Raw genomic sequence first — 72,089 nt, 5'->3', positions numbered from 1 at the left:
TGACATAAGCATTGCTTTGCTTGTCAAATATGTATACCTTTAGTTTTTTTTGTTAAATTTGTTATTTCATTTTTCTTCTCTTTCGTTCTCTCTTTTGTAGAAATTTGATCAATAAAAATTTGAATTTGTATGATTGGATATATCTAGTCTTACAAAGGTGTATATATGATAACTATGTCTTTCTCACCAAAATTTTTGAAGGCATTAATTATTCAACTAAGTTTAGTGGTTGGAAAATCTCACTTGCCTATTCTTTTACAATTTCACAAAAGATTTAAAGAAAGTATTTAAAAAGAGTGGCATTATTTATAAGCCTTGCAAAGCCAAATTGTCATGATATCACCTATCAACTCATTGTGAAATGGGAGTTTGAATCTAATAAAATTGCACAAGAGGTTGTAGATGCTTAAATAGTAGCATAGGTTGCAGTCGTGTTTCTTTCTCGCTCCTTGGGAGTCTAATCATGCCAAGGCTTGTTGTATCCCAAGGAGTACTTAAAGCATAAAAAGACTCAATGCATTATAAAGGTTCATAACAATGATAATATTGCACAAATCTATTAATAGAGTGTAATGTATACTAAACAAAATGGATTTTTAATATTCAAGATTATCAATGGGGTGGCACATCTTTCAAGACAAGCTTGTTGATTGAGTACCATGTATGCAAAGAAAGTAATATGTATACGGGGGTTTCATGTTTAAGAAAATTAAGCATGAGAGGGTTATAGACCTCTTAGATGAGAACAATGGGGGTGGAGAGAGAGAGAGAAAGAAAGTTTATTAAAGTCGTTGGAAGATGATAGCTCTATGAGACTATAAGAAAGCTAATACAACAAGATAAAGGGTGGAGCTATTGAAACGAGCATCATCATACATGCTAGATGCTAGATGTCACATAGTCATAGAAGGTACAAATACTACACAGTCTTAAATTCAACATCGTTCAAAATCCTCATCACCATCATTGTGTTAAATCAAATCCAACCTCAAGTTTGGTCTTCTGTATATAGAAGATACTGTGGGTCCCTTAGAAGGGAGGTCATGAAAGACACTAGCTGTTGTGGTTTTGGTGGTAGAAGATCAAAGATAGAGCACTGATGGTTATCTATATGGGTGGGTCGATGTGCTCCTAGTTGTGGCTCTATGTCTGACAAGGGGCATGGTAACTCTTGTGGGTTGCGCCTCAAGCCTAAACACAGAAGGGATGCCTCCAAGCGTGATTTGTGCATCTTCCTTGTGTTGGGCGTGTCGTGTTGCTGGCTCTGGATCTCTACCTCATTGACTACTTGTGGAACCATGAACTGTGTGACCTGGCTTGAAGAACTCTTTGATCATGCTCTGTCCATGTCTTTGTAGTCTAGGTAGGCGCTCTCGATGCCTAACTGCCTCAGGGATGAAGGCAGCTAAGTATCTCTCATATGGATAGGAGAGGAAGTGGGAGAACAGTTTGAAGCTATCTCTAAAGAGACAATTGTAGTGGCCTCAGATCTCATAGTGCACTGGGCACTTGAAGATGAAACGCTTCTCTGACTCGATCTCCTTTAGATCACATCAAAGTACAAATTTGCCTCTCTTTGAGTACTCTCTCAAGCCGCCCACTCTCAATACAGAGTTGCCCAATGGAGATCCTCAATGAGTGGGAGATGATATCTTGGAGGATCAATGAAGTGCAAGCAGTGATCTCTATAGAAGTTGAGCTTCACTAGGAGCTCACTTGGTGCCAACCACATCCTGAATGTGTGTAGTTGTAGGAGGTCCTCGCATATGACTTGGTTGACCTCATCGTACCCGAGGGCGAAAAATGGTGCATCAATGCTATACTGAAAAGGAGAGAGAGAGAGAGAGAGAGAGAGAGAGAGAGAGAGAGAGAGAGAGAGGAATGGGGGTGAGAAAGATGTTTTGCCAACCAGGTCCTAAATGTATGTAGTTGTAGGAGGTCCTCGCATATGACTTGGTTGACCTCATAGTACCCGAGTGGGAGAAATGGTGCATTCTTGTGCTTGATATAGTGTTGTTATATGTGTCCTTGGCATAGGAGACCAGCATAATGACAATGTCATGATCAAAAGAACTGGGTAGTTCTTCTATATCCTTTCAATAAAATCATTATTTTGGCATACATTGCATTAGCACCACCAAACTTGTAAGGAGTTGTGTATGGCTATATTGGTTTGAATTCCTTCTTCTATTAAATTCTTAACACCTGAAGACATTGACTTTGGCAATATACTTGGACACTTCAAATCCTATTTATGGCTATTATGATTTTACATGTTCCCCTTGGAAATCTTGCATTATTGCCCTATCACTCTTTATAGCCTTAATTGGCACAAGTTTTACCCGATTTTTCACCTAAATAGATGCACCTTCAATGAAAGTTATTTGAAATCCACGTTTTTCCACATGTGGCCATACTTTTTCAAGCAATTCACTCTAGATATGGCATATGCCATGGGTGGCATAGAGGATGAATGGTTCAAACCTATGTGGACTCACGTTCAACAAGCTCTGGGAGAATGCACACTTGTTGCTTACATTAACTCATCCTGCCTGTGCATATATTTCTATGGGTTTTGTTTTAAAGCTTTCCAAGTAACCCTTTCGCCAAATAAAGCAAGGTTGCAAGTTTTGCATATTGTTTTGTCAATAGATTCTCAAAATTTGCATACTACAATAATATTCTTGAATTTAGATAGTATCCAGTGGAACACTAGAGATTGCAACACCTCAAAATGTGCAATATCTTCATGATACTTTGGGTATTGCACATATCTAAACTAGATAAAAACATTCAAGGAATGAATAATGGAGAGCTTTCAAATGATAGTAACACAAGTGATTATGCAATACATTTGGGGCTCATGGCTAACATCATAACCATAATACCCAGTATCTTCTTAATGAGAATTTCCAAAGGAAATGTAGTGCAAAACCTTAGGGTGGCATTTTTTCAAAGTCATAAAAGGCCAGGGTCTGCAGCTCCTCCTAGTCAAGCTCCCCTCTTGCTATCCTTGCACATCCTTTCCATTAGCCTTGCTTCCCTCTAGCTTCCCCCTCTACCCTCTCTTCTACTCATTGATTCCTAGCCATGATTAGAGGCACTTTTGACTGGGCATAGAGATGCACCCTCCTAGTTTACCCTCTTTCGCAACATAGAGAGCTTACAGACGATAGTAGCACAAGCAATTATGCAATACATGCTTGGGCTCCCGGTTAACATTATAACCTTAATACCCAATATCTTCTCAATGAGAATTTCCAAAGGAAATGTAGTGCAAAACCTTAGGGTGGCGTTTTTTCAAAGTCACAAAAGGCCGGGGTCTGCAACTCCTCCTTGTCAAGCTCCCCTCTTGCTGTCCTTGCACATCCTTTCCATTAGCCTTGCTTCCCTCTAGCTTTCCCCTCTACCCTCTCTTCTACTCATTGACTCCTAGCCATGATTAGAGGCACTTTTGAACTCGGCATAGAGATGCACCCTCCGAGTTTACCCTCTTCCGCAACAAAGGCAATTAGAATCGATGGGGTTCCTAGAGTTAGGGTCATTGTTTTTTACGCTAATATTTCCAATGACCACATCATGCTCCAGTGTCCTGATGGCTCTTTGTTTAGGTAGAGAGTTGAGATCGCAGCCAAGTAGGACCATTGTCAGATACACATGACCTTTGGGCATTTTGCTAGAGATTTCCCAAGGTAGAAGAAAAGTTTCAAGAAATTTTTTGTGTGGTCCTTGACAGAGTGTCTGTATGGCACCTCCTACACATTCGGTACTAGCTACAAGTCCCCTTCCTATCTCTCTAGTTGCTTGTCTTGTACAAGCTGCCCTACTAGGGCATTTCTCTTGCCTTAGACTCCATGGAAATTGGGACTAGTAATATGCCGATTTTTGTCGTGACTAGTGATGCCCACGAGCCAGCTTAGTTCATGACCAACAATGCCCCACACATAGCCTTGGACAAGGTCATTGATGTAATTCCTTCATATCATCTCCCAGGTCCTGGTCTTCCATAAAAGAAGCCTCTCTCCTCCCCACATCTTTAGTCTCCCTTTGTTGATCGACGGAAGTGTGTGGCTCTTGCTTCTTCTTCTTCTTCTTCTTTGTATGCAGGGATTTTAGGCACTCAGTTGTCATGGTTGGCTCAAAGGAGCTTTTTCTTTTCCCTAGTTGATCTTGGAGAGATAGAGTCTGTATCTTCTTCTTTTCGTGATGTAATTTTTAGTATCGTCTTCCACGAGTGTGGGGCTTATTTTCCCTTTACCATTTGTTGTTTTTACATTCTGGTTGGCCACTTTTCTTTCTCTTCTCTTGACATTTGATTTTACCTTTTGATCTAGTCATTTGTTCATGCGTATTGCCAGTTAATGGATGATCGTTTTGGTAATGAGAAGTCTTCAAGTGATTTTGAAGAAGAAGAGGACAACAAAGTTGAAGAAATAGAGGATTCTAGCACCTCTAAGAGTGAAGAGAGCACACTCCTTCACCTACTCCTGAGACAGTAACAAGTAGAGTCAAGAGACACAATAGAGCTTCAAGTAAGTCATATGAACTCAATTTCCTAAGAGAAAATGAGGTTGTTCCATTAGGTTAGGGGCTTGCTCCATTACCCAAGAGTAGGAACTCAAGTTCTTACAACAAATGGAAAGAAAAGGTTAATGAATATAACAAGGTAGATTCCTTGCCTTATCTCTTGCCAAATTGGTGTGATGGATCATCCATCCATTGATCCCCAAACTAGTAGAAGACCTCTTGAGGTTTGCAATATGCAAGAAAACAATGTACATGTTCTAAAATGAAAAATGAAAGCAAACTCTTCAATCATGGTTTTAGCTCTTCTTACTTTGGTTAACCGACAAATGTGTCCAATTAAGTAAGCCTAAACTTGAAATTTGTAGTAGCCTGCAAGCTTGACAATGCAAATTTTTTTAATGAGAGATGACTTTGTGTCCATTTTGTGAGTTCACAAACAATGTTCATAGAGACGTTTTATGTTTGTAGATAGAGAAAACTTCAACTTTCCACCTAGCTTTTTTCAAGTTTCAGGGCTAAAATATTGTAACATATGGAAAATTTTACAAATTTTAGAAATTTCAAAGAAATCTCTCAAGTAAATTTGAAAACTTGCACTTTTAGATTTTTGTGAACATGGTTCATAGCTTCACGCTATGCCTTGGGTGATTGGGTTTCTAAGAGTTTGCTTATGATGGTTGTGCTCCTACCAAAAATGCTTGAATAGTACTCCTCACCCCATAATCTAGTTTGTTTGTTCTTGTTGGTGCATCAAACCAAAAGCAAGCCTATGCTCTCAATATGTTAGCATGGAACATAGTTGCTTTTTCTTTTCTCTCATTCTTATCTTTGAAATTTGTAGTAGCTTGCAAGCTTGACAATCCAAATTTTTTTAATGAGAGATGACTTTGTGTCCATTTCGTGAGTTCACAAACAATGTTCACAGAGACGTTTTATGTTTGTAGATAGAGAAAACTTCAACTTTCCACCTAGCTTTTTTCAAGTTTCAGGGCTAAAATATCGTAACATATGGAAAATTTTACAAATTTTAGAAATTTCAAAGATAAATCTCTCAAGTAAATTTGAAAACTTGCACTTTTAGATTTTTGTGAACATGGTTCATAGCTTCACGCTATGCCTTGGGTGATTGGGTTTCTAAGAGTTTGCTTATGATGGTTGTGCTCCTACCAAAAATGCTTGAATAGTACTCCTCACCCCATAATCTAGTTTGTTTGTTCTTGTTGGTGCATCAAACCAAAAGCAAGCCTATGCTCTCAATATGTTAGCATGGAACATAGTTTCTTTTTCTTTTCTTTCATTCTCTTTAATGAGAAATTTATAATTACTAATGAAAGGCCTATAAGACACTAGATCTCTAGCATGATTGAGTTCTCTAAAATTGTTCCATGATGTAGCTGATAGAATCACGAATAGAGAAGACTATAGCGAGATATTGCTTGCTCTCAAGTAGCATTATTTCATCATAAAAGCTGATGTTGTTGTTGGAATATTTTAGAGTCTCATAATTGATCATGATCAAAAGACCTTTAATATTTGTGAAATCATGCCAGGATGAAGGGCCTCACCTGAAATTTGAAAAGTAAGCATTGTGAAAGAAACATGTAGCGATAGTTTTTACTCCAAAGCACTATTTAGGAGCAAAAAAATTTACTCAACCGGTTTCCTATTGAATGCCAATAAAACCAACAAATTTAAAATTTGAATTGAAAATTGACTACCACTAAAATTTTAACCCATGGGCACTAATAACAATGGTCATTTTGATGAAAACTACATAGAATTTTTGTTTTTAAAAGACTAAAAGCATCAAAATGAAGCGTTCTTCCATCACAAATAACCATCCATATAATTTCCTATATAAATATCAATATATTCATATATTTATGCTTATATTGATCTGGTGTTAATAAAACTAGAGATGTTCAATAGTTAATTGATGACACTAGCAAATTGCAATTTTCTTTAAAGGATCAATTGGGGATGAAATGGCCCCAATCTACCCTAAAATTATGTGTGTGTGTGTGTGTGGATGGGTGGGGGTGTGTGTGTGTGTGTGTGCGCGCGCTCCCGTGTGCATGCGCATGTGAGAGAGAGAGAGAGAGAGAGAGAGAGAGAGAGAGAAGGATTGCTCAAAGGCACATTGTTACTCGAAGGCGATAGTTTTCACTCCAAAGCACTATTTGGGAACAAAAAAACTTAACCGCTTTCCTATTGAATGCCAATAAAACCAACAAATATATGAATATATTGATATTTATATAGACAATTGTATGGATGGTTATTTGTGATGCAAGAACGCTTCATTTTGATTATTTTAGTCTTTTAAAAACAAAAATTCTATGCAGTTTTCATCAAAATGACCATTGCTATTAGTGCCCAGGTAGCAATGGTCATTTTGATGAAAATTGCATAGAACTTTTGTTTTTAAAAGACTAAAATCATCAAAATGAAGCGTTCTTCCATCACAAATAACCATCCATATAATTGCCTATATAAATATCAATATATTCAAATATATATGCTTATATTGATGTGCTGCTAATAAAACCAGAGATGTTCGATAGTGAATTGATGACATTGGCAAATTGCAATTTTTTTAAAAGGATCTATTGGGGATAAAATGGCCCCAATCTACCTAAAATTGTGTGTGTGTGTGTGGGGGGGGGTATCTATGTGTGGGTGTGTGTGTGCACGCATGCGGGTGTGTATGTGGGTGCGTGCATGCATGTGTGCACGTGTGTGCATGCATGTGTGTGCGTGTGCACGCGTACATGAGAGAGAGAGAGAGACCTAAAATTATGCGTGTGTGTGTGCGCGTGCATGCGTATGTGGGTGTGCAGGTGCATGCGTGCATGTGTATGTGTGTGTGTGTACATGTGTGTCCATGTGTGTGCGTGCATGTGTGTGTGTATGTGTGCACGCATGTGTGTGTGGGTGCACATGCATGTGCATGCATGTGTGTGTGCATGCATGTGTGCACATGCATGCGTGTATGTGTGTGTGTGTGTGAGAGAGAGAGAGAGAGAGAGATTGCTCAAAGGTACATTGTTAAACTTTATTTGATATATACCTTCGAGGACAAGCCATGCTAGCCTACCACAATAGCACACACTTCTCAATCCCAAAAAGTCTCCACCAAGTAGTATGCTACCCTTACTAATCACTAGTGGAGCTGGTGCAGACTCCCCCTACCTTTGAGTCCTCGTTGGAGTCATTGGGTTGCTCCTTTATATCAAGCTACTTGTAGGTCGAGTCGTCCATTTTCATCATGCTCGTCATCACCACCACTGATCGCATTGGTGAACTCCATGTCTACCAACCATCGTTCTCAAATGTAAAGGTCAAAATTCTCACAAGTTTGCACATCAAAGACACAAATGGTACATATTAGGAGCTCTTTTGGCAATGTCTATGTTTTCATAAATTAAAGTTTGAGTTAAAGGCTCAAGAATTTGTTACCTTAAAGAAGATACCATTGAAATCTTCACCCTTATGACTCAACCTATAGATGAGAGCACTAGTACCATCCCACACGGGGGTCAAATTGACGAGTGTTATGGATGCCTAAATGGTGTGGGATTGGCTGGAAAAAGCTCCCGTAGCTCAGTGGTTCCATGTGTGAAGTTATGGTTCAATTTGGGTCCAATTTGGGTACCAAACGGGCAAGATATGGACCATCAAAGTTGAGGGGTAAAAATGGTCCTTTTTTGGGGGGGTCCTTGGCCTTAACTTTGGTGTGAATGGTCCTTATACTTTAAGTCTATGTGGGAAGGTCCCTTATGTGGACTAACTGAACTAAGGAAGTTAAGCTAACTGCTAGTTACACTAACTATGTAGGTAGAATAACTATACTAACTAACTATAGTTAGACCACTAACTAGAATCCCATTAGTCTAACCTAACTTGAATCAAAATAAAATAAACCTAAGTTTTTCTAATCTTACTAGAGTTTATCTAACCTAACCTATCATACTTAACCAAATTTAGGCTAGTTTGCTCTAACCCTAGGTTAAACTATGGTTAAGGTTAGGTTTTTTTTTATTGAGAGGGGGTGGGGAGGCGGCGGCGACAGTTGAGGTTTTTTTTGGGGGCGGGAGGGGGTGGTTTTGAAGTTACAGGAGGGGGGAGGGGTTACGAATGGACGAGGTGGGGGGGGAAAATTATGGAGGGCCTTAAGGACCTTGGTAGAGTGGGTGGCCGGGCAGCAGGCGGGCGTCGCTGCCTCTGTGCAGAGGCGCTGCGCCTGGCTAGTGGGGCAGCCAATGCCCAAGGCAAGGCCTTCCAAGGCTTTATAGATAGAGAAAGTGGGGAGAGGGGGCGAGGGGGGGGGGAAGAGAGAGAGAGAGAGAGAGAGAGAGAGAGAGAAGAAGAAGAAGAAGAAGAAGAAGAAGAAGAAGAAGGGGGGGAGAGAGAGAGAAAGAGAGAAGAGAGAGAGAGAGAGAAGAGGGGGGAAAGAGAGAGAAGAAAAGAGGGGGTGGAGGAAGAGAGGGAGGGGAGGTGGAGGAGACGGGGGGTGGGGGTGGAGGGGCGAGTGGAGAGGGTGGGGGGGGGGTGAGGTTGAGGGTAGGGGTGGAGGGAGGGGTGGAGAGGGTGGGGGGGGGGAGTTGGAGAGAGTGGAGGGAGGAGGGGGGTGGGGGTGAGGGTAGGGGGGGGTGGAGAGGGTGGGGGGAGGAGGGGGGGGGGTGTGGAGGTGGGGTGGAGGTGAAGGTGGGAGGTGGAGGTGGGGGAAAGGGGAGATGGAGGGAAAAAAGGGGAGATGGGAGTGTAGAGAGATGGTGGGGGTGGGAGAGGGGGGGGTCTAGGTGGAGGGGAGGAAAAGATGGGGGGTGGTGGGGAGAGGAAAAGGGGGAGTGGTGGTAGAGGTGGAGGGGGGAAGGAGAGATGGGGTGTAGAGAGAGATAGAGAGATGGTGGAGTGGAGGGTGGAGGTGGAGGGGGGATGGAGAGATGGGTAAAGAGATGGTGGAGGAGATGGGGGGTAGAGGAGATAGGGGGTGGAGAGAGGTAGAGAGATGGTGGAGTGAAGGGTGATGGAGATGGGGGGTGGAGGAGATGGGAGGTGGAGGTGGAGGGGGAAAAGGGGAGATGGGGTGTAGAGAGATGGTGGAGTGGAGGGTGGAGGTGGAGGGGGAATGGAGAGATGGGGTGTAGAGAGAAGTAGAGAGATGGTGGAGGAGATGGGGGATGGAGATAGGGGGTGGAGAGAGGTAGAGAGATGGTTTCTTTAGGGGTGCAGTCTTGGCCTACCACATGCCTCTATACACATGAAACATTAGATGGCAAGACACACAAGATAGATATGTAAGAAAAAAAGTAGAGAAAGATGCTTGTGGGGGGGCACTCATAAATATGTAAGCATAGCATGTGGGTTCAACATAAGGGGTTTTTAAAACATATTTTTTGCACATCGTTTTACATACAAGAGGGTAACATTTAAAGGGGGTATTCATACATTGAATATAAAAAGGGTGCATTTTATTCATGAAATTCATTGACAAGGGACTTTTAAATTAGGACTAGATGCACGTGATACAGAGTAGTTACATATAGTGAACTCCTCAAGGAAAGATGTGCTTTTCCCCTGGTCCAAAGTGGTATTGACTGACTTTTCTGATGCAATCTTTTTTGTTGATCATTCTTGGAAAAGGTGTTCTTTAGTTCATTTGTGGCCTTTTTCTAGTCCTTCAAAAAATGATGAGCAAGCTATTTTTCAAGCAATCTACCATTTTATTTAGCATTTAAAATTTACCCCAAGTCAAAATTTCCTCATGCAACTATTTGAGGACATTATTCTTTTTTTGTTTTGGTTGTGATTGAATTTCCATCATGACTTCTTTGAATTTAGTGTAGCATAATTACCGCATTCATGAAACTATTGAATTTCCATTTGCATCCACAATGATGCCCCATCACCATCAATGTAATAGTAAATATACACGTCATCATCATGGGAGGCATCACCATCCAACACTCGAGCTATGTGAAGGAGAGGTGCTACGATGACAAGGCTAATGGCTCCTAGGGCCTGGTGCTTATGAGGCCTTAGTTGTGGCACCAAACTAAGAACCGCATGAATGCTCTTAGACCTCTCATATTCTTGCTCCATCTTCTGCATGATTTGTGATTGCTCATGAGGATCAAGCTTGCAAAGGAAATTTCACAATTTATCTCCAACTAAAAAATTCTTCTTTGCACCTCCTCTACTACCTTCCATGGGCCACTTGCCATGTGGATCACTCTCACTAGAGAGATCACTCCTACTAGATACCATTTTAGAATATAGACTCAACCAAAATTGAAACCATGATCACTCCCACTAGATCCATAATTGGAACAAGGGAGTAAGGGATGCAAAATTTACTCCAAAACTATGAAAAACCTCAAAACTATCTAAAATTGTATGAAAACTATTTAAAAACTTTGTAGGGTTGTGAAACACTATGTAAAATTTCAAACTAATATACAAATACCTTGTAATGTAAAAATGAAAACACCAAAACATACATCTTATCTTGCTAGGTGCATGCTTGCAACATATTCTATTGACTATTATTGTCACTATCACTATCACTATCACTATCACTAGATGCCATGTATAATATAGACCCAACCAAAGCTATAACCATGATCATTCCCATTGTATCCATAACTGAAAGAGGGCAGAAAGGAATGACAAATGTACTTGAGAAGACCATACTCTTCTTGAATGATATACTCTCTATTCAAGAAATCATGAACATGATAAGATGTACGTAGACCACTTATCTCCATCATCTTTCTTTCTCCATAGCTTTCTTACTTCATAAAATCTTTTTGTTTCTTGTTCTAATGCGATATTCTCATGTAAGTGTCTCTCAACAAACCATAACTATACTACCACATTGCATTCAATTTATAATCTATCATGTTCAAGTTTCTCTAAAAAATGCCACACTAAAGTATCCATCTCTGTTACTGAAAGGGTGTTGGCAATAGGGGCTGAAGTTTAAGAGCTAGTTTGAGGATTTACATGCTCCATTGATCTGGCGACACTAAGTGTGTAAGGAAGGATTTGTAAATATGTTTGAATTAGTGAAAAACACAAAATTTATGAAAAGAAAAAACATAAAAACCATGAAAGGTGCAGAGAAAGGGGAAGATAAGAGGGGAGAAAAAAGGAGGGAAGATAAATAAAGGAGGGGAGGAGGAGGGGACAAAGGGGGAAGAAGAAGGGGAGAAAGGAGGAAAGAAAGGGGGAGGAATGAGGGGAGAGCTGAATGAGAAAGAGGGGAGAAAGAGAGAAAAGGGGGATGGAGAGATGGCTAAAAGGAGGAAGAACGGTGGGGAGAAAGCGGGGAAAGGGAGGTTAGGATGAGAGAAATATAAAAGAGGGGGAAAAGAGGAAAAAGGGTGATGGAACGAGGGGTAAAAGGGGAAAGAAAGGAGGGGAGAAATAGGAGAAATGAGGAGGGCTGAGTGAGGGAAAGGGGGGTAAAGGATAAAATTGAAAAAACTAGTAATGATAATGTAAACTTTGAGAGATGTCAGATGAATACTTAAACATAGCTCTTGGATGCCTACAATAGAGAAAAAACACATCACTTTTCAGAGAGAAAAAACACATCACTTTTAAGAGAATCATAGGAAAAGCAAGACAAGAAGCAAAGCAAAGAGTAATTAGGCTCAACTTAACTAAAAATTTTGGCATTTAATGTGTAAGATAATGTTAGCACTAAAGGGTTTTGAATGGCTAAATGAATTCCAATGGTGGAGGGGCATCGCATGCACCATTATTTTTGTGAAACATTTATATATGTCAATAAGTAGCGTGTGAGGTGGAAGATTAGTCCACTCTTTGTGCTTACCCTATGAAAAACTTATGAGGATAAAGTGGCAAATGTCACATGGAACCCTAGGATAATAATCTATATTATTCTAAAGTACCTCTCATAAAAATTGGTCATGGCATATATTTTAATTGTAGAAACTAATAGAGATTGGACTCTTCATGGTTTGGCTCAATATGTTAGCCCATTGTATATATCCATAACTTATAGGAATATTATAGGTCCTTGGGTTGCAAAGTGGATTGTCTGTTTGTAGACAAGAGACTTGTGGTACATTCAAAGTCATTGTAGAAAACCAAACAAGAAGAAACATCAATGTCTTTCGATAAAAAAGAAGAGGTGAATGTAGGTCTGTAAAATATATGAAACTTTACAATGATCATGGCATCAAAATACAATCTACTTGTCGAGATACACTAGTAGTTGTAGATAGAAAAAATAAGACACTAGCAAATAGTACTAGAGCAATGCTTAATGAAAAACATTTGCCAAATGAGTATTGGGAAAAGCCATGAATACATGCAATTTCTTGTTGAAGAAGTTCCTATAGAACATGTATTGGGCAAAGCCATCTATATAACCAAATTAGTTGTTGAACAAGCTACCTATAGAACATGTACAAGCCAAACACTATTTGAAGGATTAACAACTTAGAAACTAAAAACTAGGCATCTCAAATCTTTTTGATGCATTCCATATGCTCTTATACATGATCAAACAAAAGAAAAGTAGATGTGAAATCAACAAAATTTATCATGAACAAAACAAAGCCTATAAGAGATATGATCTAGTCAACAAGAAAACCATAATCTCAAAACTAAAAAATGTGTTTGATGAGGATTTTGAATTGAAAACATCCAAATCATAGGAATAATAGTATCTATAAAAGGAGAGTTTGAAGAGCAACCACAATAAAAGAAAATGATAGTATCAACAAGAGAAGATACTGAAGAGCAACCAAAACACTTAGAAAAAGAAAAAGAAAAACAAGAATTGAGAAGATCTACTAGACAAAGGAAACAATAAGCAAGGGTGACTTATGTTTAAAAAGGGAAAGCTACTAGGTTGAAAGTACAAATCGTGCTCTTATGACAAGTGTCATGCTAACGAAAGAGCCAATCTTTCAGAGATATAGTTTGTAAGCCAAGAAAGAAGAAAGCAAGGAATGAGGAAATGGATGCTTTGTATAAGAGAAACACTTGGGAATCATGTAATTTTCCTCTAGAAAAGAAGGAAATTGCAAATGGGCTCAAGGTTAAGTATAACCCGAATGGTAGCATTGAGAACAAAAGGATTTGCACAATAGTATGGACAAGAGTATGAAGAAACCTATGCTCTAGTAGCCAAAATGGATTCTATCAAATATTTAATCTCTTGGCAGCCATCAGCAAATGGAACATGCGTCCACCACTAGATGTCAATAATGAATTTCTCAATGGATATTTGGATGAAAAGGCTTACATGTAATAGCCTCAAAGATATGTTAAAACAAGGAAGACAATCGAGTATGCTGACTAAAGTAGAGTCTCTATGGTTTGAAACAAGCACCAAGAAGTTGGTAGAGGTGACAACACTTCATTGACAAATATTTAGTCACAATCTTGTGTACATAAAGTTTTATGTTTTTGAAATATAAAAGACTCCAAGTGCATCAAAGCAATGTCAGAATCATAATTATCTCTCCATAGGTGCTTGTACCATGTTAGAGAAGAGGCATATGAGAAACAAGAGTGTGCACATAATATATAGTAATTTAAAATGAAGAGAAATCAATAACTACACATGTCAATGGGATTGTTTCCCTTAGTCTAAGGATTATAGTCCATTTGGGACAATTGGACCAAGAATTGTAATTTGAATGCTCTAACATGGTTTTGGCATAGTATATACCCGTATATACATTTTCCTTTGCAACCATTATGAGGCCTCTAGATCCAATTAAATATGGTATGCTTGAATTGCCAAGCCAAGCTATAGCTTATTAACAGTCCAAGCATTTGAGTTCGTGTGTGTAGTGCCAGCCATGTAAGAGCTTGGCATCTATTAGGAGCATCCGATCTTTTCCATTCTATCCAATCTTGAGCCCCATCAAGTTCCCCATTAAGGATACTTTATTGGCCCTTGATATCTCAAGAAATTGAGAGAGAGAGAGAGAGAGAGAGAGAGAGAGAGAGAGAGAGAGAGATTCAACAAGGGTTTCGAGTTTTTATTTTAAGAATTTAGAGGAAGTGAGCATTGGAATACATGCTTTGGGTTTGAAAAACTTAGAATTCAAGTGCATAATGTCATTAATGCACCACTTACTGACATAGATTTAATGAGTCTAGTAGTGATGCAATTATGCATTACTAATTGATACAATTTGAGGATTTTGATAAAAAGAGCTATTGGATATAGTACTTTGCCAATATATTGTATGGCAATATGTCTTCCTAAACACCTTCATTATTGAAATCATGCTTCGTTATAATGTCTTAGTAAAAGATATTGAAGTCGGTATGACCTGTATGTTGATAATTTGGAGCTACTTATGTAGGTTGTATGTTAATTCTTACAAGACCATGTTGTTACATTGTAAACTAATTTCCATTAAATAGTAACATCCATGTCCACGTCCGTGTTGTTGCATTATAAACTAATTTCCTTCCATCGTATGTGCCCCCATACATTGAAAAATGGGAAATTCCCATTAACTAGTTGTGAAGAAGAGAAGAGTGGTAAAGAGGAAGAGGGAAAGGGCATATTAAACTAAGGGATAAAGTGGGGGAGGGAGGAGTTTCAATTAAGAGGGACCACTTAAGAAGGGGAAGGAGGCACTTGCTAAAGAGGGAGGGGGAATAGGGACCATTTGAAGGGGGCTTTAAAGAAGAAGGCACGTACTAAAGGGGGAGGGGGAAGAGGGACCATTTATAATATTTTATTTAGTAGTAGGTATGCTCTTCCACTCTATCGCTTAGTGGTACATGTGGGATAGGCAACATTGCGGGTTCGAATCCCACCCTCTTGAATATTGTGCACTCCTCTTAGACATAGCTTAAAATAAACTAATTAACCCAAATAAATAAATTAATCCTTGGACAAACATAAGTTGATTAGCCTCCATGGTCCAAAACAAATAGGAATAAAATAAAGTTAATTAACTATAAAAAATGAGATAATAAATTATGTCGTGTGTGGCCTTTGACACAATCAACACATTGCACGCTTATCATCAAGGTGTTGAGAGGACACTTTTAGTTGACTCTTTTGCAAGAGAAGATCCTAAAGAAAGTCTTATGCCTTCATTTGCATATTTTAACAAAGTTGTCAAATTAGATATTGTATGGAAGAAAACTGTTACATACTATGAGGAATTTTAATATATGAAGGGCTAATTACTAATGTTCAAAAGCTCTTCACTAGTTAGATGCATAGTATTCAAATGAAAATTGCAATGAATAGCATGAATCAATGTTCTAGCATTTGACCTCTTTTGCCTGTGAGATACTAGTATTCCACCATAGTTGCTTTGTTAGTTTGCTTTCTTAGTACCCATAGTATGGGCTAATCTGGAGACATTCATTGAGAAGTGTTGACATCTTTGGTATCAAATAGTATGGGCTAATTTGGAGCCATTTATTGAGGAGTGCCAAAATCTTTAGAGCTTCGAATTGAAAGTAACTACGTAGCATTTGCATGACATGCAATATGGTAGGCATCTTTAATACTGCGATTTATTAGAGGTGTATCAAATGTTGAAACATTATCCATGTTCCAACACAACTTTCATGGATCAAACATAGTTGACACATGTGATAATTATCCATTTGTTAGAGGTGTATCAAATGTTGTAACACTATACATTGTTCCAACACAAATTTCATGGATGAAACATAGTTGACATGTGATAATTTACCAAAGAGAAAGCACAAGTTGCAAGACACGTTTGGAATAAACGTCCACTACATGAGCTGATACACATGTAGTGCCTCTAGCTTCTATAATAACAGAATGATAGGACAATTCATACCTTAGCAAGGGTGCTTGGAAAGAGTCCTAAGGTGATCACTCTATAAAAAACCATGTAACAATGTGTGAGAAAACACACATTTAAAATATCCCTACATTTAAACATTTGCATTTTTTCTATGATAGTTTTCCAATCTTCCATATGCATACATGTTGTAATTTTGAATATAAAGCCCATTCTATACATGCACAAACTATAATTATATGAGATAAATATGAATACCCTCCCTATTCACAAATGGCCATAAGTCACCAAAATTAAAAGCTTCCCTAACGTACCATCTTACATGTTTTATAGAGTGACCGCCCTGTAAAAAGAGTTCAGAGAATTTACATCGAAGATATGGGAGATGTGGATGGGAGAATAATGGAAGAGTAGTGCTACAAGTCAATGTGAGTCAAGATTTAATGAAGATATCAAATTGAGCTCTATGACAAATGAATGTCCCATGCTAGAAGACCCCTTGTGATGAATTAAACTATTAATAAGACAAAAAATATAAATTTTATAATGAGGATTTGCATGATTTTGGAGCTATACAAGGGATCTGTACTTATTGTGAGTCCCATATCCACCATTAGTTGTGTTAGACAGTAAAGAAACTATTAAGTTAATGAAGAAACTATTAAGTTCATAAAATGTGGTGAGTGTGCATGTGAATATGTCTTATAGATGAACATGGACGTGTGGTGGGTGTGCATGTGAATATGTCTTGTAGAGGAACATGGACGGGCCAAATCGGTTATCGAGTTCTGTGGGAGATTACGAATTTTTTGAAACTTTCGTAATCTCTAAAGTTTTAAAATATTTGTTAGTTAAAAAAGTTTTATTATCTTGCTATGCACAAGGTTAAGCTTGTGCATGGGAGACTTGTGTGTAGTGGAGCATGAGGCCATGTGGAAAATCAAGAAAGTCAAAGCCTTGCTAGTCAACATAAGATAGTATTAGGACGGTGAGTCTCTCGATGAAAGCATTGGTCTAGTTTGGCATTAGTTATCCTTGTAACCCTCCTTAGGGAATATTCAAACGAGGCTTGCTTTTTTGGGTCAAATTTTTATGAGTTTTTGTCATGAAGTGTCTATTTATGTATATGACAAGGAGAATTTATAAGTATGACAAGGGGCTCCACTTCCACTAATCCCCCTTCACATCAATTGCCTTCCTCCTCATTGATCTCCTCTCCCTCATGTGCATTCACTTTATTTTACTATACTTATTAAATTCAATTTAATTTATTTTATTCACTTTATTTTACTACTCATTAATGGATTATTTCACTTTGTGCCACATAATATTATCTTAAGAGTAAACGGGGATACTAGTGGTTTTGCCACCTTGTTATTCTAGTATATGCAGGTCAAAGCGTATACATGCCACTAAAGGTGTGAGGTTGATGTTTGTATCAAAATCATTAAAACTGAGCTAATAAAAGAATAATTGGGCTTCCTTGTGTGTGCTTAGTAAGGCATGAAATAGTGAGGGGTTTGAAAGCCATGGGGGGTCACTCTTGAAGAATCTTAGAGCAATGTAGAGTAGCTGGAGGTGAGAGCAAGAGTAGGCAAGAGCACAATGCAAAGGTGGAGCTAGGTGGAATGCATTGTGTAAAGTAGGGAAAGCCAATAGAGATGCTAGCCTCATTGTATGATAAGGGAGCGTTTTCTGCCTTTTTATTCACTTGTATCATCATCTCGCACTATTCGGGAAAAAAAACAAAACTCAGCTAGCTGGTTTCTTGCTGAATGGCAATCAGATTAGCAAATTTGAAATTCTAACTTGAAATTTGTTTGCAAAATAACTAAAAAGTCTAAGATTCTAATTGGTTGATTTCTATCAACTGGCAATCCAACGAGCTTATTTAAAATTTTAGATGGTTGAATGCGAAGCTGATGCACTTGTTTCCCCAACCTTGGGCTGGGTTTGCCACCCTTGCCACTTTGGCAGTATTTAGGGCCTTTATAGACTGCAAGGGTGCTTGCCATAATCAATGAAATCAGCCACAAAAAATGAGTGAATGAAATGGCGGGTAGTGAATGCTTCACACATCACGCGTGGAGCCGATGTGGCTGCTAGATCAAGCCCTCCATTTGTCGGTAGCCAGCATACATTGGTTGCGTGCATGCCCATGGATGGGCACCCATTATTTGAGCCAATGACTTGCTTTCCTGCCAAACTAGTGCCAAATGAACCCAACGAATGGGTTGTTAAAAATTTTTTATGCATGTTGGGGTGGGCAGGAAGTGTATCCGTAGAGGCTATGTGCATGACAATTGGCCCGTTCCATTTCATCAGTGCCTTGATAATGGGCACACTCCTGTGTCTGCCAAGGTCGTGGGTTGGCGGAGAGTAAATCTCCGCCGTTCAATCAAAGCGCCCTAAAATTCGAAAGTTGCCTCTCAAAAAACCAATGGGCCTTTACTAGGTTTGTGCCATGTGTCATCTGCGCCGCCTCCCTACCTCCCTTGACGATAGGGCACGTGTTGGCCTTTCTCGATCGATCAGAATCCAACCAAATGGCGGCTTCTTCTGGGTTGCGATTGGGAAGCCCTAGCACATAAAGGCTCTCTCGATGGCAACAACGAGCGTGAACGGTGCCGCAAAAAGAGTGGGCAGTACTGGTCCATGGATGTGCGAGGGGAGCAATTTTGATAAGGGAGGAGGTATGAGAGAGGAAATGGGAGGAGTGTAACGAATCTTAAATATTTTAAATCATTCATGTTTCAAGCAAGTGTCCTCCAAAATCCAAGACTATATTTCTATTGTCCCTTCTTATTTTTGGATCTTATACTGTTGTTGCTTCAGTAAAAGCTTAGTGAGCTTTTTGGCTATGGCGGATCACAAATCCCGCCTCCTTCCCCCTCGCCCCCCTCCCCACGACCGTCCTCCCATCCCTTCCCGTCCTCTCTTCCAAGGTATGGATCTTTCCAGCTTGAAAAAACGAGGTCAGGGTGTTCGCTCTTGGATCAGAATCGATAAGGATGGCAATTCGCAGCTCATGGAGGTCGATAAGCTCACCATCATGCGACGTTGTGACCTTCCCGCCCGCGACCTGCGCCTCCTCGATCCCTTGTTCGTTTACCCGTCTACAATTTTAGGTAGGGAGAAAGCCATCGTCGTGAATTTGGAGCAGATCAGATGCGTCATTACTGCAGATGAGGTCATGCTCCTGAATTCGCTCGACAGCTACGTCCTGCAGTACGCTGCAGAGTTGCAAAGAAGATTGGCAGTGAAAAGTGACGTAACGCGGCAGGGCTCAAAGAAATGGAGAACTTTCGCTCCTCTGGCAAACTTCAACGTCTCTAATGCAGAAGCAAACGACTCTGGTTTCTTGACCGGAAATGCCCGTATTCCGACAGAGGGGTCGCATCCTCGGTTGGGAAACGAACCTTATTTATCTAGATGGTCGATGGCCGATTACATGCCGTTCGAATTCTTGGCCCTGGAGGTCGCTTTGGAGGCAGCGTGCACGTTTCTGGATACTCAGGTTAAGAAGATTATACGGTTATAGTAGCTGGCATTTACGTTCGTTTTGAGATTCTGCCGAGAACTGCCTGAAAGTAACGACGATGTGAGAAGAGCTCCGGCAAGCTCTTGTGCCTCAAAATTTTGTGGTGGTTTATCCAACCGAACTCATTACTTTCGGTAGTAAAGCACCTTAAGGGCTCTCTCTTGTGAAAAAATAGTCCTTGCAGTTGAATGCTTATGAACGAAGAGACGTTTGTTTCCAAGAAACCTGTAGACTGATCATATAGCCGCTTATCCTGCCTGTAACCCAAAATCTTTAATAGTTGCGTTCTGCATCTCGGCTGCGTCGTCGTTTCGGATTTAAATAGCAGCACACTGTCGTGGTTTATATAAAAGATATGGGTACTAATGAATTTGCCGTACGCCTTCTTTACGGAAGTGATACAATGCATCCTGCCACAGGCATGAATAAGTTAATATGGTTACCCTAATTTATCTTTGCTACATATTATAATAGGCCATAGACTTGGAGGTAGATGCGTACCCTGTGCTGGACGAACTCACTTCAAAGATAAGCACTTTGAATTTGGAGCGAGTTAGAAGACTCAAAAGCAGGCTTGTTACTTTGACTCGGAGGGTGCAAAAGGTACGTTCAACCAACAATCTATTTTGTGTCATTAATGAGTGAGTAGGTACTATATAAACATAGTTTGTTCTGAAAGGTCTCAGAGCAGATGAAAGGGAGAATGGCAGTTAAACCCTTGCATTTTCTTTCCATAGGTCAGAGATGAGATAGAACAGCTGATGGATGATGATGGGGACATGGCTGAAATGTACCTCACGGAGAAAAAAGAGAGAATGGAAAGCGCTGTGTACAGAGATCAATTTCTGTCTCTGCATGCTGGGATTGGTGCAGGGGGCTCTGCCTCTGCCCCTGTCTCTCCTGTCGGTTCACCTACAGGGTCTCGGAAATTGGAGAAGACGCTGAGTATGGCAACGAGTAGGCATAGCAGTGCAAGGGTTTCTGAAGATGAGAATGACATACAGGAATTGGAAATGCTTTTGGAAGCTTACTTTGTGGTGATTGATGCTACACTGAACAAGCTGACATCGGTATGTTGATGGACTTGTGTCGTGGGAACTCGGACAAGATGGATGTAGTTGTGCGATTTAATTAATTGGTTTCACAATGTGTTCGGATTGCAGCTCAAGGAGTATATCGACAACACAGAGGATTTTATTAATATCCAATTGGTAAACTCTGCAAACCAGTCATGCTATTTCTCTCTTTTCTGTCTTTGGGAGGGGGGCTGCATTTCTGGGGATGGGGAACCACGCGGCATATAGCCATGTGATGGCTATCAGCTTTCAAGGTTTGGAGAGTTAATCTATATTATTCTGTGTGTGTTTCAAAAGCCACGGATACCTGTCTAGAATTTATGATAGGAAAGGGGTTTAAGTAGGATTTGTTGTGTTCCAATGCCACTGAAGATGCCATATCTATATGCATACGGCCTAGTCTTGCTTATGAATACAAGTAGCATACGTCGTGGCTTGCTAGTAAATTTGTAGAAGATGGGGTGGTAAGCATTACTTCCAAACTCAGCACACTGGGTTTTAAATGACCAGGCTTTGCTTAGCATCGTTTGGTTATGGTAGTTGGGAAAGTTGCACTGGACTTTTAGGCCAACCACCTACTGGATGCACTTTCTTCTTTAAAGCCCCCTTCAAATGGTCCCTATTACCCTCCCCCTTTAGCACATGCCTTCTTTTCTTATGCCCCCTTCTGAAGTGGTCCCTCTTGACTGAAACTCCCCCCTCCTCCCTTTATCCCTTAGTTTAATCATGCCCTTTCCGTCTTACTCTTCACCACAACTAATTAATAGGAATTTCCCATTTTTCAATAATTGAGGGGACATACTAGGCAGCATCAGTTGAAGTAGATGAGCTCAATATGACATGAAAGTTTCCTCCATGAATTTTGTGTCAGAGTATAGGCTGGTGAATTCTTCATTTGACCATGCAGTGGTTCTTCTCAGATGTTGCAGAGTGTAGAAATAAATACACGTCTTGAATCTGCATTCTTCACATCTTTGTTGCTGCACTGCTGCTCCCTTTCCATCCACCTGTTTAATTTTCAGTTGGGAGCTGGTTTACTTACATCTTACTTATAAGCTGACTGTGCAACTGAAATGCAGGAAGAAGACAGAGAGAGAGAGAGAGAGAGAGAGAGAGAGAGAGAGAGAGAGAGCAAGCGCTCACGTTTATTTTTTGCATGGTAGGACAATGTTCGTAATCAGCTCATCCAGTTTGAGCTTCTTCTGACAACTGCAACCTTTGTTGTTGCTATTTTTGGAGTCGTGGCTGGAGTGTTTGGTATGAATATTCCAATTGCAATCTTTGATGAGCCGGGTGCTTTCAAGTGGGTTCTAATCATTTCAGGGGTTACAGGGGTGCTGATCTTTGGCTCTTTCCTCTGGTACTTCAGACAGAAAGGTCTCATGACTTTGTAGTTTGAGGGTCTGCCCACTATCTTGGGTGCTTCAAAAAATTGATGTGAGACTGCTTGCTGATAAATAAAGCAATTTCCTAAGGTTTGCTTTTAGCATTCTGGAAGGTCAAACACCATCAGTTCAATGTTGGACGTGAAGACATCTTCAGCCGAGTATATTAAGTCTTTGTATCAGCTGATGTGTTCGGCAGATGTTTAGCAAATGACTTTTTAGAGTTATGAAGTGCAACATCTTCGGCAGTTATGAATCAAGGCCAAGTACTGAGGGCTTTTGGTTAAGTTGTGGATGTGGGTTTTCTTGTGCAATGGGGTCCAAAATCTACCTTCCAAAATAACTCACAGGTTACTTCGGAAGGTCATCTTCCACCTCTTTTTTAAGGTTGTATGTTAAAACAGTTTGTTTTATTATAAATTTTTTTCTAGGAATTCTTTCCTGTGTATGAATTCACTCCTTAGGAGTCAGGAGCTGAAGAGATTCAGGACAGTGTTTTCATGTTTAAAAATTTGATCTAAATTACACTTTTTTCTCTGTCAACCTTGGAATGCTCCATAGATACATTGCTGGTGGCCAGGAGGTTATGCTTTCTGTGTTGCCATCGTGGGCCTTGATTTTTGGGAGATCTTGGTTGCCATGTTTGATGCTGCTGTACCAGCACACGTTGATGGACCTGCTGGGGCCAAGCCTGTGTGTTTGTGACATGCTGCTGCATACTTGCAACACACAAATGGACCTGCTCCTGCATGCAATTGAAATAGTCGAGATGGTGGAGTAGGGTGGATGGAGGCCTTTCTTTTGCGGCTGGGAAGGTGGGGGGCATGCTGAGTTTATCAACTTCAAAAATATTTGACAGAGCGAAGCTGAGAAAATCAAATGTCATGTATATTTTTTCAATAAAAGAATTGACAGAGACTTGGAGCCGTCCCCCTTCTCTGCAACACGATGAATAGAATAAGGCATTAAACTGGACATGTTAATAAGCTGTGAGGAAATGGTGGCACAATTGAGATCACGTTAAATTTGAAGAATATTATCTGTGTATCAGCCCAAATGATGTCGTCTTCTTTTTCCTTTTCTTGCATATGCAGGCCCCGTCTTTGCTACATACATATGCTTCCTACAATTGCTCAACTTGCTCTAAGGTTCTGATGGGATATATTGGGCAATACACCTCTTGCTTTCTGTTCCATTCTGGCTCCCATGAAAACTGCTGGGACATACTGGTTTCCCAATGCTTGCAGGTCTTGTTTTATGTTACAGGCTGGGTGTACGTGTTGTGTAATGATGGGCATTTTATCAAGTTATCAGCATTGGAACGTTGATGTGATGCATCGTGGTAAACAAAGTTGAATGCATCAGGAGTGCAAAAGCATTTGTACTCCATTTGGACGTTCAAAGTGGCTTGAGTCTTGGCATCAAAGAAATTGTACAGTGTGCTGAAAATTGGAAAATCATGACTTTTTTAAAGATAAAAATCAACCCCACATTTAATACTCATATAGAATTTAACAAGCTATGCAAGAGAATATTATCTTTATAGTAGTATATGCCAACCCATGGGTGTTGATTTGCACTTGAGTTTGTACTAATGATGAGAACCTTAGTTGTGTTTTTGCGATGCTATGCATGTGTGCAAGATTAGATTGAACAAAAGGCATTCGGAATTCAGCCTTAGAATAAGACTGGGGTGACCAAGACAGCACCTCAAGGCTATTTCTTTGTGGGAAAAGTTATAAAGCAGATTAGAGAGAGGGTGAGGGACAATCTGATCCTCCACAATCAGGAGACTAATCTCCCTGCCAAGGGTACCTTGCACTCTAATCTCAAGAGTGCAAGCCACTCTAGCTGTCCACTCTGTTCCTAAGCTTTATTTGCTTTCTCAATTCCTTGTCTTTTTCTCATGGAAGCCACATCTCACCCCTCTTTGTTGGAGGTTGGTTTTCTTTGAGCCACATACCCACTATTTTGGAAGCTTGTGGTGGTTGCAAGGTTTGGAGTTGTGCTGCTTGTCGAATACATGCAAAGAAATGTGTCAGTAAACCCATTGCATATTTATGTCTCTATGTTGGCCCACAAAATTGCAAATATTTTTTGCTTATTGCATGTTCCTTTGCATCATATTAGGTTGACCTTGGAGTATCAAAGATCCTATCTGTGCATTTGTGAGGCACTTGGGTGAATATGCCTCTGTTGACAAGAAAATTGGCACTTTCTCTCTTTACTTGGTGTGTAGGGTTGCAGCACTTTGAAATTTGTTAACTCTTGTCATCGTGCATAGCGTGAAAAGTCAATGCGTGGACAATTGAGAAATAGTTCTTATGTTCCAAATCTTTCACTTGTCCTTTCCCAACTTGAAAATGTATGTTGACGTGTGTTTCCTAGCAAATGAAGAGTAGCATGTACGATGTTCCATATTCCTTTGATGTTCCAAGGAATATGATTTTCCATATGGGATGCCAATGATATTTGCCCCCCACATGGTATTATGTACTTTGTCTCCTCCTCTGTCACGTTGAAAAACAATGAATTGTTCTTCTCTAGTCTACATTGCATTACTTTGAATAATGTTCCCTTGTGATAGCAAGAGAATTTAAATATTGGTTTTCTTCTTGAATAATGCAAATCATTGAGCCTTGAAATTCTTTTTTTAATTGAAATTATTAACAAGAGTGAATCTAAATATGTTGGAGCTAGTAGGAACTTAAAAGAAAGTTTTACATTTATAGTCGAATTCTAGTACATCTATGTGGATCTAGAAGTATTGATATTGAAAGGAGCAAGGAGACTTTGCAAAACAAAATTCACCATTTGAATAAATTGGAGATCACTAGGACATCAAATATGAAGATGGAAATCTCCCCCTAGATGCATGGCTCACGCTTTGCCATCTAGCGTATTTATAATATGGCTCTAGATGGCTCATGCTTTGGCATCTAGATGCATGGCTCATTCTTTGCCATCTAGAGTATTCACGCCTCTTCATCGGAACCACCTCTTCATCTAGATTATTTAAGCCTCTTCATCGGAACCACCACTTGATCCATGGCGGCATCTTCAAACCAAACATAAAATGAACTAAGATTAAATCTTTTGTTGTGTTTTACACATCAATGTGTAGTCTAGCTATAGACTAGCATAGCCATAGAGGAGATCAAACTCTACTAAACACATTCATACATCTAACACCAGCTCGTCATATCAAAGAATTGTGATACTTGATAGAGTGATCTTCCTCCAGTTGCACACATTTATGCTCATGCCACCCATGCAAGGTCATATTTTGTTGCTTGTTTTTGGCATTGGTTCCAACACACTTTCTTTAGCATTGTACAACCTCTTAGCTATTCTGAACAGTTTGTTGCAATCATCTTATTATAGGCTTTGATCTTTGGCATATGTTCTTCCACAATGACTTGATTCACAGATTTCCTGACTACTCTCATGTGCACACGGTTGGATTATGCTTACACTTGTTTTGAGAGGGAGGATCAGAGTCTTGTAGATTGACAGATTTAACATAGGCCCTAATGTGTGGCAGCTTAGAGCATAAGCCCCATGGTGCCATTCATACACAATGTTCTCATGGGTAAACACTCTCGACGGTATACAGGTAAGCCTCTAGCACAAAATACTAGTCAACCTCCAACATGGAGCCATACATCTTCACATCAGAGTTATGATGTACCGGTCATTACTTTGGATGAGATGATGTACCAGCCATGATTTTGGATGAGGTCCGTGAGTGGAAAGAGAACCTATCTCAAGGTTGCCAAAGGGTATGCACCAGTTTATAATTTTGATTCTCACCTCATTGGCCTTGAGAGAACGAACACATATGCATCATATGCTTGCAGGGATTAGCCTCCACATCCTAATCATGCGCATTTGGCTATAGCACAAGGCCCTTCCATCTACATTAGCACAAACTAACTTTTGTGATGATCCAACTCCATTTACTACCTCATCAGATGATACAGACATAGTAGGAGTTCACTAATGACCATGCAGATTTAGAGCAGGTAAGTGCTCAGTAGGGTTTTATACCTTAGCATGTAGAGATAAATGCCATGTGCGTCCGGCTCCACAGGTAATTCCATTCTAACATCCATCATCACTGATGCTTTCACCTCTGGCATGGAACATATCATGTCCTTGGATGCAGTCTCCATCACTAGTATAGATCAGTCATCACAACACTACATCTTCTCATTTATTCCACATTTCATCACACTTGGATCTAGTGATTGCCACCATTTCATCTCAGTAGATCATTGCATCCATGCAGTGGAAAATATTAGGTTTGGCCATAGCAACCTGAGGAGCCTTAGTGTTCCAACGTATATTACTCCAGTATACACTCCATACGTTTTGCATATTAGTGGTTGGATCCAGAACTTCAAAACTGTCTCAACATTTCGACACCTCATATGCCTTGGGGACATGTTATGTGTTTTCCGTCATATTTCAGGCTTCTAGGCCTTTTCTCTATTAGCTCCAGGGTTGATGCACAATCAAGTGTAACCGAAGGGTGCACTACTAAGAAGACCCACGTATCATGTGCATTCAAGGGGTATTTAAAAAACCCTTCAGCTAAATTTTTTCCCAATAAAACCACCCCTTTACTTATGAGCGTATTTTTTCCTAATGTTGAATTAAAAAACCCCTCCCATTATTGTAATCTTCTTAAATTTTCAATTTCATTGTATGTATAATGTGCTAAAATACTTTCAAATCTTTAAATATTTTTTGTGTCTTGATGGTTGGATGATAGTCCTCCAGAGAAACATGGTCGTGCGCCAAGAGTGCATAGAATTGGATCACTAGAAATGAAACACCTAATAAGTGGAAGACTTAGTGTAAAATATCCTAATAAGTGGAAGACTTAGTGTAAAATATGTGGGAAAAGTGTTAGATTTCAATGCTCCACTCTCGTGTAACTACGCGGGAACCAACTAACTCTACTTGTAAGCCCCCCATATGAGGAGAAGGCATTTGAGTAGCTCGGTTATCCGGTAGGTCCTGGTTTGGACACCAGATGGGGGCCATGTGTGGCCTGATGGCTGGACGGAGTTGGCGCACTGCCAACTAGGCAACATGCAAGTGCGAGAAGGCATCCCATGATTGAATGCATTGAGGGTAGACGGAGCATTTCTCGGGGAAGCCCACTCTCGGGTTGCGGGGCCCGTTTGGAGCCCCAGATGATCTCGGATGGCTCTAGGCAAAACGGCAACCATAGGTTAGTTGCTCTATTTTGCGCCACGGTTCTATCGTGTGGTCGGTGACCTATTTCGAGACCGCCGACCCCCAGTCGGCTGTTTTGGGTGGACTGCGTCGGTCACCCAATTGGGTCTAACTGACTATGACTGGTTGCTATATAAGAGCAAGCAGGTGAAGCCCATTTTATCATTGGCTATAGCAACCCTGATTCCTTAGCATCCAACCTCCATCCTCTACTGTTCCCAGCACGTCATCGAAGCTTCTCTCATAGGAGCGCACGAGCGCATGGTTGGGAGGCAGCGCCATCTATTGTATCAGTTTTACAGTAATCAAATTTTTGATTCTCCATACTATCTGCTTTTCTCTCTTGCGTATGAGATCCTGTTATCTGTTGAGCACAGATGTTGTATTGTTTTCTTACATGGTATCAGAGCCTGGACTCTAGCAAGAAGATTTGGTAGTGTGTTTCTGTTTGCAAGCAGATTGTGAGAGATTGCCCAGCCCGCAAGACTGCGAATCCCACCGTTCGACAAAAGCGAAAAGTTGGACAGCACTAACTATCCACTCTGGAAGTTCAAGGTGAAGACCATCCTAAGCGCATACGAGCTTTGGGATACTGCTACTGGGGTGGACGTGAAGCTGGTTGCGAGACCGGATCCACCCAATGCAGGACAACAGATAGTACCAACTGCGGATGAGATTCTCGCGTGGATAAGAAGAAATGCAGATGTGTTGTGTTCTATTGTCTGCAGTGTAAGTGATTCTGTCATGGAGTTAATTCAACATGTCACCACAGCGGAGGAGGCCTGGGCGGTCTTGAAAAATCAGTACGAGACCACGAATCAGATGCAAATTCAGAATCTGGAGACTCAACTCGTGAACGAGAAACTGTCTGAGTCTAAAGCGGCAGAGAAGTTCATCACCAGGGTGAAGAATCTGCGCGATCAGATGACTGCGATTAGCATTACCATCACCAGCGAGAATCTAGCATGAAGGTGCATACGGATTCTCCCACCAAAGTACGACCGTCTTGTTACGGCACTGAATACGCAGAATAGAAATCCGCCCCTCAACTTTGAGGATTTCAGCGCGATGCTTCTGGAGGAGAAGATGGGTCAAAAGACGAGGACTGGAGAAGATTCGGCTTTCTATGCTGGATCAAAGAAAGGTAAGGGTAAGGACTCTGGTAACCCATCTTCTTCTGATGATAAAAAGAGAAAGAAGAAGATCAAGTGCTTCTATTGCAACAAGGCAAGGCACAAGCAGAATGAGTGCCAGAAGAAGATTGCAGATGAGAAGAACGGAGTAAAGAAAGAGTCCAGCAATAGCATGCAGGCAGTACTACGGATGAACCTTGGATCATTGACAGTGGTGCATCGCGCCACATGACCAGTCGGAAGGATTGGTATACCTCTCTACATCTGGCAGGGAATGACATCCTGGTGGCAGTCGGCAATGATGCAAAATGTCCAGCAAAAGGAAAACGTACGATAGCTCTCAAGTCAGATGGAGTTGTAAAACAGTTGTCTGATGTTCTTTATGTGCCAAATATCAAGAGGAACTTGTTGTCCATTTCTGCGATCACGGATCGGGACCTCAAAGTTCAATTCGATAAGAATGGTGCACAAATTCTAGATCTTCAAGGGAAGGTCATTGGTAAAGGTACATGGTGCAACAACATCTACGAACTCTCAACTTTCAGTGCTCAAGCTGATGTGAAGAACACTAAGCTGTGGCATGAGAGGTTTGGTCATCTAAACCTGAGTTCTTTAAAGGAGATGCATAAAAGTGGAATGATTGCAGACCTACTAGAAATTACAGATCTGCCCGATGTATGTGAAGCTTGCATGATGGGCAAGCAGCATCAGCAGCCCTTTCCTAAAGAGGCCGGTAGGGCAAAGGCTCCTCTAGAGCTCGTTCACACGGACCTCTGCAGAAAGATGGAGATGGAAGCTTTGGGTGGTTTCTACTACTTCATGATGCTAATCGATGACTACAGTAGAAGGATATGGATATACTTCCTGAAGACTAAAGATGAGGCTTTTAGTAAGTTCAAAGAACGGCATGTAATGGTCGAGAAAGAAACGAGGAGGAGGGTGAAGAAGTTGAGATCAGACAGAGGTGGTGAGTTCACATCAAGTGAATTCGAATGTTACAGCAAAAGTCACGGGATCAAGAGGCAAAAACCCCCACCACATACATCACAGCAAAATAGAGTAGCAGAATGCAAGATGCGCATAATCTGCGAAATGGGCAGGAGTATGATGAAATGGGAAGATTTGCCAAAGACTTTCTGGGCTGAAGCATGTAACACAGTAGTTTACATTTTGAATCGTAGCTACACGAAGGCTATGAATGGGATGACTCCACCGCAGGCCTTTTCTGGTAAGAAACCTTCAGCTGCACATTTCAAAGTTTTTGGATGTGATTGTTGTGCATGTCCCTGATGCTAACAGGACCAAATGGGAACCGAAGAGCCGGAAGTGTATTTTCTTGGGCTACAGTGAAGAGGCGAAGGGTTATCGTCTCTATAACCTTGTTACCAAGAAGGTAATAGTAAGTTGCGATGTGGTCTTCTCAGAACAACCGCATCAATTGGAGGAGGATGCTTCCTTCCCAAACAACCAGGACTAGGATATCCATCCAGTACAACCACCAACAGTAGACCGAACTCCCCCAACAGCGCTTGGGAGGATTCAAGATAAAGAAGAGGAAGAAGAGCCTGCCGAACCACAACGAAAATGGCCATTCCCGAAGTGGGTAAAGTAGCTTTTGGACGGCAGAGAACCTCCAGGCATTGAGGAGGAACCATCCGGACACCGTCGGTCCAAGAGATTAGAGGAGCAAAGAAGGGTGCAGGAACACTTGGTCAACTACGCTTTGATGACAGAGGTGATCCGTGCTGATGAACCCAAGTGTCTTGAAGAGGTATAGGGTGATGATAGGTGGATGGAGGCTATGCAATCGGAGTATGGCTCCATAATGAAGAACAACACTTGGGACCTTGTGGATCGACCACCAAAAGGCAAGGTAATCGGCACCAAGCGGGTGTACAAGACCAAGTACAAATCCAACGGCATGTTGGATAAGTACAAGGCTCGGCTCGTGGCAAAAGGATTCGCACAAGTACAAGGTTTTGATTATCAGGATACCTTTGCTCCCACAACTCGACTAACCACAATTCACAGTGTTTTGGCTTTAGTAGCCCAGGAAAGTTGGCCTGTGTTTCAGATGGATGTAAAATCAATCTTTCTGAATGGAGATCTCAAGGAGGAGGTATACGTGGAACAACCACCAAGTTTTGTGATCCTCGGTTCAAAAGGTAAAGTTTGTAAACTGGAGAAAATACTTTACGGGCTGAAACAGGCCCCAGAAACAGGCCCCACTAGCATGGTACCAGCGAATTGATGCCTACTTTCTGCAAAACGGGTTCAAGAGGAGCCCATCTGATGCAAATTTGAATATCTTCAGAGAAGGAGGTAGGTGTATGATCGTGGTCCTTTATGTGGATGACCTTGTCATAACAGGGAACCATGAAGAGAAGATCTCGCAGACAAAGCATTTGCTAGGAAGACAATTTGAAATGACAGACCTCGGACTGATGCATTTCTATTTGGGGATTGAAGTTTGGCAAGAGCCAAAACAGATCTTCATTTCACAGCTGAAGTATGCTAGAGAGATATTGAAGGCATTTGGCATGGCTGAGTGCAAGACAGTTGGCACCCCTATGGAGGTTGACGTGAAGCTCTCAAATGAGGATTCATCACCACTGGTGGACGAAGCGAAGTACAGAAGGCTTGTGATTTACTTGTGCAACACGCGGCCGGACATCAGCTTTGTGACTGGTGTACTAAGCAAGTTTTCCAATAAGCCTCGGGAGAACCATTGGAGGGCAGGGATGCGGGTGCTGAAATACATCAAAGGCACACTTGATTATGGCATCACCTATACCAAAGGCAACATCTTGATCAGATTACGTGACTCGGATTGGGTAGGAGACGTGGACAGCAGGAGGTCAGTGACAGGTTACTGTTTCTCTCACTTGGATCTGGAGCTATGTCATGGGTCAGCAAGAAGCAACCCATAGTTGCTCTTTCTTCTATCGAGGCTGGTACAAATCAGCATGTTTTGCTTCTTGTGAGGCAGTGTGGTTGAGGAGGATTTTAGGGGACATGGGTGTAGTGCAAAACAAGCCTACATAGTTATCATGTGACAATCAGAGTTGCATGGCAATTGCAAAGAACCCTGTGTTCCACGCTCGCACAAAACACATTGAGATTTAATATCACTTTGTACGCGAGCTCATCATGGATGGAGAGGTCGACTTGGTGTACTGTCCGACTCCAGAGAATGCTGCGGACATCTTCACGAAGGCTCTTAGAAGAGACTTGTTGGAGAGGCATCTTCATCGACTTGGCATTGGGCTAAAAAAGTAAGTTCACTTGCAGGTGGACATTGAGGGGGGGTGTTAGATATCAATGCTCCACTCTCGTGTAACTATGCGGGAACCAGCTAACTCTACTTGTAAGCCCCCCATATGAGGAGAAGGCATTTGAGTAGCTCGGTTATCCGGCACGTCTTGGTTTGGACACCAGATAGGGGCCATGTGTGGCCTGAATGGAGACCGTAGGTCATTTGCTCTATTTTGCACCACAGTTCTATCGTGTGGTCGGTGGCCTATTTCGGGACCGACCCCCAGTTGGTCGTTTTAGGCGGACTAGGTCGGTCACCCAATTGGGTCTAACCAACTACGACTGGTGGCTATATAAGAGCGAGCTCGTGAAGCCCATTTTATCACTGGCTATAGCAACCTTGATTCCTTAGCATCCAGCCTCCGTCCTCTACTGTTTCCAGCACGCCATCGAAGCTTCTCTCACAGGAGTGCACGGCTGGGAGGCAGCGCCATCTATTGTATCAGTTTTACAGTAATCAAAATTTTGATTCTCCATACTATCTGCTTTTCTCTCTTGCGTACGAGATCCTGTTATCTGTTGAGCACAGACGTATTGTTTTCTTACAAAAAGCTCATAGCATTAGGCACTAGAAAAATCCTACTTCTTTGAAGAACCAAAAAGCAAATTGGTAAGTGCATTGGACTAGGCATTGAAGAGGTTGCACAATAACTAGGGGTAGTACAAAAAAGTGTCGATAGCATGGTAGATGATATCAGAGCATGTGGAGAATCCCAGAGTGAGGCATCCATTGTTGTAGCTGCATCTTTTGACTTAGGTGCCTCATCCCAAGATGTTCTCCAATGCAGTCCTGGTGGTTCAACCACACAGACATCAAGTTGCATGATGTGGCATACAAGTAAATATTGTGGGAAGGAACCCATCCACGGAGCATGGGCAGTCTAGCAATGTGTCTCATCCACATGCAAGGGATCCATTGTTGTCATCTTTTGACTTAGGTGCCTCATCCCAAGATGTTCTCCAATGCAGTCCTGGTGGTTCAACCACACAGACATGATGTGGCATACAAGTAGATGTTGTGGAAAGGGAACCCATCCACGGAGCATGGGTAGTGTAGCAATGTGTCTCATCCACATGCAAGTGTCCAACAATACATTGAAAGGGTGCAACAAGATGTCTTCAAGGCTATTTGTCGCACCGGCTATCTTTTAAACATGGTTTAGAGTCTCCATTGGAAAAAGGCTATTGCTTTTGTTGCTCGAGCTAGTGCTAGATTTACTATGCCATCATGCCATGCTGCGCGAAATGACATATCGGACAAGTATTATGATAAGAATGCATCATGTTGTATATGATGGCATGGATAAGACAACGTGCACCATCATGAGTAATGAAGGAAAAGTGTGTCAAAGAGGCCTCTTATTCATGTGATGGTTGTCACCTTCAAAGGTGAGGCTTTCCATCCTTCTAGATACAACTGCCATGCTAAGACGGGAGAGTACATTGCCAAACAACTTGGTGCAGTAATTCAAGGGCCCACAGATGTGATTTAGTTTATCAACAAAAAATGCAAAAAATTAGAGAAAATCTAGAAAACTAATAAATAAAAGATATCCCATGATCTAATCTTTTCCATGCTCATGCCATTATCCTACCTCGTACTCAAGGACTGGTATAAAAACTCAAAGAGAGTTTTTCAAGATAGCCGCCATCGATGAGGGAAGATGGTTACCTACTTTCTTAACCATGAAATATTATTAGGCATATTTAGAAACCACCAGGATCCATCCAGCAAACTAGAGTTTTTAAAGCTTGGTGAGACTTATTTCGGAACAAACTAGATTACGTTGGAGTCTTTATTGAGTTCAAAACCTTGTTATCGAAATGTAAATTGCACAGAGGCAATACTATGGATAGACGAGAATCACATTGTGCATAATTCAATGAACTCAAGAGCTTGGTAACAACAAAGCCCTTTGAAAGAGGGTTATAGATCTTATGGAGACAATGAGACCCATTTGGCATGCCATTTGTAAATTAGACATGAAAGGGCCAAGCATTTGGGAAATGCCTAAATGGCTTTGTGGACTATAGGATGTGAACTATTGAAGGAAAATGCACGTGTAGGTGAAGGTCATTACTCTCTTAAGAGATGCCAGTTACTAAAGAGATTTATGCAAAAATGATGGGACCAAGCTCACAACCTGCTTCACTATGCCAACCATTTGTTGCTTAGTGGGAATATTGCCCTAAAATTAATGTACAGATCATGGAACCTTGGCACACATTGTTAGCAAAATTCTTTGAGGACACAAGAGAGTATGCAACTGCTGCCGTCAGAGAAATGTCCACCATTTGAAACAAAGGGTTGTTTGTAAATATCGGAATACAACAATTGGTGAAAAGCATGCCCACATGGAGATGGTGGGAACTTAGTGGAGCATCAACAATTCACTTGCAAGCATTAGCTATTAAAGTTCTCTCGTAGCCTTTTAGCAACTCTTTCAGTGAATGCAACTATAAGCTGTGCACTTTGCCCCCAGAAATCATTTGCTCATGGACTAGGAAGAAAAGTTTGCATGTGTATGCAAATGACAGAGTGTCAGATGAGGTGAAAGGGGACTACACAAATGGTGATATGGTGAAGTGGTTGGTGGACAATCTTCTTGGCCCTTTGCACGATGCTTCTGTGGTGGGGTAAGTTGAGCCTATCGAATCTAGTGTAATGATAGCAAACCTAGCGAGGAAATGGCTTGAGAAACTTAATTGTAAAAACTCAACTATGTTTATCATTGTATTTGATTGTGTTCACTATTTACATGTGTGGGTTGCAAAATGTTTTCAATTGGGAAATATATTGAATTGCATGATTGACACAAATGTGAAATAACACAATTGCAAATAGCATTGCCATTCAATTACTTTGCCCCAAAATTGAGAGTCTCAATACATGTTTTGAATACATATGTCATACGTATTTTTAAATACATATGCTCTAACACACTGAGCGACATGTAGACATGTTGATCACACTCCCTCATATTTTTGGTTGAACCAGGATATTTTTTGTTGCTCAAGGACTTTTTTTGAAGTGCTATATTGCTCGATATTTTTTGTATTTTTTTGAATGGATAAACTCTCAAGACAATGTAATGAGACTCTGACAATATACAATGGCGAGTATGTATTGAGATTATGACAATACGGACGAAAATTCCAAAAGAACAACTGCATCGCGTGCCATTGTAGACAACAACTGTAACTTGGTGCACCTTTCCTTCCACGCCCTTGCGTAGCTATTCGTGGACCATTTGCACATTTTGGAAAGTTAACGTCATAGGCACACTAGGAAATATATTGAGTGCACATTCACTTCTCGGTCCTACCTTTACACAAATGCACGATTGAACTTGTGAATCCTATCTGCAAGATGTCTTAAAGTGCTCAATGATGCTTTCCTAATCAATCCTTTCTCACTTGGTGGATGCCTTCATTTCTGCTCACTCAGTGAACCAATGCACGATCTTGGACTGTCCATTTGCCTGGTACACTTTTAGCAATTGCAATTGAGCCAAGACATCACCAAACATCCAACTTTGAAAGTTCTCCACTACCATGCACATCAGACTTGGGCAATGCTGTGTCAGCTTTTTGAAGACTCTAGAAAATAGTGTAAAGATATTGTCTGGCAAATTTGCAAACGTTTGTAATTATGGATTTGCTCGTTCTTTAATCCTATAATGTATTGTTGTTGGTGTACGCACATACAATTGGATAGTGATCTAAGAAACACCACAATCATGACTTGTTATAATCATCCAAAGCAATGAAATACAAACAATCAACAAACATTACAATCAACATACAACAATGTACAAACATAAACATAGCTATCGGCACACAATAATGCCTAAATCTAAAGCTGTGAACATATAACAATGTCACATGAACAAGATGATCTACATCAGCTTTGTAGATCACACATTTGTCTAAGAAGGTCATTATAGGGAGATTAAGGCTCAATTGCAAACAATTGTGAGCCACACAAGTGAATAATAATCGATTCTACTTGACATGTCTAAATCTAAAACTATAAACATATAACAGTAGCACAAACCAAGATGATCTAGATTTGCTAATCACATATTTGAATGGGAAGGTCATTATCAAGGTGATCAAGGCTGGCAATTGCGAGCCACACACGTGAGAAACAACTGGGTCTACTCGATGTCCTATATGATATATATATCTCTATGTGTGTGTGTGTAAGCGCACACGCTCAATTGCAAACAATTGTGAGCCACACAAGTGAATAATAATCGATTCTAATTGACATGTCTAAATCTAAAACTATAAACATATAATAGTAGCACAAACCTAGATCATATTTGCCAATCACATATCTGAATGGGAAGGTCATTCTGATGTGATGGGCATGAAGGTTACAGAATCTGAGTACATGTGGATTATTTTCCTGTAAGAGGGGCCCCCATCTAGATTGAAGACTAGCTTGTGGTAGGTATTTAATCGTTGCTCCTCCACGGTCAGAGCTCTTTTGAAGATGTCTCAAAGCAAAATGATCAACAGTCAAAAAACGTGGATGGAAGCAACGACTCCAGGACTGGAACCTCCGCATACATGTCTATGAAATTTCACATTTGGTACGTGAGGCCGTAGGCAGTAGCCACCTTCGAAAAGTCGAACTGAGGAAATTATAGATGACACTTTCTAATGTAGAGTATGTGGGTGAACTGTCACTGGATATATATAAACGAGTTGGAAGCTAAAATCTACTTGGAGTTTCCAATTTCAGAACTAATTAAAAAAGAGATAGGTGAGGAACTTATAATTTAGATGCTATCAAAACTAGAACACAGAAGGCGAAGATGTGTACAATGGAGTTGAAGTGAAATATATGCTGTTTTGGAATTTAGTATGTGGATAATGTTGCAATTTTTGAAAGCTTGATTGAGCTCTAGAAGAATTTTATTGTTCTTCCTCCATAGAATGATTAACTTGGAACATTGAAATCAACACATCTATAGTTGGCAACCATATTATGCATGCTTGTGAGCAATTGGCTTTCACATTACATGACTACAGGTAAAGCTAGAAGCAAATGGTAGAAAAGGCAATTGGTTTTCTAGGATGAGACTTTTGAACTTGAAAATGAGGTGAACCACCAATGCACATTGCACATATTACATCATGCATATTGCGAAGTAAGAAAAGGTTGTGGCTACCTTATAGTGCATAGTTTAAAATTATAAAGCATATTACATACTCCATCTCCAGATAGGCATTCTACCCCATCATCATTCTCAAAGCACACCATAGAGACAAGAAGATACAAAAAAAGGAAAAGTAGAAAGTGCACCCTATGACTTATGAGTGTTATCCTTTGTGACATGTTTCTACATAGTGCACCCTTTGATTGTGCACTATGTATTATGCACTTTCATAGTTTTGCTTTTCTTGTCTTGAATTTCATAGTTCTTCTCTTGATATGTAGGTTCTCAAGTATAAACTATGTTTCATTTTCCTGAGTTTGATTAAGCCTAGACATTTTACCTTTTTTATCCTTTTCTCAGGGCTCCCAAATTAGATTGGTTCCTATCAAAGGGTGGTCAAGCACCTACCTAGTCTTGTAGACATAGTGATTCCATCTTCAAGAGCTAGATTGTCTTGTACTTAGACTCTCACAGGATGAGGAGCTGGAAGCACCTAGTTCAATGCCAACCCAAGAAGAAAACAATAGGATGTGGCCAAGGGGAGTATCCACTAGGTACGAGTTCAAGGCAGGGGGTCATGCCTTTTTCATGCAGTGCCATCATAGACTAGCCCCTTCGGACCTTAGTATTAAGCAGTAGGATTGTTCTTACTCCCTATCCAGGCCCAAGAACCATTGCCATCCTTGCAGGTGGGTTGGGCTTGGGAGGTCGTTTTCAACATTACTATATGGAGGATATTGAGTTTGTCTTTTTCATTTTTTGTATTACAATGCCGACATGGCGAGCGGTTTAAACTCACGCAGCCTCCCGCACACGCACAACTTAACCGACCCCATGGGTAGGATTGTTCTTTGTATTTCCATTCTATGCCACTTGGGATGATGTGGTATAGACCACCCACATGGCTGTTTCAAAATGTTGAGTCCATGGATATTCTTATTGTCCCACCTTTACTATAACTAGTTTTAAATGGAATGAATTACTTCATACTGTTAAAAAAATGGTCAAAATAAGGACGAGAAGTTGCTCAAGTGCTTCTATTATATACCTAGATGAATCCAGGAACATTCCCAAACTCATCCTTCAAAAACACAACATAGTGCAGTTTCAATCTCATGATAGTCACTCACAAGGTTGAAAACCATAAACTCCATCATGCATAGCAGGGACTAGCTACTCTGACATCCCCACTGACGTCATCAGCGCCCAACAGTGGGTATAGACCATAGTATAAAAATATGCTCTCACACATACAAATCCACACACCCACACATACTTGAGCATCCATTTATACAAAGTCTTCGTATTGAGTTTCTGGCGGCACTCCAAAGGTGAATTGCAGACTCAGCCATGACGAAGGCTAGCACTAAAGGAGAAGGCTAATCAAAAGGTAGTCCAAAATCTCTTCAATCAAGCTACAACTGCTTGTTAAGTCTAAACGTTTTCATTTTAGTCTCTCCCCAACCAGCATCTAAATCTAAATCTAGCTGATAGGGCAACACACCATTTAAGAATTATCACGATACCAACAGGCCGCAACTTGGACGAAAACTTCACAAGGTGAAATTTGCATGTCCGCTTATACGGCGGAAGCATATACCTAGATGAATCCAGGAACATTCCCAAACTCATCCTTTAAAAACACAACATAGTGCAGTTTCAATCTCATGATAGTCACTCACAAGGTTGAAAACCATAAACTCCATCATGCATAGCAGGGACTAGCTACTATGACATCCCCACTGACGTCATCAGCGCCCAACAGTGGGTGTAGACCATAGTATAAAAATATGCTCTCACACATACAAATCCACACACCCACATACTTGAGCATCCATACAAGTGCTTCTATTTCCGGAAGCTTCGTCACGGACAAAGTGAAGTGAGGACTCATGGTACATTGACAACAAAGCCAGCCGATACATGACGAGGCACACAAAGTGGTTCTCCCATCTTGAGCCGATTGCAACAATCTGTAACGTCCAATCAACGTGAAAGGTTTGATCTCATTCTCTATTCGTGATGACGAACATAAGGTTTTGACAAATGCATTGTACATACCCAACCTTGCCACTCAAGTGAGCCCCAACCCTCCTGCTCTACCCTCCCATGGCCCAATCCTTAAGTATAGCTTTAGCTGTCCACCCGTAGTACAGTTAGAAGAAGAAATTTCAGAACCTACATGGGGATGGGCTAGGCCCTTCTTGCTGGTGGTGAAGTCGATCCTAGGGAATGACCACACTTATCTCATAATGTCATAGAGAGAGTCCTCTCTCTGAACCAACTGCCACAACCAAATCTGCATATAAGAACTATCGAGAATTGCAATGCCAATGGCTCATTGAAGTGTCTAGGCCACATCTCATGGAACCAAATATATGTGAGCAGGACCCTATCATCCTCCCAGCCATCTTGTGAATGGAAGGGTGCCACAGAACTGCTGGCTGATAATCTATCTTCTCCTCTCCAAGAAGGGGCTGTGACTTTCAGTTCCCCTCATTTGATACCGTCACATGTTAACAGTCCTTGGGCACCTCATTGATGTCTCCTGCAGTGGGGTTAGTATCACGATATTTTCACTGACAGGAAACAGAGTAAAGAGTAGAACCAGGAAACAGCCCGTGCCACCACCTACAGGACTCTGCTACAGTACCCGTAAGTAATCTGAATCTGTCATTATCACTCAAGAGTCCCAACCATCCCCCCTTAGGGTATAGCTATAAAGTACACTAGGACTTATGAATATACAAGTGTGGCCCACTTGGCCTGCAACTAGATGATTACAAATGCTGCTGTGCTCACTTGGTCATACAGCATGGACATTTGTCTCAACTTTTTGTGCTTATCAAAGGTTTTTCCAATAGGTGCTCTCATGGGTCAGATCCAACACCCAAATATCACTGATGCCCCGCCAGATCTTTCACCAACTATGATGTCCTCAATGCCCTCTATTGTCATCCTCATCTAGAGATATAACTTTGGTTTTCTGTTGTGCCAAGTGGGGACTGAGGAGGAGATAGTTGTACCTTCAATGTTCAAGTAGTAATTTTATTATTGCATCAGCCTCCCTGTAGAAATAATTGCTTGTAAAGGATATTTAGAAAAGCCCTAAACCCCTCCTTGTAGTCCGTTAGCCACATACTTTTTTGGGTCTCATAATCCTTTGGATGTTAATATACATTCTTTCCTTTCTTTTTCACATTTCACACTTGTGTACGCATGGCTATGATCAATCATCTGTTGAAGATCACAGATATATGACAGTCCATCCCTATTGCACTTTGAAATCGTGTGTGTGCTCACACTGGTGAACACTCAAGTCTTTAGTCCCACTAAATTTGCATCCCCCCTCTTAATGGAAATTTGAAAATCAATACACATCAATGTGGTGTCACTCCTAAAGAGCCCAAAAATGTTACCACCAATGCCACAAAAAGTGGATGCCAGACTCACTGAACCAAGTTTCTATTATGAGATTAAAAGCTCTATACATTTGGTGTCCAGTCTGTGAATTACCTGTCAATCTTGCCATTCCAATTGTCATCCATAAATCCAAAGCATTAGCTCCTTCAAAGCAATGAAAGAACCTCAAGCTTTGTGCACAAGCTGTGATATCCCAGGGGCAGCACTGCACGTTTACCTTCCTCTAGCTAGTTGGTTGATCTCATACCTTTGATATTGTGGGAGTGGACTCATAATTTTGATTTCATCAAGAGCTGATGCATCTGCTTAGACCATCCTGAAATCTGCATCATAACCCTTCTTTCAGACGAGGTAACACATCATATAGTATTTCGTACCATCACCATTCATATGATGGATGTTGAGCCTGTGAACTTTTTTCTTCAGCTTCATTACAGGGCACTATGGAACATAACACATGGATTCGTTGCGTTGAAGCAGCACCTAGACTGTCTTATGCAATGACCCTTCAAGCCCCCATACTATCATCATGCCTACCAGTTGCAACATAGACATTTGACAATGATACATAAGAGGCAGCATTGTGAGGTTCCAATTCAAAATAATGTTCAGCCGCACGTGTTCCCCGTTCCACATCACCATGTATCCTGCAGGCACCTAGCAAACTTGACCATGCAGAAGCAACCTTTTCGAATGGCATATTGTTGATTAAGTCTTCTGCCTCATCCAAGTACCCTGCACGACCAAGAAGATCTATCATGCACAGATAGTGTTCAATGGTATGCGTAATACCATGGTCATTATTCATGGAATAAAAGTAATGCCTGCCCTCCTCAACTTGTCCTGTGTGAGTGCAGGCAGTGAGAATCCAAATAAAAGTGACATTGTCTGGCTTGACACCATCAAAAAGCATTTGGTGATAGAAATCCAGAGCCTCCTTGCCATGGCCATTTTGGGCACATGCAGCAATCATGCTTGTCCACGTCACCACATCCCACTGAGGCATCCTGATGAACACAGTCCTTGCGCGATGCATACTTGCACACTTCCCATACATATTAATAAGGGCATTCCCCACCACAATATCTTGCTCATATCCCATGTTCACAACTGCATGATGGATCACTTGTCCCTCTTCCAAGCTCACCAGGCCAGAACATGCATCAACAGCACAAATCAAGGTGACCTTGTTTGCTTTGATGCCACAAAGCTGCATCTCCCAAAAGAGATCTACAGCCTCCTGGCTGTGTGCATTCTGGCTACATGCTGCAATCATGGAACACCAAGAGATCACATCCTGCACACACCTTCTCCTGAACACAGTTCTTGCATCTTGCAGGCCTCCGCACTTAGCATACATGCAAATTAATGCAGTTCCCACAGCATTATCTTGCTCAAATCCACTTTGAACAATAGCAGCATGAACCTCCTGTCCAGCTTTTTGACATGCCAGAGTGGCACATGCTTCCAGCACACACATGAACGTCACCTTGTCTGGCTTGATGCCAGTAAGTAGCATCTGCTTAAACAGATCGAGAGCCGCATTTTCCTTCCCATTTTGAGAATAAACTGTAATCAGTGTGCTCCAAGAGACCACATTTCGCTCAGGCATTCTGCCAAACATCGTGCTTGCATTAAGCACACTCCTACACTTTCCGTACATATTGACTAGGGAAGTCGCAACCATCAAATCTCCTTCATATCCACGGTCAACAATAGCAGTATGAATGCTTAGACCCTCTTCCAAGGCCAACAGACTTGCACATGAGTTGAGAGCACAGAGGAAGGTGATCTTGTTTGGCTTTATATCAACCATTTGCATCGTGAAAAACAAATCAAGAGCTTCCTTGCTCTGCCCATTGTGATGATATGCTGCGATCATTGCACTCCATGAGATTACATCTTGCTGATACATGCTACAAAAGACACTCCTTGCATCATGCACGCTCCTACATTTGCCATACATGTTGATCAGGGCATTCTCCACATTGGCAGATTGTTCATATCCATGGACTAAAATAGCCGAATGAATTATGCGTCCCTCTTCAAGAACCTCGTCGCTGGCGCATGCATCAAGTCCACAAATAAAGGTAGCCTTGTCTGGTTCGACGCCCTCGACATGCATCTTCTGGAAAAGATTCAAAGCTTCCTCACCATCACCATGCTTCGCATACCCTGCAATCATTGCGTTCCAAGATACCACATCCCGCTTGGACATTCTGGTAAACACCCTCCTTGCCTCTTCCAGATAACCGTTCTGTGCATATGCTGTAAGCAGTATAGTCCAAGAGTAAACATTGGGGTTGAGAATCTTGTCAAACACGGCCTGTGCAAGCTCCATTGCCCCACAATTGCCATACATTTGGACAAGACAGTTCCCAAGAAACCTGTCATCGTCATAACCTTGCCTTTCAATGAAGGCATGCACGAGTCTTCCATCTGCAAGGGCCTTTGCTTTACCGTTACGCTTCAACAGAGAGGCCAAGGCAGCAAAGTCGGCTGGTTTCTCCAAGGGAGGATGCAAGCCAGGACTGCTTACCTGAATGCTAAGATCGATATGCTGTGCAGCCTGCTGGTGGAATGAGAGCTTGTCTTGGACTGAATGGGCTTGTGGGCACTCTGATTTTGTTGCCGAGGAAGCCAGGGATACTCCGTAAGTGTGTGGGAGCTGGTCCAAGAAAGAATTCTGAAGATGGGTTACATGAAAAGAGACCCTGAAGGTAGAAATAGTTGATGATGGAGGTCGTTCACAGAGGCCAGGAGCATGGTGTGGCGAAGAGGTGAGCATGTGTAGAACTCAGTACCAAGTCTCCCCATTCCACTCATGTGCGCATTTTCACAGATGCTTTGGATTTCATAGCGCTTTGGAAGAGGTGTGTAGGCCTATCTCGTCCTTTCGCCCACCCCCTGTGGTGGTGGTTCACACCTTCCCCCCATGGTTATGAGGCTGCTAATTTATGTCATCAACTTGTGATTGGAATGGGCCAATCGTGTAGTAGTTGAAGGAGTTGGCCATGGAATGTGGGACCTTCATGGGACATCGCGTCAGTCTCCGGGCTTGTTCCTCGTATTGCCTTCACACCACCTTTTGGAGGATATGGCAACGATTAAATATGGGGTCTACACGAAGTTTAGTCCTCTAGAAGGTGGACCCAAGGGGTGATATGGCAACAATTAAATATGGGGTTTACACGAGTTTAGTCCCAAGTCATACTTATTGGCGAGGGGGTCTATAGAGCCTTTGGCTCAATTGCAAGGGAGGATCATTTAGGGTGACGAGTCTAGTGTAGCCCATTGGCATTGCTTGTCAACGAGGACATCCGTAGGGTGTGGCTTGAGTGTGATGGGCACTGTGTATTTTTGTCTATCTAATACCTACATAAACTTTTTGGGGATGTGGGCGACTTCCTTCATCGACTTCTAAGGCTATTGGTTCCCCTTATTGCCCACTTCCTTGCTTTAATCCTTCATCCTCCTTTTCCTCCATCGGTATGGGACATCAAGTCTTATTTTGTCGAGAGCTTTGCCAAGATGTTGTTATAGTCTCTAGCTCAAAAGAGTCATAGTTAATGGCCAAGGGATCTATATAAGCAAGCCTGCAACAAGGAGCGATTGTTTAGTCTGACGCGTTTAGCTTAGTATTGGTGTTGATGCTTTGGTTTGCTCACTCCCGACACAGGTCGCACTACCCGTGACCGCTTGCTACGAGAGTTGGCCAATGAGATGCTCTAACACACCATACAGGTACCACACTTTCTCATATATTCGTAAGTTCCTTTTCCCTTGGCCTAAACCCGGGGCCCAAGATCTCACCTTGGCGAATCTTCAACCGGGTCCTCACGGTTCTGAACTTGCAAGTATTAGCCGCCGCTGCTCAAATGCTAAGTCACGGGGATTAAAGATGTGGGGTCGTCGCACGTGATTGCGGCATCGTCGAGGAGGCATAGCAAAAGAACCTGATGCAAATGGTTTAGCCTCGTTAGTAGGGATAAGAGCTCGGGAGGACGATGGACCTGGAGATGGAGGGTCGAAGGGATTGACCTGTTGTCGTTGCTCAAGGGGAGGCCATGGGTAGAGTGAGCTGACGTCAAGTGGTGGTTTGTTTGGATGAGTTAGCCATCACACCTCGGTGATGGGGCCCTCAGCAGGGTTGGAGATGTCCAACGCACCGTCAAAATGAGTCGCGTACCACTGAATGAGTGTGACTCGCTCCTAGATCTTTACATAAGTCATGTGTATTGTTCTACATCGCCACTGTCTCAATGGTGTGGCTACTTATGAGCTTTTCTAGCTCTCGAAGTATCTTTGCCTAGTAGTATGGGAGCTCAGGCATAAACGGCTTAGGGAGTTTGAGGATCCAAGCAATAATAAGTCATCGCTCAACCTTGAAAACATTGTCAGAGTACACTGCTTGATCTTGGACAAAAAGATTGAAGGTACATAATGGTTGTATACTGAGATCTCGAGTTGCACCAGCCCTAATACACCTTGGTGGAGAGGCTATGGGGGAGTAGGGGAATCAACTCAATTTCCTCAATCTATCGCCAAGCCCTGTAGAACGGACTGGTGGAATCTCGCAGCGGTACTCGATGCAGGACTTGGGTATCAGCACAATATCTAGAATATGCTATCTTGACAAAATGGGCTTAGCATTGAGAACTTGTTTGGGCGGGCGGCGTTTGGGTTCCCAGTTCACAACCGTTTTCCACTAAAAATGATACTTGAACTCCTACCTCTGCAAACCTAGTGTGGGTCTGGGTGCTCACGTAGAGAAAAGAAAACCACACTTGTATATAAAGGAGCTGATATAATCAAGTCCACCCTGGCTTGCCATGCACACCGTGTAATAATCTCTCTCTCTCTCTCTCTCTCTCTCTCTCTCTCTCTCTCTCTCTCTCTCGCACGCGCATGCATGCACATGCACCTAACACATGACAAATCTTCATCATAGTATGCCATTTCCCCCCGAGTACATCATCATATGTGCATGAGGTCACCACCACACATGATTACAGTTGATATATGGTGATACCATGGTTCTCCAAGCAGAGATCCTCCTCCTAGGAAACTCCAATGTGTGCAGAGGGTTTGCTTGATTTTGGATCAGTTCGCCTCAAAGTACTAGGAATAGGTCCGATAGAGCTTCAGATAGTGACTCCATCACATGAGGCCTTAGAGGATGCGCCACAAGCTACAAGATATGGCCGACACCTACTGAAGATAGAACCAGTGCATGACTTGTTCGTATATAATGGGCTTTATATGTAGTAATTATTAAGAGGGCTCACCTCTTTTCCACATGGAGGGGGGACAAGTAGAGTGGACTACATAATGGGTTCCCTAGCCTTTGTGTCACATATGTATGATCTTATGATCATTTCTAGATTTCACCATCTTGACCACCATGCCAGCCACAAAACGGGACCCTCGGCCCCAACCCATGTTTAGATTTACTTTGACCATGCCCTTGATGCTGTTTACATGAGCCACTTATCCTATGAGTTGCTGACCCCCCTCAAAGATGATATAGACCTCACCCATGCCTCAAACACATTGGTATTAATGGTTTAGGATGCCATCCTGAGATTGTTCCCTACGACTCAATCTATAGCATGCCCTCTAGCTGGGAAGATGCCCCAAAAACCGTGGTTTGATTATGAATTTTGAGAGATGAGCTCTCACCTCATACGTGACTGGGCTTTGGGTCACCTTATGATGCTCGAGGTGCAGCAAACATCACATTGCTTGATATAATGTAAGAGGTGGGCTTTTCTCTCACCTAGGATGGATAAGGTGGTCATATCTTATTGAGGAGGGATGCCACTATTTCATGGGGGCTTCACCTTGAGGGTAAGTTACCCATCCCCATCATAGGTCAAGGTTTCTAGCACACGTACGCTACCTCACTATACAATGTACCAATCTAGGCACTATCTGACACAACTTCTCTACCTAGGCCCACCACATCCATCTTATTCACTACACAAAATGTGTGAGTTGCATTGTTCTATCTCCACAACTAGAAATCATAAGTCCATGAGAGGTTGTAGATTGAGTATTTTGCACATGGGCAAAAGTTCTTGGCTCCAATCTTAGCACATATGTTGAACCTTGCCATATTCGATGACTTCTCCCCCCACTTGGAGAACCACTACCATTGTGCTTATACACAAAGAGGAGATTCCATAGATGTGGAGAACTATCACACTCTCATGATTGGCCACACATTGGACAAGATCTACTAATGACCACTATAGAGAGAGATCAGCTCATACACAAAGGCACCACACAAGTAGCGGACCTTGAGATAGGCTAGAATTTAAAGGAAACATTCCACTCTTCACCACATTTTCACACTTTGGGCCATCATTAAGGGGGAGAGATTGAGATCCTAGAAATTTTATGCTTGCTTTGTAGACTTTTGAAAAGTTTGTACCATGAGCCCACATGATTAGGAGACTCAAGAGATGCAAATATCAAGAGACATGATCAAGGGTCTAATAAGCTTGCATGAGTTAGTTAGGGGTAAAGTACAAACCCTTGGAGGATTGTCAAATTTGAGAGCACAATTAGAGTGAACCAAGGAAGCCCCCTCTTTTGATTAAAGTGAAGCAAGGATGCTCCTTCTCGCTAACACTCTTTGGGCTCTACATTGATGAGGTCATAATGAAAATTTCCTAGGATCTTTGATTTGATGATATAGATATAGTTGTATGAAGAAGGCATAGCCTCATATCCTCTTTAGAGATGCCTAGAGCCCTTACTGATGTTTTTCCTTCTTCAAGAAGGCCTGCTTTTATACTAAGACTGAAAAACTACTTGAGGGTGCTTTGTGAGATCCATGCTAGAGACTTTCCTTTTACATTTGTATAACTTGCTTAGAAGTCGGTTCATGCAAATGCCAAAACAAAAGGTAATAATCATGAGGAGAAGATAGAATATGGAGAGGTGAGCAAAGAGTAGATTAATGAGTATGTTAGATGTTTTTAAACTATTCCTCTACAAAATCTTTTATGTGCTTTTTCTATGAAGGTAGGTTTTTAGATATCCATGCTCTCTCTCTCTCTCTCTCCCCCCCCCCCCCCCTTTTATGTTTGGTAATAGAGATATATTTCTAAAAGAAAATGAACAGATGGTCACATGGCTACTATATGCTGTCCAATCATTCCCTCTCTAAGAACTCTTGAAGCACTATAGCAGATTAGAGTACTATCATCCAACACATAATCATGTCATTATCCACCAAATGGGCAGGAAGAGACTTGCTATAATAGTATTCCTTTGATAAAACCTATATGAGCTATAATACCAACTCATGGAGGTAGTTGATAGAGCGAGTGAGAAAAAGCGAGCGGGCCCAAAAAAGCAAGCAATATTTTCCACAATCCCCTTGTAGAGGTAGCCAACATAGCTTTGTGGAGTCCACTATTTGGTAACAATCTTCAAAATGGAACTTAACTTACTATGCTAATATGTGGCTATAGTCTAGCTTAACTTTCAATTGAACCCATACTAACATTCTGCAATTCTAATACATATCTTTAGTAATTGAAAGAAACCAAAGTGACACTTTAAAACGTGGGATTCCATTCGCTAATACAACAATTCTTCCACATTAAAAATGGGTCTTATTATCACTCACAAGTATTACTATAATCAAAACATCCATAATGCTTGTACTTATTAGTGATAGTAATATCACTTCACCCATATGTAGGAAAACCCATATATCATTCGAAAGCATAGGATTGCGTTATACATAGGACAATATTATCACATTGAAAATGGGTTTTCTTTTCACAAGTATCACCAATCTCTCAACAAAATGGTGATTTAAATTATACTCTAACTCCTCTAGACATTCATCATCAACAAAGTAGTTGCAACGAGCTTGTGGCCTATCTAAATGCCTCTTATCATATGTCCTTTTGGTTGACATGAATCTTGCCATTTTTTTGCATAGCATGGTAGCAAATGACAATCAAACATACGTTTGAAGCTGTAGTATGGAAAAAGGTTAAACTCAAAACAAATTCTAAGAAGATGAACTTGCCAACATCTTCTCTCATGCCATTTTCTTCTTTTTAATACGTTTGCCTACTACCATTGATCACACAGTGTTTCTCAAATAAAAATGATTCACAATAAGATGGATATCACTAAGTTGAGTTATATGCTTCAAAGGTACCCATCAAACTTAATATGCATCTAGAACTTACAGATGTTCAAGAAGATCATCAAAAGCTGCAATAACAACAATCCAACATATCCAAATGCGATCAAAGAAAGATCTAAGTTTAGTAGCATACTAACCATCATCATATGGATTTGTAATGGGATCTACTCTATCTTCATCCCATCTCCATCATGCTCTAACATCACCCATTTACTAGAATGGTTTTCTACAAGTGGCTCAACAATGTTCGCCAAATTTGAATCAAAAGAAAAGCAAGGGATACCAATATCTTGATAGGCACACATGAGAGGAGTTGTGCCACAACCCATCTCCAAAACTAGTCTTGCTAGAACAGATAGGAGAGACAAAAGGAACCCAGCAAAGTAACATCGCTCAAGTACACCTTGAGCCATCCGAGAAGACATCGGCATTACTGTCCTCTCGCTGAGAGGCACATAGTGAGTCCACAAACCAAATAATGGATCAATGGAAAGTTGATGGAATAGTGGAACATCAATCTATTTGGAAGAGAATGCTCCACTGTTTTAGAAACCATGCATAGATCACTGCATATGTAAGCCATACATAAAGAAACACATACAAAATAATGACCTTAGCTAGCAAGTATGATAGCATGAAAGACTGCACATGCTACTAACCACACATATAGAAAGCTAAAAGAAATGGATGACTTTAGCATCAAAACCTAGCATGCATACTACATGTAACATGCCATCTATAAATCACACATAGAGATACACACAACATAGCATGCATGGAATTGTAGCATCCCTTAACAGTTATACCATGGTCTTTATAGTATCCATGTGGAAGCTTGTCATGAATGACTACACGCTTGATAACTTCCAAGCCTTGACCAAATGCAAAGCACCCCATCCAAGAAATACAAAACACTACAATCAAATGGTATTATCTCGAACAAGAAGAATGGGAACAGAAGACATAAAATAGTTAACCTTACCTACCATAGGACATATAACTGGTAGATCCAGCCACTATCTTGAAGTTGTTGCAACTGCAAGCCCAGAATGCACACTGGTCATCCAGCAAGAGGTTCCAAAGTAGGGTGGTTCCTCTCTCATCAAGTGGGAATCCAATGGGAAAGCTAAGCAATATAAAATCTATAGAACACTTATTCTTCTTATCCAACCACTACACGTAGTTGCGGTCAAGGCTAACCACAGTCACAAAAAACTCATGCAAAATAGTATACTTATCATTCTTCTTGGACTATGCAAAGTCCATGCCCATGGTAATGTAATCACCCACCATCCAAGCATATAACAGAGTGATACCACAAGCCAATATACTATATGGTGACTGGGAAAACATAATGTTGTACTAACTTTGTGACATATTGTGAACCTATATGGAAAAAGTATATCAAACACAACAAAGCAAGCTTTGAAACACTAATAGCAAACACAAAAAATAACTAGACCTTACTTGCATTCTCTATTTGATCCTTATACTATCTTGGTGGACTAGATGGCTCCTAATCTAAATAGATTCTTACCTTTCTTTTGAGCATGTTCTTGTTTTTTTGTTTGTGATGTTGTTTTTCTAGAGCCCCCCCACCCTTTTATCCTTGCTTTCTTCATTTCCTTATTTGAAGCATATTTCTTGTACAAGTTTTTCTCATGCACTAAGACTTGTTCCTTGGGGAAGTCTATCCACCAAGGATAATTTGCAAGTTCTCATTGAGAGATATTGTGCATGCTAGGAGGATTCCATGCAAGCAACGTGACCAATCTCCACCCAACTCTTGCACACGTTTGGAATCCTTGAGACCTTGCTCTCTCTTGCTAAATGAGCAAGATACCTAAGAGTCAACGATCACTAATTAATTAGATCTCCTATACTAAGAAAAGGTACACGAAAAAAATGAAACTAACAACAATGATTGTCAAGTTCTATGATGTAAAAAGCTTCACAAAACAAATAAAAACTCACCATCAATAAAAAGGACCAAAATTGAATACAACCCTGTGGGCAGCCATGTCCAACTCAAAGATACCATTTGCTTTCTTTTCTTCTTTACTCTCAATCTTTGAATTCTTTGATCATAGAGCTAAGAACAAATGCCTCCTTCCTTCTAATTTCATGTGTTCCGTATACTATTTCATTGTGTAATCTTTTGGTGTCTCTACATGGATGCCCATGGTTGTTACAATCCTCAAGTCATCAAGAACTATCAAGGCCCAGGTCTCTAGTTTCTCAAGAAATATCTCTCCATTTATCCATCTACACAACAGATGGAAAAAAAATTATTCTCAAACCAAGAATTATGGCACTTCTATAATGCAAACAAACCAATAAAAGAAGTTTACTTATAAAAGCAACAACTCACCCTCTATACTCCGAATCTCCCACATGCTTGAAATATATATCCCTCCTTAATTTTTGTAGCCTCCAACCTTTAGCTTTTATTATTTGGTCTATAGGCAACGTCATACATATCATATCAATTTCTTTTTCTAGCTCTATATTTTACTCAAACTACATAAACGTTATCTTTTTATAGAAAGAAAAGGAATGAAATATAAATAAGCACCAATAAAAGTGTAGCATTATACTTGGAAGACCAAGCTTGCAAGATACCCTCTTGTCAATGGAAACCAAGGCTTTTTGCCCTTACTCTCCTAAGCCCTCCAGTTCTCTATGGATTTCACTTCATTAGGAGACAATGATTTCACAGATATCATAGGATCACACTCACAAATGCTTGTGCATTTATGAGTATGTCTCGAAGGCTTGGTTTGACAATGGCATGCTCATTCATAAATAAGATACACCACAAGATTAATTCATTTATACGCAACACAAATAATGAAGGCAAGGAGTATTCAATGCAAAATAATTAAAGAAAAAAAATAGTCCAAGTACTTATGAACTCATACGCGACAAGCCAACTGAGAGAGCAATCTCTTCTGCTCTTTCTAGGATCATTTTTTGTGCAAACCACACTAATAGGTAGTTCTTTATTTGGCAGTAGTCTTGTGATTGCCCTTTAGAACAAGAAACATCCTTCTTGACATAAATTTAAAGCCATGGCTTGATAGCAATTCATTCTCAAACTCTTCATTAGCATCTCCAAGTGTGAGACCACCTCTCTATCATATCATTTGTCACTACTACCTCCTCTCCATCACTCTTGCAAATAGGGAAAATGAATAATCCTTTCTCTAGAAGGTATCCCTTCATCTGGAATGCGCTTTTCAGTGAAGAAACATCATCACATAGTCCTCATACTTGTGCATAGGGGATCAACCTACACAATGGAATGTGAGGACATAGATAAACTAATAAATTAAGGAAAGGCTAATGAATAATAAGATATGCTAAATAGAGGTTGTGATAGACTAAGATAGGATAAATAGAGTAGAAAGTAAGAAAGGGGGAGAAAGAAATCATAGCTATAAGCACATAGAAGATAGTGAAATTTATAGTTAAAAGCACATTGAAGATAGGGGGAGAAAGAACTTAGGATTTTAAAGAAATAAATTCTTTTACTAAAAGTCTTCCAGCTTGCAAGCAAGAGCTTCATTAGAGGAAGAAGAGTAAGACAAAACATGCAACAAGAACATATGCAAAAATGTGCTTAAGAAAGTGATTTGGTGGGTTGGGAATTGTCCAACAAGCCAAATCGCTTTCTTAAGAACATTATTGAAAAACTATCCCAAACAAACTGTTTGTCTCTCACATTCTACTAAATTGATTAGAACTTCAACACATCTGAAAGATAACACAACTAGCAATGTAGAAAATCAAAAGTAGTCCCTATTGGCCCTATAGAGGAAGAAGATTAAGACAAAACATGCAACAAGAACATGTGCAAAAATGTGCTTAAGATAGCAATTTGGAGGGTTGGGAATTGTTCAATTGGCTAAATTACTTTCTTAGGCACATTCTTGAAAAACTATCCCACACAATCTATTTGTCTCTCACATTCTACTAAATTGATCAAAATTCCAATACAGTTGAAAAATAACACAACCAACAATGTACAAAATCAAAAGTAGACCATGTAGAGGAAGAAGAACAAGGCAAAAATTGCAACAAGAAACATATGCAAAAGTGTGCTTAAGAAAGCGATTTGGAGGGTTGGGAGTTGTCCAACAGGCCAAATTGCTTGCTTAAGCACATTATTGAAATTCTGTCCCACACAATCTATTTATCTCTCACATTCCACTAAATTGATAATAAGGCCAACACAGCTGAAAGATGACACAACCAGCAATGTATGAAATCAATAGTATCCAAGCACATTTCAAAACATTGATTAACACAATCATATATGTTTCCAACATACATAGATAGGAAGAAATTGATGCCTCTATTCAGAATAACCTATCCTCATAACACTTTATACATGTGCCTAAGAAAGTGATTTTGAGGTTTGGGAGGATGCCCAACATCCCAAATTGTTTTCTTGAGCACATTATACCTATTACTCCATATTTTCACCTAGTGTTTTAATTGCCAACTACCTTTTAGAAGCCTGAAGAGAATAGCATCACCAAAATTTTAAATGAAAAACCAATTGATGCTCCTACTTTAAAACAAGCTACCCTTGGAACAAACTTCATATATGTGCCTAAGAAAGCAATTTTTAGTGTTGAGCGGATGCCTAAGATCCCAAATCGCTTTCTTGAGCACACTAGAGCTATGTCTCCATATTTTCACAAAATGATGCAATTTCCAAATACATTCAAAAGACTGCAAAGAATATCACTAGCAAGAATCCATAATAAAAACCTTATGTAGAAGTGGGCCTAAGAAAGTGATTTGTAGAGTTAGTAACAGGATCAATAGACCAAATCCCTTTCTTGATCACATTTCCAATATAACCTACCAAATTCCAAACACTTGTGCATTTTGTGCACTTTCCAAAGAAATTTATGATTTGTGCTTATTAAGAAAGTAATTTGGAGTGTTAGAGCCTGGCCCAACAACTCAAATCGCTTTCTTGAGCACACTTTACTATCTGATGGATGCATTAATAAAGTTGATTCATAATAGGAATGGACTTCATCATACCAAGCTCCTCCCAAGCTCTACGTGTGATAGAGCCTCTGCTTGCAGGTTGGTTTCTAAAGTATGGTCATGGATCCTAGAGCATCATTGATGGATGTGGAGCGCACGTGATGGAACGAGATAGTAGAGAGTGGATTGGAGCTTGAGCAACGGTATGAGATAGTAGAGAGCTCAAGTTAGCAGATGACTGAGGTACCGTGAGAGGTATATGCACCTACCTCCAAAATCAGTCAGGCGACATTGGAATGCATGTACACATGTGTGCCATAAATAGAAGTACTCATCATTTAGGCCCCAAGTATGACCACCTTACATTCTATAAATAGAAGCATGTCATAATAAAGGCATCATCATTGAGAATCGCACCCATCAACGGCTATAGTATGGACATTGGGAGTCATGCCCATGGGTATACAAGGCTGGGAAGGCTTACTTCATGCCTCCTACTCTCCGATTCTCAATTTCCCTCTTGCATTCTCCCTTTTAACCTCCTACAACACCATCGTAATCTCCTATTTTGGTTGCCTATACCACTGCCGTACTCTGCTCTTCTTCCATATCGATTCTCAGACTGCAATAGCAATAGTTTTGGCCATACTAGGTATGGAGCAACACCGAGGTATGCACTTACCAAAAGATTGGAAGAGTGCAATTTTTTTTGAAAAGTGCTTGGCCAATAGGCCAAATCCTTTTTTTTAGCACAATCCTGAGATTGTGAAAAAGTGATTTCAGGGAGTGGAGGCCTAGCCAACATGCCAAATCACTTTCTTAAGAGAACAACAGTTTCAGGATGGTATGCAGTGCTAGGTGTGGGTAAAGTACCCACTGTAAATAACTCCTGCCAAAAGTGAACCATAAATTTTCCATCTCTGTCCATTGACAATTTCTTGAGGGAAACCATGATGCTTAAAGACATGCTCAATGAATTGCCAAGCAACCTATGATGCTGAGAAAGCAATTTGGCCTATTGTCTAGGCCTCCACTTCCTAAAATTGCTTTCTTAAGCACAACCTTGAAAATGTGCTCAAGAAGTTGATTTTGGGCTCTCTAGACATGCCAACAAGCAAAATCACTTTGTTAAGCACATTCTTGAGTTCCCCTTGGGTTAGATTATTTATTAAGCTCAACAATCTAAACTATTATATTTCCATTCAGATCAAAGGGATCCAAGCAGAGTATCCCAAGAAAGGAGGCTAGACTTCACCTCCCAGATTATGTCTAGCCTATTATGTCTAGCCTATACCAAGTAGAGTCATCACTCTTTGTGTCACGAGTCCTATTCCTTTGCTAGTATTATTTTGACTGAATGTAGATACTATGTAAAGAAAAAATGTGCTTAACAAAGAGATTTTCCCTGTTGGAATTTTGTCCAATAAGACAAATCGCTTTCTTGAGTTCAATTACTGAAGTGTGTTAAATTTCTCCTTTAAACACAATTTTTGTTATGGTTATGCTCTCTATTTGGTTGTTTATGCTTTTGAAATATGCTCTCTTGCTAGGTCCTAAAGATAAGGGTAAAGGGCAACAAGAAAATACATGGAGTTGACTGCTAGGGTTGTGGTCAAGGGCCCCATCCTAGACCTAGTATGTTCATCATTCAATGTGTGCATTTCAATGTCATATGTCCTTAAGAAGTGTGGAGCCTCTATTAAATATGGATGCAAAGCAACGTTAATAAAGCAATTTTGGCTGTTGGAGTACTTTCCAACAGTCCAAATCTCTTTCTTGGTCACACATCTTGAATTTGTTCTTTCTTAAGCAGATGTTTGCATTTGTTTTAGCTATATACATTTAATGCCCTCATAACAACTCTATCTTCTCTTTATATGTGCTAGTTTCTCTTTCAAGGAAATATTTTGCTCAAGTTCTCCTCCTTTTTTGGTTGGTCATGCCATTGAAATAAGTTTTCTTTGTCTGCTCTAGTAGACAAGGGTAAGAGCTTCTAGAAGGAGACCAAGGTAACAACTTCTAATTTTGGGGTTAAGGACCATCCTATTCCAGGTAGACTTTTTTTGAAGTGATGCTTCAGAATGTGATCGACATGTTAAAATATCACTTGAGAGATTACTAAGAAATGTGCTTAACAAAGCCATTTAGCCTGTTGAGCAAGCCTCATGTCAAGTTGAATTTCTATTTTTCTTCAGGTAAATATGTAAGTTTTCTCTCTTTTAAAATATTCTTTCAGAATGCCCATACACTACAAATACACACAACAAATATTGTGAGCATCAAATTGACATAAGATCGATTTAAATTATTTTGAAGCACCATACATCATCTACTATGAGAATCAAATTGAACTTGGAGCTATTTGAATTCTTTGAGAACACCCACATACTACACATGCTTGCTCTCATAGAGCATTATAACAATCATGCCCATGCACAATCTATGTGAGTGTCAAAATCAACCTAATGTTGATTTCAAATCTCTTAGAATGCCCATAGACCATAAAGAATGTGAGAATAAAATCAATCTAAGATTAATTTAAATTGTTTGATAATGCCCATATGTCACAAACATTGCATCAAATAGACCTAAGGTTGATTCCAACTCTTTCAGAATGCCCATACATGATAGATTGTGAGCATCAAATCAGCTTAAGGTTGATTTTAATTATTTCAAAACACCATACATCATAGAGATTTTGAGCATCAAATTGACCTCATGTTGATTTTAATTCTTTAAGAACACATGCCACATACCACATACCACACACTCTTTCTCTTCTATAGCACTACATCACTCATGCCCATATAAAGACTATGTGAGTATCAAATCAACCTAATGTCAATTTCAATCATTTATAAATTGCCATACAGCAAAAACGCTCTTTGAAGGCACCCACATACCAAACACTCTTGTGACTTCAATTCTTTGAGAATGTCCATACATCACAAAGATTGTGAGTATCAAATCAACCTAAGATCAATTTCAATTCTTTTGAAAAACCCACATTCTTTATCAAAATTACAAGATAAGGGTAGCATTTCCTCTAAGAGAACTCTGAACTTCACTTCTGATGTTACCCTCATTTTATGTATCTTGATTTTCTTGTGTTGATGTCTGGACACAAGTAGATATTGATGAAGTGTTTTAAATGATGTAGGGAAAAGGAAAAGGGGTTCAAGAGTATTAAGTACCCCCAAGGAAAGGAGAGGCAAGAGAAGAAACAAAAACATGTGATGAACTACTTTTTGACTTCCTTCATAAGTGCAATGCCCAGCAGGATTTCCATATTTTCTATGAAATGTTCAACAAGGAGCTGGATTATTCACATTTGGTTGACCAACACATTGAATTTATGGATGAACAATGCAACATCTTTCAAAAGCTCATAGGGGAGGGCAGGGTCTGTATTGGATATAAGTATCACATCCACATCAAGGATTTATTGAATAGATAACAAGTTCAAGATTTCCATTCATAAGAGATATAACCTTTTGCCAAAGCATGTTAAGGTAGAGTGCAACATGCATAATAAAAAGTGCAACTTCTGGAGGAATGTTTGGGGTTTGTACTATACTTGAACTACCATCATGTTGACACTAAGGAAGGCTTGGAGACACAAGAGGATGAGGAAACAGATGAGAAGCCTTGGGATGAAGAGGAACTCCAAGAGGAGGTGGAAGTATCAGAGGGCTAAGAGGAGGTGATAGATGTAGTCAAGGAGAGAGATAAAGATGATGCACTCGATCTTGTGGCACTAAGGTCAAACACGCTTAATGGTCCAGTAAATATATAAGGCCTTGACATCAAAAGCTGTAGCCGCGTGCTGTGCCATTGTTTCCCACTTTCCAAATTGGAGATATGGAGTATATTCTTCTTCATGACATTAAAGGAATATTTGACTTTAGGGAAGATTATGCACTGGCATTAATTGCCCAAGCTTGCCATATGGATTATGAGATCATTGCGGAGGATGACCCTTTCCACGGCATGGAAGACAACTTCAACTCATAGGATTGTCTATCTGCATGCTTTGAGGAAGCTCAGAAATGTAAGGGAGACTATGACATCGATGACGAGACATTCATGAAGATTCAAAGAGACTTTAAATTTGACAAGATCAAAAAAAGGAAGGAGCAGAAGAGAGTACCAAAAGATATCATAGAGAGAAGCATCTTCGTTTGGAAGGATAAGGATCTAGAGGTAGATGAGAATATGAAGGTGAGTAGTCTTGTCTTGTGGTAACTCTGCTCTCATTTTCATTTGATTGATCTTGTCTTTTGACATCTCTATTCTCATGTTGCCTTTCATGGTTTGTACAATTGTATGTTGAAGATGATTCCTTCCTTGTAAGGTCTGGTGGGACTAGGGAGAGAGGTCTTGGCCAGCTTGCCAACCTCTCTCAATATATGAAGAGGCTCTCTTCTACAAAACTGTTAATTTGTCACTGGCATTTAAGCAAGGATGGTGAGACAACTATTTGGTTATTCAAAGCTTTGTCAGAATTATTGGGAGGTGATCAAATCAACCAATAGAAGGATAAGATAATTCTTGTAAAAAACATCTCTACTCACAATATTTTTGGTTACTATCCTAGCAAGATCTGCTCTAGGGCAGGATATTATCTTGCTTACACTACCTATGCCCTTGCACATGGCATTATAAGCCCTCTGAACTTATATGTTCATGGAAAACGCCATCTTCTCAAGTTTAGAGAGCCAGATTTAGTGCATAAAGCCATTCAATCTAAAGAAGACAATCCACTTCAATAGTAAGAGAGGCAACGGGTGGAAGATGAAAAGACAGAGGTGCAAGATAGTCTTATTGATGAGATTTCAAAAGATGCTAGCAATTAAAGTTGCAAATAGGGCCTTCAGTCTTAGATAGAGAAAAGTTAATTTAGTACAGTGCAAAAATCAAGCATCATATAGTCAATGTTTTTATTATAGTGATTGTACAAATATTGTATTGTTAGAGTAAGCTTTCAAACTCTTCCAAAGTGGAGCAATTGATTTTAAATCATATTTTATCTTTGCTTCTGACAGTTGTTCTATTGAATTTCAAAACTTGCATCATATAGCCACTAATTTACTCTAGGAACTTAAGTGTACATGTATTGAATTTGCAAATTTTACATACTATAGTCACTGCTTTGCTCTACTGAGCTATACATTGTACATTTTGTTACAAAGTTTCTAAGTGCTATCGCTCCACTTGTGGTTCACAAAAGTCTTAGATTGTCTCCATTCCGCATGTCTCTGTGCGGTAGTTGAGTTATCCAAGATTTTCATTCTTCTTTCTTTTTGGGCCATTTTGAATGCTAGTTTGACTTTTGATGTCGCCACTTTTTTCTTACATTGCAACCTTTGTAGAATACATTGATAGAATGATTGGAAAACTTCTTTGACACTATTTGCCTTTTGTGCTCCTCCAAAATGTTGTGTATGTTAGAAAAATGCATTTCTTTTTTGTAATGAGACTTCTCCATTCCCTGCGTTGACCAAATTGGAGGGCATCCATATTTTTTTACAAAATATGGAAGATGGTTATAGATACTATGTTGCATTTACTCGAGCATGCAAGCACTTAAGAGAGACGAATATTAGATAAGATCGAAGGCCTCTAAATAGAGATAACAGATAGGGGGGTGATGGCAGTTATACAAGAATAGCGATGAAAGGGAGTGGGGGAGAGCGTAGGGATAATGAAGGTCAGTAATTGAACCCACACTTAGGAAATCGAGAGAAGGTTAATTCTTATTTAATTGCAATAAAGTGATTGTGAAAAAGGCTCTTGGGTCTTTTACATGAACAAGGGGAATTTATTAAAGGAACGCAAACCATTAAAATCTTCTATGTATACCAATTCTCTCTAGGAGACTTTAACAATAAAAATGGTAAGCTAGAAGAGGTAGTTAATTACTATAGGCGATGTAGAAATTAGGTGAAAATAAGGGGTTTAGGTCTTGGTTTTCAAAGAGAGGTAGAGGACTAATATTAAGTATGTATGATGTGTTGAAAGTAGATAAGTCTAGGCGGTTTAGTTAGCTAGATGGTTGGTTAGGAATAGCTAAAAACCAACCAAGGAGTGTGGTAAAAAAAGTTAGAATTGCTTAGGGGTTGGCCACTAGAGGGTAAGAGCATGTGTGCGGGAGAAAACTGTTAATTAAAAATGTACAAAATAATCAATCAACATTGGGGAGAACCCAAAATGGGGGGAGTCAAATGTATAGGGGATCATGTGGATGCACAAGGGATTAGAAGGGGAGAAGGGGGAAATTTTATATTATAATAACATGTGTCTGTTTTAACTCCTAATTAAAAAGAGAACAAATGCATCATAAAAGGGTAACGTTATTATGTGTCTATGTAAGTTTGTGTGGGGTGGTTTTGAAAGAGTAGGTGGGTGTGTGTTTGTGTATATATGTGTGTGTGAGTCTAAGTGTCAGAGAAATATGTGTGTGTGTGTGTGTATCCCACCCCCAACCCAGAGAGTAAGACCACATGATGGGGAGTAAGCCCACCATCTTGAACTTACTCCCCACCTACTGATAATAAGTGAATAAAAGTGGACCTGCATGATAAGTGTGAAAATGAAAAATCGATGCAAATAGTACCTCCAAAATGCCAACCAAAAATCAAGGGCTACCATTCTTCTGTCACAAATTCTTCAGTCCTCCAAAAAAATATTGCTCTTATTGATCTTTTTCCAATCCATGATTTCTTTTAATGCTTCATAATGGAGGTAATTATTGTACTAAGTACTATGGCCACACTATCCATGTGGCCCTATCTCTAAACAATTCCACCATGACTATCTCACCTCGATATAATGAATATAAGTGTATGAAATAATCAAATGCATAAGAGATTCCTTGCTCATCCCAATGTGGGGAACCATAGTATGTGAGTCCTGTGCTCTTTACATGTACACCCTGGGATCGTAGGGGTCCCCAAGGGGAGGAGTGTGTGTGTGTGTGTGTGTTTCCCACTTACTGCATTTCTGTAGGTCCGACACACAATCCAAGTGAGGCAGTAGTCCACCCATCACAATGGATTAGGTCAAACTACTACCCTAGATAAGATCACATCACTTGTAAGCAATAAACATTGATGTTACATTCTAATAAAACCCATAGTCCTTTACCATTGTTGTGGGTATGAACGGGTCCTCGGAGTGTCGTTAAATTAAAAGGAAGTGTCAGATCTCTCCAACGAGTCAGAGGAAGATACAAAATTTCCAATAATGGGCCAAAAAAGCTCCAATAGTAAGGGTATAAGAGTGTTAAGGGTCAGGGGCATCCATCACAAACCACGTGAAGGTCCCTCAGTTGATTGGTCAAGGCCATGAGTAGGGATGACTTCAGATGGTCCCTTTGAATATCACCCATTTCCATTGAACATCGTCATGATATTTAGGTATGCCAGTGAGGGAGGGGCGAAAGTGGATCCTCGTAGACAAGTCTAGCGAGGTCCTTAGACTTGTGGGCAATTGCACACTCTTGTAGAGAATCCATTGTCGATGCTCAGTTTTGCTCACCCCTCAAGACTCGGTATCTTAGTGAATGGTGACCGGTGCCCACATAAAAGATGATCTCTCTTGCACTCAAGGAGATGCTTGGAAGATGTTTCTACTTGGTGGTTCATTGTAATGTTGCATAAAAAATGAATGGGGGGGAAGGGTCTATGCTATGTGGGTGACACCATATGAAGATGGGTAGAGGAGCATACGGTTAATACAAGTGGAAAGAGATAAACAACCAGTATGTAAAAGCCACCATGGAAGTTTTTATCGAAACCATACTTCCATATTAATATAAAATCTTGGTAAAAGTTTATCGAGCTAGTTTTTTTAGTTTCACAATATTTGTAGAACATATTATAATTTTATATATTTTCTTTTGAATTTTAAATAGAGAGTTATAAATCTGGGTGAAACTTTAAATTTTATTTTTCAAACCTTTGGACAAGCCAGGAAACACTCATCATAGCCTTGGACAAACATGCATCAATTATGCAAGGCAGTTATGACAAAATACTCAAGGACAATGCAAAATACAATGAAGCCTTAGCAGTCATCCTGGAGGTGGCCCCCACCATTGATGACCATTTGTGCAACCCCGGCTTCAATCCAAATCAACAAATAGATGTCGAACAACAAGTCACCTCTTTCAAAGAGCCATATCTCTTCAATGGTGTTATGTGTGTTTGTTTGAAGAAATGGTTGACACTAGCTTCTTAAAAATTGAGCAAGCAATCTATGGTGTTCATGGATTACAAGAAAAAGATCAACAACAAGCTCGTGCTCCATCTATCACCACCGCCATAAGAAGGGACCTACAGGAGATGATGCAAATCCACCAAGTTAGGATCTTTGAAATCAAAGGGAACTTGCACCAATGTGTGTTACCTATTACTTCAATGAATCTAAATCTCCACTAATCCATGCTCTTAGTCAACACTTTGAAAGGCCCCTGGCAGCCATTGCTTTATCAAGACTATGTTCACATTTACATTAGTGCTAAAGGGTGCAGTAGAGTCTAGAGATAATCCTCAAGAAAAGAGAAATCCATTTAATTACTCTAGCTGCATTTCAAATCTTGAATCCAAGAGAATACTGTTTTGTCAATTATTCCAATGGTGAAAGCCATAAGACAATTTCTAAATTAAGCAAGTTGCAAGGTAGTTCACTTTCAAGTTCTTAAATTGCAAACACATATAATTATGTAAGAGTACATAACAGGGTCAAGAGCACTGTATCTCTCTCTCAAGTGTATTCTTAAAGGTTGCCAACGTCTTCTTCCGCAATATCATACCCAAGACTCTACTTGCAAATCCGACAAAGAGGTGTGCCGACTCACTTGGCACCATCACAACAAAAATGAAAATTAGGATAATATATTTTTGATGTGGAAGCCAAGCTTCAATGCCAGTACACAGTTGTTATCCCTTTCAATCAATCAAGATTAGCATTAATAAAATCTTGGCATTCTTAAAACAGTTGGCATGTATAACATTAATGAAGTGCATATATAAAATGGTAAATGAATCCCAATGGGCTAAAAGAAACCCCACAAGCATGGGATCTGGAATCAAGTTTCCACAAGCATTTCCTTTGCTCCCAAAGACCTCAAACCATAAAGTAAATTGCCCAAGAACATCCCTCATGTAACTTACTATAAAAAAATTTCAAGTGTAAAAGTCCTCAAGGGGGATCTTCCTCCATTTTCCTGCTTAAGTAATCCTTGAAAAGGTTTAGTTCCCTTCACCCCAATAGACAAGTTTGACCACCAGTCAGTGATAAGCATAACAAGTAAATGTACTAGTCTTTCCCATCTTCCTAGGGAATTCATATAGAGCATTGGCCCAAGCTAAGAACACATTAGTAGTGGCTCAAGGTTATGACAATAGGGTGTTATAAAATCTATTTTGTTTAATGTTCTCAACAAAATAAACTCTTCAATTCTAGAGTTAGAAAATAACCATATAATATGCCTTTGTGTATGCATAGAATACTCTTATTAAAATAATAAACCTAAGCATATAGCTTTTCAATAATATATTAGACAACCACATCAATTTGAAATGAAACATCCATTATCTTCCCTTGCTAAATACTTCCCAAATAGTTAAAGAAATCGGGAAGAAAGCTAATGTTGTAAGGAACAAACATTATAAAAAGTCTCCACTAAATTACCAATGAGTAGCACATGGTTGCCATATATAAGGGATAAATGCCAGTAGGACATCTATTACCATATAAGACTCTCCAATGGATGTGTGGAAATAAGAGTGCAATAGTACACTGAGTCATTTTGTGATCTGCCTTATTTTTTTACTAACTTTTATATCTATTTTGCAGAAGTGGTTTACAAATTTACTAGTGGCATCAATTTTTCATTTTCACACTTATCATTCAGATCCACTTTTATTCACTTATTATTAGTAGGTGGGGAGTAAATTCCAGATGGTGGGCATTAGGGAAATTTTGGACTCAAAAAGGGCCTCATAAGGAGTGGATTAACAAAATGGATTAAGAACTAATAAGGTCTATAAAGGGTCCCATCACCCCCATATGAGTCCCAAAAAGTACATGTCCCTAGGCTTTGGTGGTCCCAAAAAGTGCACCTCCCTCTCCCACTTGGAGGATCCCCACCATGTGCAAGAAGTTCACCCTCTTTATACCCCAAGGTGGTCCCCGCTCCTAAAAAGTATCTCACAGGTACTACCCCCAAAAATGTGAAATTTTTCAAAAGTGCCAAAAATGACCCAAAACCCTTCCAAACCTTCCCCCAAACCATGCATATGCACCCAAATCCCTTTCCAACCCTTGAATCCTTCTTCTACTCACCACAGTGACTTTCAAATGCCTCAATCCTTCTTCTTCTCACCTAATCACTTTCTAACCCCTGAATCCTTTTTCTTCTCACCATAATTATTTTTCATCGCTTTTCTAAACCTCTCATGGCTCCATTGCAAGATTCTCCTACAATGTGGTGCTTGGTAGTTGATAGTGCAACAAGAAAGCTATTTTGTAATCTAATTTTTTTAGTTACTTTCACTCAGTAACTCAAATCTATTTTCTCACATCTCTCGTTGTTCCATTTCAATGTTACCAACAAGAAGTAGAAGTGTTTCTTGAGTTACAAGCGCATGTGACAAAATGTGTTCTTGGCAGGTTGCGATGGAGCAAGTAACCAATCAAAGGGTGCAAGCTACATGCTGCATGAGGGCTACGTCTAGGGATTATGAACTACCCTCTCCATGCAGCTTATTGGATAAACATTATTCAAATCTTTTCAAATATGTGGAAGTAATCTCGATTGGATTTCAAGAAACTTGAGAATGGATGGATAGAACATTGAGGCAATCAAAGGTAGAGGGAAGAATCTTCTTCAACGTGATGGAAGTGGTCATTCTTTAGCATTTACCACTATACCCATCAACATTTATCTGTCTTGTCTGTGTTCTTTTCCTTTAGAGGACACCTATTATATTATAGTGTATCCTTTTGTAGACACTATATTTTGGCTTCCCAATGGAGGTTGCTTGTACTTGCCCTTTCTATGGTAATTGATATTATTTCATTCTAAAATAAATAAATGTTATCATTCTCATGAAATAAAGTAAAATCATAATCTATGTTGTTTTATTATTGTTGTCTTATTCTTGCTACTTGTTGAAGTTTACCCAAAACTCAATTTCAAAAAGGCCTCTTGGCCTCAATGTGCATGTGGGTGTGCAATTGGATCAAACAATGTAAGTTTGGTCCAAATGTGTGCTTGGCCAAGAGGACTTTGTTGTGTCTTATGACATTACTTCTTGCCCCTAATCAGCCCCTGCCTGGTGATTAGCAAGTTTCTCTATAATGAACACTAGTACACCCCATTAGCCACACATCTATACAAAAAATCAGTTGAGCAAAAACGAACAAGTATTGTGTAAACAAAGAAAGGCAACCACTTGAACTAGGCAACAAGATTGAGCCCCAAATAGTGGTTCCCAATAAGTAAAAGAGACAAAACATGATTTGAAAAAATATTAGGCAATCTTGACCCCCCCCCAAAAAAAAAAAAAAAACTATTAAGCATCCTTGATTTGTTGGGAACCAATATTTTGGGGCATGGAGAGACATTCGCAAAAACAAAAATGAAGTCACGCCTGCTCACACCTGGGGCCATTTGGCCATTTTTTTTCAAAATTTTTTTGGGGGAATGTCTCTCCCAAAAGTCGTGCCTGCTCACACCTAGGGCTATCTAGCCATTTTTTTTTCAAATTTTTTTTGGGGGAATGTCTCTGCATGCCCCAAATACTAGTCCCCAATAGTGTTTGGGGCATGGAGAGACATTTCCCCAAAAACATTTTGAAAAAAAATGGCCAAATGGGGACCCCGCTAGCAAAAGTCGTGCCTGCTCACGCCTAGGGCCATCTGGCCATTTTTTAAAAAAAAAAATTTGGGGGAATGTGTCTCCATGTCCCAAATACTATTCCCAATAGTATTTGGGGCATGGAGAGACATTCCCCGAAAAAAGTTTTGAAAAAAAATGGCCAGATGGCCCCATGTGTAAGTAGATGGGCCAAAAGTTGTGCCTGCTCACACCTGGGGCCATCTGGCCATTTTTTTTTGGGGGAATGTCTCTCCATGCCCCAAATACTAGTCCCCATGCCTACATACTGGGAAAAAACAACCCTATTTGGAGGCCCATATCTTCTAAATGGTGCAAGATATGAAAATAATTCATAATATAACTTTTAACAGTCTTTTGATTCCCTATAACTTTTATCATCATCTCTATCTGCCCAAACTCACCATCTAATGCTTCAAATTTGCATTTAGAATTGGGCACGCAAATCCAAGCCAAGAAAACACTTTAGAGTGCCTTTTTTACATCTTCGGGCCATTATTTGCCCATCTGAATGGTTGAACCATGTAAATCACAAAGTATCAAAGTTGTAGCTTGGTGTAAAATCTACAACTCTCTCTTATAAACTTTCCTAAAATCAATCATCTTCTCAGACATATTTGCCTTTCCAAAGTGCTCACTCTTAATATGTTGATGAAATTGTGAAAACAAATCATGGAAGCAAAAAAACAGTGCAATGACCTATGGCCTCACAATGGGTAGTCACAAAAAGTACACATATTATACTCTACAAGGTTGATCTACAAACTCTATTCATGGTGTCTATATGTCCCATGTGCATCCCTTTCACTTTTGCATGCATATGCATATTATACTCCAAGATTGATCTATTACATAAATTCCATCATATTTATTTCTTATGTATTATGTCCTTCTCTAGTTATTGTTTTAGTGTTTACACTAAAACCATAAGAACAAATGTCACTCTTAAACTTTTAGAGACAATTTGTCATTACAACAGATAATTGTTACCTTATACAAGAATCATTGATATTATACATATGTATGCCCCTAATAATCTCATTGTACCTCAATTCAATAGCATGGATATGCATGGACATGTTCTATGCTTATGATACAATTGATCTATAGGTGTTGCTTCTTTTAGATGCTCATATACTTTTACTTTTGGATGCCAAACATTAGGATATGATATGGATATCATTCATCGGGTCTTGATGGATATGTTAACTTTAAACCTTCAAAAGCTTTCCACTTCTTTTCATAAATAAAATTTAACATTTTTTTCCTGTCCTATCTTCTTACTGAATCTTTGCATGCATGATTTCCACATTATTTATTACATCCAAATTTTTGGTACATTTGAAGAAGATTTTTAAAAAATGTTATATAATGGATAAAAATTATAAAAGCAAAGTTTTTAAATACATATTCAATTATAATATCCCCTCTAACTTATATTATTCATGAGTCAAAGTTATTAATTGAATTGAAAAATCAATCTAGCTATAAATATAAGCAATACCTAAGAGTAGAACCATCCCAAAATGTTACTAGGAGTATTCCATCAAAGCATGTGTTACTTGGGGGTTCAAGTTGCCAACTCCCATTCTATGTAAATAATAAATACAAGTGATCATATGCAATTATGTCTGATTGTTTTCAAGAAGTAAATATTACTTCCAAATAGCTACATACATATTTCATATACACAACATAATACATATTAATTTGTCTCATCCATGCATGAGGTGGTGTATTTTGGCACCATTGGGATTTATTAAGTAAATAAAGACTCATATCTAACTAAACCTACATAATCTTTAAAAGTAGTATATTTTCAAAAACCATATACCCATTGATTTAAAATCCCAAACACAACACGTACATCTATACCTCATCCACAAGATCCAAAGACAACCTGCTACCTAATAAAGGAATTCATTCTAAAGGAATCCATGCCCCATCAGTTGTTTTCAAGACTTACATCTACACCTCATCGGACAAGATTCCACAAACAACCTAGCTACTCTCATCCATGCACAACCTATTGTTCTTCATCAACTGATTCATGTAGTAATTCAAAGTTGTCTTGGCTAACTAGATACAATAATTAACCTAAAGCAATACATTATAAAAGAATTAATATGATAATTTACAGAACAAAATACAGATATCCAATGTGGTATAAAAAATTTCTTGGTATATTCAATCAAATCATTTTTAGCCAATGTACATGAATGCTTCCATTCAATGAAAGATAGTATTACATCCATGTGCCTTTCCAATAACTTCTTGATCTTTAACTTTTTGATCTATAAAATAAAATAATAATCATTATAAGGCATGCCCCATTGTGGTCGTGAATTCGCTTCTCATAGATATTGTAGTAGCGGTGCTTCGCACATCCCTAAATGCTCAATTTTGATGCATCCTTACAAATGCAATAAGTAAATCATTAGTATTTCTTTAAAATCATTAACTTAGTAATAGAAATCAGAATATCTATAAAATAACTTCTAATCAAACAAAGCCTAGGAATCAAATCCAATCTTTATTGTGTCCACTACATCATGATCCATAGGAATCCATTTGCTTTTCTCTCTCTCTCTCTCTCTCTCTCTCTCACACACACACACACACACAACATGGGAATCCATCTCTCCCTCTCCCCTTGTCTCCCTCTCTCTCTCTCTCTCTCTCTCTCTCTCTCTCTCTTACACACACACACACACACACACACACACACACACACACACACACACACACACACATTTTTTTTAGTGAAATCACACACACACACAATGCATGGGAATCCATCTCTCTCTCTCTCTCCCTCCCTCTCTCTCTCTCTCTCCACAACATAGTCCTCTTACCCTTGCTCCCATACAAGCCCCTTTTGAGCAATCCCAAAATAAAGTACTCCTTCAAAATGTGTCTTACATCTAGTCTAGGGGAAGAGAGTGCTTCATACATATGGAAAGAATGGGAGAAAGAAAAGAGGAAGAGATTGAGAGGCCCGAGGCTAAGAGCACAAGAAGAGGTTGTGAGGATGTTGAGAGGAGGCTAAGGATATTGAGAGGGGGAGGATGAGTGGAGGTTGAGAGGAGGAAGCTGAGAGGAGGCTGAGAGGAGGAAGAGGTTGAGAGGAGGAGGTTGAGGGGAGGTTGAGAGGAGGAGGTTGAGGGGAGGTTGAGAGGAGAAAGAGGCTAGGAGGAAGGTCAGGAGTCAATGGGGATAGTTTGGGGGGCCTCTTGGGAGTAGTCCATTGGTTCACAGAACATGGATAGAAATACTTTAACAAGGAAGTAACCAAGTTTTTGGAACTCCTTCTCAGCATCCACAGAAATATCAGTAGCCAGTGAAAAAAATCCAACTAGTAAATCCCTATCGCAGTATACCAAGCTCTCTCCAAAGTTATAGTGTGTAGTCTCTCAGGACTCAGAGGCTCAAAGTTTCTTGCCATTTGGGTTTGAAATCATATCATCCTAAGAGACAGCAAGTCAAGGATCATGGGGGAGCATCTTTACAATAGTCTCACTGAGGTAAGAGCCATGGCAGAAGCAGCTCATTTGCTAGCTATAGAGCTATAGCGACTATAGCAGGAGCTATAAGAGAGCTCTAGCTTTATGGACTTGATCTTGTATGTGAAGGCAAGGAGACTAAGCTCCAGGTGGCAAAGCGTATGATCTAGTAAAAGGAGTAAATATCGCAAGTTGGCTTCTCCAGCCTAAGATCGTATGTTGATTAATCATGAAGACGAGCTCTTAAGTCCTGCAATAACTTGTTGTTTCCTGTATATGTCTGTCGTTATGATGAGTTTGCCTTCAAGAAATATGTTCCACTGAGACGTTACCATATACATTGTAATTTATGATGGGTTTACATTATTTTAAAAAGTATTGCAGTTTTTGATAGCGCCAGTCATGCTAAGAATTCTATGATAGTTCAGCTGCTTTTACTATGAAGCGAACTATATCAGAAGCGTGTAGTCTATTTGTGGAAGAGATAGTTCAACTGCTCTTTTGGTATAGCATGGTCTTCTACTATTAGAGGATCACGTATGCTTTTGCTCATTGTTCAGAACTCCCAATGAGAAAAAGAGGAAGATGCTCAAGATGACATGGGTTCTGAGAGCTTTCCTATACTACTTATTTTAGCATCACATATCATGGAGCCCCTGCTCCCATATTGACTGTCAATTTTAACCTTGATGGACGTTTAGCTAGCTCCATTGCCCATGACTCAAACCCAGACCTGCTCAGATATAGAGCTCCTAGTTGCTGTTGAAGGGAGCATTGACAAACACAATACTGAAAAAAGATGTCAAATCCTTAGGCAGTCCAGGTTTCAAGGTTGGGTTCCACTTACCTGCCACCATCCAAACAAACTAGGTGTTAGAACATCATACTTGCATTTGGGTAGACACGTAATGTTGATTTTTCCTGGATTATTATCGCTTTACCTAGGAATGTATACAACCATATGGATTCTTAGATAATTTACAAAATTTTAAGTCACAAGTGAAGTTTAAGTCACAAGAAAAGTAAGAAGTGAATGAGTGCATGGGTTGAGAAGGGATTAGAGGAGGTATGGGAGGATTAGTGGGCTTGTTGTGTGGGGTGGTTAAAAAGAGAGTTTAAAGGGGAGATTTCACAGGCGGGTACATAAAAGAATAATTCATAGTTGGGGAAGTATACACGTGTGTGTGTGTTTTTCCTATTAAACAACTATCCTACTACACTATTGGACCAGTTTCCAATGTCAAAATAAATCAATTGCAAACATCCGCTCTTGCTCTTCTCAAACACTTAATGAGAGTAATCCATTGTTAACCAATCTCTTAATATTGCCTAAGTGAGAATTATTCATATCGTATCGTTCCTTCTAACAAAGTTACAAAGTGAAAGTCAATTTTTATACTCACATTCATGTTAGAACATTTTAAAAAGTACAACAATATTGATGGCTAGGCACCAATAGAATGTTCAATCTTATTTACTAGTACTTGGAGATAATTCGTTGTAGAGTACGCTTCGAAATTGCCAACATCGTCTTCATGCCTTAGAATTTTTAATGCAAATCTGATGGAGCGATATGCCGACTCACTTGCATCCATCCACAAACATAGCAGGTTAGAACATGCACACTATGAATTGTGGGACTGCATGCTTCAATGCTAACACATAGTTGTTATCCGCGTCACTCGATCTAGATTAGCATAATCAAATCTAGGCATTTTACTATTCAATAGTAATTAAAGGTGGGCAATTAAAAATATTGAGAAATGCATATAAAATGTTCGTGAAATCCAAGTAATAAATGGGAATCTTCAGTAAACCATAAATTCATCATTTCACACTTAAAATCATGCCATATTCTTGACTTCTATTGATAAAATCCCAATGGAAATATCATAAGGTAAAAAATGTTCAATGGAATCACATAAAATCCCAAGTCAAAGTAAAATCCCATGGTCCAACAACTCTCTTAAGTATAATAGGCCCATGGTACTTAGTGCAAGTGTATGATTCCCAAGTAACAAATTGTAGTAAGAAAGCTTATAAGAGTGGAATCTCCCCCTTAATATCATAAATACTATAAAGTGCAAGAAATCTATGCTTTCCTGCCCTTCTACAAATCCTAAAAAGAATGTCCTGAAAAAATCCTCGTAAAATTATTTTTAAGGAATAGAAAGATCCCATAAGAAATAAAGGTAATACCCATGGATATCCTAAGTCAAAGACCATGTAATAAAAATTGACTACTTAGCAAATTTTCTAAAAGAAATTCCCAAAGTAATGCCAATGGGAACTTCAAAATAATCTCTAATGGATCACAGCCACAAGATCTCCCTAGTATATAATGAAATTGTATTGGTTTTCCTTTAACCTCAAAGTTAAAGAATGCATATGAAGTATATATACAACCATATAAAAATTCAAAACTCCTTTCAAGTGGGTTCAATTCTCCATGTCATAAGAAATGAGAACGGCCCAAGAACTGCAATAAATATTAGAATGGGACTCCTAAGGCCATGTTATTAGACTATTAAAGGGCAAATAACCAAAGATGGTCCTAGTAGTAAAACCATGCCATAAGAATCCACCAATGGCACTTTTTCTTTTCCTCTCGAGTCAGCAAATGTCTATCGGAATATCTATGGCCATGAAACAAATCTTCAATGTAACGTTCTACTTTATGAGTCTCCTATACTCATCTAGGAGTGCAACAAAGTAACATATATCCTACATAATATATCACAAATTGATAAAATTATGATGGTTCTTCTCTTGGTTAACGAAATGCCTACTTCTTAGAAGGACTACGGGCCCAAAAAAGTCTAGTCAACACTTGGAACTTGGCCAATGAATCTTTAAAGGTGGCAAGTACTACCACGTGTTGA

The 72,089-nt window shown here is 39.9% G+C and overlaps 2 protein-coding genes across 5 annotated transcripts; one reads left to right on the top strand and one right to left on the bottom strand.

Annotated features, from left to right (window-relative positions):
• Positions 1-19,129: 19,129 nt before the first annotated feature.
• LOC147881141 (magnesium transporter MRS2-1-like) lies at positions 19,130-23,375 on the top strand. 4 transcript variants are annotated; one of them, XM_087402249.1, is made up of 7 exons: positions 19,130-19,842; positions 20,341-20,469; positions 20,604-20,936; positions 21,030-21,077; positions 22,106-22,199; positions 22,275-22,690; positions 22,889-23,375. In XM_087402249.1, exons 1-6 carry the CDS (start codon positions 19,186-19,188, stop codon positions 22,334-22,336), a joined length of 1,323 nt encoding a protein of 440 aa, XP_087258375.1. In that variant the 5' UTR covers positions 19,130-19,185; the 3' UTR covers positions 22,337-22,690; positions 22,889-23,375. The 4 variants fall into 4 exon arrangements, with proteins under 4 accessions (XP_087258375.1, XP_087258374.1, XP_087258372.1 ...); XM_087402248.1 differs by having other exon boundaries at positions 22,106-22,677; XM_087402246.1 differs by having other exon boundaries at positions 22,106-22,690.
• Positions 23,376-41,124: 17,749 nt separating this feature from the next.
• On the bottom strand, positions 41,125-43,404 carry LOC147881140 (pentatricopeptide repeat-containing protein At1g06140, mitochondrial-like). The gene has a single exon (XM_087402336.1). It carries the CDS (start codon positions 43,402-43,404, stop codon positions 41,125-41,127), a length of 2,280 nt encoding a protein of 759 aa, XP_087258462.1.
• Positions 43,405-72,089: the final 28,685 nt, after the last annotated feature.

Source organism: Dipteris shenzhenensis, chromosome 31 (genome assembly GCF_047967505.1).
Source record: "Dipteris shenzhenensis isolate YYH24624 ecotype China chromosome 31, Dip_SZ_1.0, whole genome shotgun sequence".
NCBI classification, from domain to species: Eukaryota; Viridiplantae; Streptophyta; class Polypodiopsida; order Gleicheniales; family Dipteridaceae; genus Dipteris; species Dipteris shenzhenensis.
Note: the sequence above shows the minus strand (reverse complement) of the source record. Positions and strands in the feature narration are given on the sequence as shown.

Bases quoted from the DNA above. Each gene is read 5' to 3' on its own strand.
- LOC147881141 (XM_087402248.1), top strand. From the start codon at position 19,186: ATGGCGGATCACAAATCCCGCCTCCTTCCCCCTCGCCCCCCTCCCCAC. The intron at 19,843-20,340 runs GTTAAGAAGATT...ATATTATAATAG, and splicing joins GCACGTTTCTGGATACTCAG to GCCATAGACTTGGAGGTAGA. The intron at 21,078-22,105 runs GTAAACTCTGCA...TTTGCATGGTAG, and splicing joins ATTTTATTAATATCCAATTG to GACAATGTTCGTAATCAGCT.
- LOC147881140 (XM_087402336.1), bottom strand. From the start codon at position 43,404: ATGCTCACCTCTTCGCCACACCATGCTCCTGGCCTCTGTGAACGACCT.